This window comes from Amblyomma mixtum, chromosome 8 (assembly GCF_055824585.1).
Source record: "Amblyomma mixtum isolate Tamu chromosome 8, ASM5582458v1, whole genome shotgun sequence".
Taxonomy (NCBI): domain Eukaryota; kingdom Metazoa; phylum Arthropoda; class Arachnida; order Ixodida; family Ixodidae; genus Amblyomma; species Amblyomma mixtum.
The window spans coordinates 121,777,095-121,849,183 of record NC_143019.1 but is presented as its reverse complement, the minus strand read 5'-3'; the positions used below and the strand labels follow the sequence as shown (position 1 = coordinate 121,849,183).

The following is a 72,089-nucleotide window of genomic DNA, read 5'->3' as shown; positions in this document are numbered from 1 at the left end:
AGACCTCCAACCTAAAGCCCCTTATCATTGCCAGTACCATTACTGGCCCCACACCAAACCAGAAAGCCACCGCCTTCGTTTCCCGCATCAAGTGACTAGCTTCAGAGCCTTCTTCACACAGCGGCCTTTTTTGAGGTTAGAAGGCCGTTAGTGCTTTCGCACTAAAAAAAGTTATGACCCGCACGCGAAATAGACTTAACCTCTAATTCAACAGTATATTTCAAGTCAAAAGAGGAGGTGACATGACTCCACCCAAGGAACCTTCTCATTTACGGCACGTAATCCTAAAATCGCATGGAAGGGGCATGAAAGGCTGCCTTTCGTAACTGCATCGCCTCCCACGTTAGGGCTAGGGCAGATAGCGCGAAGCTGTCGAAAAATAAACAGCACCGAAAAAAAGAATGATGACATGACTCTGCGGCCCCATATGGTTGCCTTGTTCACAACGAAGGCGAAACGAAGCCTTTTTTATCAAGAGTTTGACTTAGGCCCGCCTGGCCCAGATGTTACTGATATGAAGGTTCGGTCACTGACCAAGTCAAAAATGAAAACGACATTTTGGGTCCCATACGGAGCCCTTGCTCACAAGAAGACTGTCGCAGAAAAACGGGAAGACTCATATAGGCTTCAGGATCCTTCATAATCCTTTCCCGTAAATATTGTGAAGCGGGCCTTCATTCTTGGTCAGCGCGTTGGCCGCCACCTGGAGGATTGAGAACTCCAAATGTAGTCTTGCCCAAGTTTAGAAGAACGTCAATTTGGGCTAGATGGTGCATTATTTGAGACAGAAATAGAAATAGCGCTGCAATAGCGTTGTACCGGTGTTTCTATTGCGCATGCCTTGAATTTTCTATATATTTGCTGGCTTTGCAGAAAATAAAATCAGATGAAGTTACCGCAAGTCCTGTGTCAGTCTTTCTTGTGAACGTCTTATTGCAGCGCTATTTCCATTTCTTGCCCAAGTGTTTCTTTCGGTTGCCAAGAGTGCCGCCTCATCGGAGCCTATCCCGTGGTAGATAGACTACACACGTTCTGCAATCGCAATCTTTGATGAACGATTGTTACTTACATCGCCTGATCCCTTATGCCTCGCTGAAAGTTTCCAGTTTTCCGAGGTGTAGACGGAGGGATAGTCCCTACTTGGGAATCGATCAACACCGAGATGATGGAGATGACATGATTGTCATGTCATCGTCCTTTTGATCGGCACCCTTTGCTTATTTTTCTTTTTCACGTAACATCCAAACCAGACGAGCTTCCGGCGCTCTCTCGACTTGAAAGAGAAACTGAGTTCGGTGACGAAAGTCCTACGAAAATGTACCAAAGATAACTTCAGTGAAGTATGAAGTATGCAGACCAGACCATTATGTAAACATTTTGTAGCTTGTTTTGTGTTTTATTGCAAAGTGCATAGTCTTACACAATATTTTCATTTCATTTCTGCCGACTTGTTCGTTCTACACTACCACTGGTTCACCTCCGTCTGGTTTTGCCGGTTTTTCGTGCCTTTTTACAGTTCTGAGATTGAACTCAATTTGTACCTAATTTCTCGGCCGTGGCGAGACAGGCATTATCGCCAATTTTAGATTGCATTGAAACGCCTGGTGTTTTAAAAGTGAATCGGTTTATTTTGCCCCTGTATTTCCGCGTCTCAGCATTCTCGTTTTGCGTGTTTCCCGACTGTTATACAGGGTGTTTCACCTAATACTTTAAACAACTTTTAAAAGTAGGATTTTAGTTAAAAGGTCGCTTTTTTCTGCATAGCATTGTCAGCGGTGTAGTACATGAGAATACAGCTCAGACGTGCTAACTAGCAGGCTGTTTAGCTAATTTTAAATAGTTAACTTTTAAATATTATTGTTAGGCTTCTTAATTATTGAGACGCGTGTAGTCTACTGTAAGCAATATCCTTATCAGTTTTTACAATTTCGGTAAGGCGGTTAGTTTCGGCGCTGTGGCCCAACAAATTTTGGCTATTTGGACGAGTTACGTGACTGGAGAGGCTGCTTTGCCTGCAAGCGTCACTAAAGCGCATGTAATTTGGCTCGATGTAGCCAGCTTGTTGGTTCACAGCGCCGAGGGTAACCATGTTTTCGAAATTCTAAAAACTACTATGGACATTACTTACGGTGGGCTACACGCCTGTCTATAATTAAGGAGCTTACCGGTAATATTTAAAAAGTGGTGTATTTGATATTCGTTAACGAGTCTGCTAGGCGGCAAGCAGGTAAGCAGGCAAGGCGGCAATACCCTTTCCACCTCGTTGTTGAAAGCAGCCGCCGCGTATCGCCACAAGTAGGGCTTCAGGCTACTTTCCTAGCTTTGGAGAGCCTTACATAACTGCTGAGTCCTGGGAGGCACTGCTTCTGAAAGAGGACGAAAAAGAACAACGCACTGTCATCCGTCTCGCCCTGGCCGCTGCCGAGATCCAGGAGATTCCGGTCGACGGTTAAGGGGGAGGACATGGCTGGGACCGAGCTGCGACTCGGATCCGGGTCAACCTTTTGACGGGTGTCAATAAATGTTATTTCTCTCTCTCTCTCTCTCAGGCTACTTGCCACGGGCTGCCGTGTTCACACTCACAAATTTCGTGACTACATGTACAAGCACTGCAGATGAGCTTCAGGATGGGTACATATTCGGCCTGGATGCACTGCGCGGTGTTGGAGGCGACCATGAGGGCCGTCTGCCATACTGAATCGGACTGTAGGTAGGAACCGAATAACCGATGCAAACGTGAGTCAATTGGTGGCCGTTTAGTTGCGTGGTTCTATGATAACGGCTTTCGAAAACGCATGGCACTGTGCCAGCACATCGACAGGTCTCAGGCCGACTGTGCGTGGATGTTGGCTCCCACTGACAAAAGCGGCGCTGTCCTGTTGTGTGCGAGTTCAATCCGGTGACAGATCGGATTTCGGCACGAGGGGCCGCCGGAAGATCGCGCTTCTGAGCGGCACTAACAAAGAAAACGGCTCTAAATACCGGGACAAAAGAGAAATATACACGACAGGACCAGCGCCAACTTACAACTGAATTTTATTTCGCGTCAAACCTGCCTTTCTGCAAGCCAACATGCCGTAACATCCGTGCAATCACGCATTCGCAGGCTCATGAAGCCAACACACGGAGTACAACAGATCACTGAAAGAGATATAACACATGAACGTAACATATTTTATATTTTATCATGGCCATCCGGAAGAAGAAACCAAACAACGCCAAGAAAAATGAAAAACACTTGCTGTGGACTTGCCCGGCTATAGCTTCCGTGAGACGACGCTTCCTAAGAAAGGTTGGCCTGCGATGGGATGTTGCAGACGACTATCGCAAGTGGACTCAAGATAATCGCTTTATCGCGAACTTTTGCCGCTCTTTAAGCGAGGCTTGTTTACACTCCTTTTTATAACTTTCTTCCCCTTTTTCATTATGCCTAATGGCAAACAGCTCGAATAAAAAAAAATATAACAAACAGCTCCACATCAGCATGATAATCAAACGATCATGACCAAGCAACAACCAAAAACAATACAACCGCATGACGAGTGATACCAGGTGACCAGCCAGAAACGTGAAAAAAAGAAAGGTGAAGAATGAAGATTTAAGAACAAAGCTGCCTCAAAGGTACAAAAGGCGAAATGCGTGATGAGTGCAACAACCTTTAACAACCGGAACCGATCAACCAGCAACCATATGAATGACGTCCGGTTACCAACAAGGAACATAAAAATAAGTGAAAAACAGGCTCAGACCAAAGTCTGCGTCAAAGGCAGAAAAGGCGAACAGGAATCCGCGAAAACAACGGCACATCGTCGAAAAGAATAGCACCTAATGCTGCAGGGAGTACACGACAAAACAAAGAACCTACAAAAATCCTTCTAGCTCGTTGCTAAGCGTAATGGATGGCTTGCTGACGCATCTGCTCTCTTCTTTCCTGATATAATAGGCTTCCACCACCTGTCTTTCGAATATGTCCTTTCCACTCCTCAAGAAGACGGTTTTCTTGAACTCAGGGCGGCAATTCCTGCAAGCTTTGCAGTGATCCACTGGGAAGCTTCCTTCATTATTTCGCATATTTCGGCAGTGCTCGCTGACACGCTGATTGAAACATCGACATGTCCACAAAAAGGCAGGTTTCACGCGAAATAAAATTCAGTTCTTAGTTGGCGTTGGTCCTGTTGTATATTTTTAAGTTAATTTTTTCCCCCGTTTTTCGCGCCATTTTCTTTGTGAATCTTGAACCAACTAGCCCAAGCCAGAAATATGCGACAGTTTTCTTGGGTGTATAAGTAACACTAAATGCGTACAGCGCTCCTCTAAGCAACGAGAGTTGTCGCATATATTCAGGCCATGCCAACACAATCCAGCCGTTAAAAGAAAAGATATTCACATGACTGAGCAGTTGGAGGGCGCGCAGTCCGGCTCCGACCTCAAGCAAGGGCTGGTGGAGCAGGCCTGATGTGCGGCGGCGTCCAGCAGTAGCCTGCAACAAGGGACACCGATCGGGTCTAGTGTGTGTTCAATAAAGTTTTGTTCATTAACTGATCCTCCGAGGCCCAAGTGGCCCTCGTCTTAATGCAGGGCATTATCTCGAGAGCGCCATTCACACGCTCCACGCTGCAACGGCGGGAGGAGCACGTTACGGGGTGGTGTGGCGGCATCACCTATGCGGAAGAACTGCCACCGTTTAATGCGTTCTGAAACAGCGGCTTCGGTGCGTCTTTTGTCCGCGCAGGTGTCGTCCCTTTGTGGTTACTGCAAAGCGTTCGCTCTTAATTTGCTGAAGGGTATTTGTGCCTCCTCCTTCTTACTAACCACCATTGATAGTGGCAATGCGGGAACACATGGTACTTCCAAGATGCCCTGATTCAAGCTGGTTGTTACAGTTCTATAGGTACTTTTGTTGCTTTGTTATGTCGTGATTTCGATCAAGCCATTGCATTTTTGCAGCCTTGATACAATAAAAATTTACCATTTGTTTGCTTTCGCCTTCTCCTCTTCTGAAATGTTTATTTCAATGCTCTTTATGGCGATATGTAACCATTTGCCTGAATCAAGTGTCAGAATAAATTTTAAACACACTAAAGTTCGAGGGCATACCTGTTTTTTTTTAGGCAGAAACTACACATCTCAATTTAATAAGCCGCTATAACCGCTATTTAGGGAGACAGTACTGATGGTGGCGAGCCTTTCTAACGCGACAGCGTTTAGTTCGTGTCGCACAAAATCCTGCGCCGTCATCGTTGGCGTCATTGACCGCGAGCAGAAAATACACAGAGAAGCAATCTGTTGTGAAGCACTGGATTGTGAGCAAGCTGCGCATCATGGCAGGGGGCAGTTAAACTAATAAGAGGAGGTCGCTCGAGAAAAGCAATCTGGATCGCACAAGATGTTGTGAAGGTGTAGGTTGCGCAACCACGGGACGAACCACGAAGAAAGACACACAGACACACACAAGCGCTCTAACAACTGTTTACTTCTTCCTGGGAACGCTTACTTATACACCTGGCCACGCATGCTCAAATGCAATCTTTAACCAAAAAAGTCATGCCAAGGGCTGTTAACGCAGACGCGAACGCAAAAAAATGATTTCGGCTACATACAGAGCCACGGACGTGTCACTGATACAGTCTACAGCGTTTTCCTTTATGTGGAAAGCTTCCAAAGCCAGCCGCGCTTGTTCATTTTTGCTTTTTCCTAGTATCAGGGTCTCGTCAAGTCGCGCTGCGCAATTGCGGTGCGCAATTGTGTCTTTCTTCGTGGTTCGTCCCGTGGTTGCGCAACCTACACATTCACAACATCATGTACCAACTAGGCCCAACCCAAGTTTTATTGGATCGCACAAGCCCACCGGTGGCAGCGCCTGCCCTCGCAGGCAGTGGCGTATCGCTTAACCGCTGTACCACTGTGTGTCATTAGTGGTATGAGAACTCTCAAGGATTGATGAATGTTAACTAGAGAATGACCTGTCCTGCATGCATGGGCATTAAAGGTGCACTGAAGAGGAATCTGAACTCGTAATTTTATCGCTGGAACTCGATCTACACGTTCCGAGCGTTCTTAGAAACTTCGACTTTTTGTCCAGTGCGGATGATTTCCCTAAGTTAAATCTGATTAAATGTACCGGCTCGCGCTTTTTTTTTATTTGAATTCCCCGCAGACTGTGGGAGGAGTAAACCAACCTTTCAACCAGTCCCGAGGCGGCTTGCCGCTCTGCCATCGGCGGAAGGACACGTAGTGATCGGCAAAAGCAAAGAGTCCACGAGGCCCGTGTACTGTGCGATGTCAGTGCACGTTAAAGAACCCCAGGTGGTCGAAATTTCCGGAGCCCTCCACTACGGCGTCTCTCATAGCCTTAGTCGCTTTGGGACGTTAAACCCCATAAACCAACCAACCAACCACGCGTATTTTTTATTCCCGTGGGCCTAATTTGCAGCTATGGAGTCTCTGATTAGATCTATTATTCACAGAAACCTAAAAGAAACAAAATAAAAGCGAAAGCAAAGCCGCAACGCGACTGCCTGAAAGGCACTCCTTGCGTCAGTTAACCCCTCCCACCGTCTGCGGGGAATTCAAGAAAAAGAAAAGGCGGGAGCCGGGACATTTATTCCGATTTAAAGTAGGGAAATCTGCCGCAGAGGGCAATAATTTGAAGTTTCCAAGAATGCTGGGAACGTGTAGATCGAGTTACCGCTGCGAAAAGAAGAGTTGAGATTCCTCTTCAGTGCACCTTTAACCCGACAAAGCTATCGCGTCATTCTCTCCAGGCGAGGCTTCAGTGCCCTTCCAATTATTTTTTGAAGGGGGAAATGGTTCAATGCTTGGAAATAGAGAAAAACCGGTCTTATCTTCGACGCACCGGTGACGTTTTCGATTCGATTTCTGCAGAGAGGGAACAAAAGAGAGAGAGAGAGAGAGAGAAACTCTTTAATGAAATACAGAGAACTTAGCCGGCGTTCAAAAAACTCTGGCATGCTACTCCGCGTAGGGAGGGGAATTTGGGAGATAAAGACAGAAAAGAGAGCAGGGTGGAAGAGGTAAAAAAAAAAACGAAGATAAAATGCGGCCATGAAATGGGTACTAAGGATGCAACGGCGAGTATTGATGTAACCTATGGAATGGAGTGCACAGTCCGACAAATGGGCTGATGAAGTTCACTGCATGAAGAATGCATGAAGGTAACGTGCAAGTGAATTTAAAGCTTATCGAGATGTCCACAGGAAAATTCGGTGACTGCAACGATATGCGATTGCGCCCCAAAGCATAGAAGCAGCGCCAATTGCCTATAGAAGTGAAGCCTCCATTAGCAGCCCGTCTGTCGCGCGTACCGATAAAGAATTCAAATCCATCGGACAATCTGCTGATTTCTTATTTTAGAGCATCGTTCTCCAGATAGATGCCTGTGGTTGCGCGTTTTTGACTTTCTCACGCTCGTTTCTCGTTTTTTTTTCTAATTCCCCTACGTTGGGCACGTTTTCCAGTTCATTACTGCTCAATATTGTCTTCCGGCATGGTCATTACACCCTCAGATTTTAGCGCTAAATTTTATCCTGTGACGTCACTACATCTCATTTACGCATCCTGCCTTCTCCTCGGTTAACCTCTCCTCCCTCATCGCACTACATATACGCTTCTTTGCTTGAATAAAATTCAGTTAGTCGGCCTCGTGTACAGTCGCGAGTAAAACAACATTAGCACTAGTGATGTGCCGCAGGAGCAGCAGATAGCAACGAACATGCGTCACGAACATGCCGGTAACAAAAGTGCTAGGTGTGCTCGCAAAGCACGGCGCCGAGCCAGCTGCTGGGTGCGATTTTCACCGCTCCAGTGACGTCATTGCGCCAATATTTTTTACTCGTGACTATACGTGTGTTTTTTCCTGTTGGTGGCGTCTTTTTCTTGGCTGTAGTTCTGTTGGATCATGTACCAACTAGCTCTGGAACAAATTCTCCCACGTAAATAGTAAAAACAGTAAGAAAAACATGATTAAGCAAACAAGGCAAGTGGCCAATAAGCAGAATATTGTTTGATGTGTATTGTCTGGGTCAAGGTCACAATAGAAACGAATATAGTTTATTCAATTATTCGGTAAATGCGTGAAAGAGATGGGGATATACACCACAAGCGCTGTGGCTAGAGAGGCTTTACGGCCTCCTACTCTTGCTCCACTCCTCACTTCCATCGCAATTCACCCCTCCCTCAAGACAGTGCTCGCCCTTATGGAGTCTAAATAAACCTCGGATGCACCTTTCCGTGCCTGGAATTGCGATGAAAGCTGGTGTATGATTGGCTGCACTCAAACAGGCCATGTTGGAACATCTGCATTCTAACCACAGGCACCACATCCCCGGCGAGGTCCATCTTGATTCAATTGAAGACCACCTGCGACACTTCCTGGACTGGTGCCGAACCACTCGCCCTTTGGGCTGCAGTTGAGTTCATCAGCCAAGAACCTACACATGAATGGTCAATTTTCACTGATTCCAAAGAAGCCCTTCAAGGCCTGCAAGCTGCTCTACTCCTCGGGTCGCATGAACAGCTGGTTGCAGAGATTCGCGAGGTGTACTACTGCATCGAAAAGTCAAGATATCATTTTTCATTGTCTGCCACGACACTGCGGTATCAAAGGAAACCATCACGCCGACGAGGCTTCCCGATATGCCCCAAATGATGGTCTTCAAGTCCGTGTTCCTATACCAATAGTTGACGCAGCGTGCGAGCTACGCAGGTTGAGGTTGGAGCTCACACTTTCTGCGTGGAACACTGGCCAGTTTTTCAACCGTCGCCTCAGGGCATTGGGCCCTCTACTGCGCCTTCGTCTTCCCCATAATATACCGCGTCGCGAAAAATGTTTTGCTGTGTATGGCTTGGTATTGCGTTTACAAAGCAATACATGTTCCGGATTGGGATGGCCGACAGCCCTGCTAGTGAAAGGTGTGGGTGCGAAAAGACAACTGTATATCTGCTGTATGGGTGCCCTGCTTTGGCGACCGAAAGACCTACGCTACGTTGTGCCTTGGACCACCTCGGTCCTCGCCCTTTAACAGAGCATAGGATCCTGGGACCGTGGCCACAGCAATAGACTGCACCTAAGGCCTACAAGGGACTGTTTTGTGCCTAAGAGCGACAGGCTGGAGACAGCAATTGTGACTGTGCCTCTCGCCCCTTCTCTCTTTCCCTTCTCAAGACCATCATCCTTCTCCCGCAAGGTAGCCAACCAGGACACCTTTCTGGTTACTTGCATTCCCGCTGCCTCTTCATCCCACTCTCTCCACCCCTGCTCCGGCCTGCACTGAACGCTTGAGCGCGTGCAGTGAGCGCAGGGAACGTGTTAACACGTCTCCTGCGTCGTGCGTCACTGGCGGGTCGCTCCCGTGTATTCATGCTGTGCGGCACGAATACTGAGCCTCGCGATGAAGCCGTGGGGCAGTTCATATTGAGCTGTGGGTCACGCTGTGAGCGCTGGGTCATGGGTGGGTCACGCCGCACTCCGAAAATTAAAGGATGGCCCACTGGCGGGTCACCACGCAAAGGGATTAGGTGTCCGAAAATCTCTGCCGCAGTGAAGGTGTTAAGCTACGCGCTGGACAATAAAATTTTTGACGTCACGTAAATACCCCGTGTAGTAAGCATAATGACTCTACGGATGACACAAAATGCACTCTGTTGCAAACAACACGGTTTGCACGGCGCAGCACGACACCAGTGGAGGAGAAACGGAAAAAGCGCCCGTGTGCTGTGCGATGTCAGTGAATATTAAAGAACCCCAGGTGATCGAAATTGTTCCGGAGCCTTCCACTAACGACACCTTTTGCAGCGAAAGCTCTAGTCCTCCCGTACAAAACTGAATGTCATGTGACTACGAAATTGGACCTTACAGCTAGGAGGAGCCGTGGTGTAGCTCTGACTTCATGCCACCTGACTGGCCACAGCTGCGCGGGTTGCGCCAACGGTGCTCGTTCGCCTCGAAACTGCCGAATCACGTGACTAGCTGCGTATGCGGAGCCGACGGCACTCACGCAACTGCCGGAAATCACGTGACACGTCGTACGCTATGCAAAAGCGTGTGGCGTGTGCTTACCCTCACACAAAGCCATGGATCAGCAACGTGCCTGACCTAGTGCCTCGAATATGTATCGTCGCCGTCGAGCAGAATGTGATGATCTTTATGAGGTGGAAAGGCGTCAGATTGGATAACCATGCTTAACAGAGCTTTCCTTTGTCTTGCCAGGTTCAGTGGGCTCAACCTCAGCTAATTTTTTTCTTACTTGTTTTTTTACTCCCACCTTCGCCTCTTCTCTTGCGGTATGGTTGAGGTGTCTATCGTAAGGAAGGAAGTTACTGCGCCGTTTCCCTTCCTCAAAAACCACTAATTTTTACCCTGACCCAAAAGACGTGGGTTCGATCCCGGCCGCGGCGGCGGAATTTCATTGGAGGAGAAATCCAAGAGGCCCGTGTGCTGTGCGATGTCAGTGCACGTTAAAGAACCCCAGGTGGTCGAAATTTCCGGAGCCCTCCACTACAGGCGTCTCTCATGGCCTGAGTCGCTTTGGGACGTTAAACCCCATAAACCAAACGAAACCACTAATTTTTACTGCCACGGCACTGTTCTGCTGCTTCTCTTCATTGCCGTCCTCGCTACGCTAGCCAGTCAATAACCAGACAACGCAGGAGGGGTGGGAGGCAGCTCTGACCAGCTGGGACGAAACGAGTCAAAAAGAGCTCATCGAAAGAGCCCGGACAGCAGCCTACGCCAATGGGGTTCCGGACTGAGAGCTCTAATTGCCGCTTCAACCTCCTAAACAATTTCATTAAAATATTTTCACCACTACCATGGCTAAACTGGCTTTTTCTGCCTTTCTCGACGGCACGCTCCGCAAGGCCAGTGCCATTGCAGCCACCAATTCCGGTGTGGTCGTGGCGTGCACCGAGAAGTGAAACAATCACGGCGCCCTTTCCTTTTCTTGAAACCAAGATTAACTCTTAGCGATGTGCTATGGACCAGGTGCGAATCATCGCCAGCGCAGACGGGCAATGCTGCTATCTCTGATTATCTTCCTCCTTCCCCACTCCGGCATGCACTCTATGCCCAGAACCCTTCGCTTCTTCCCTCCACATCCTTTCCCTCTGCCCGGCGGACCCTCCCCCGCGGGACCTAGAGAACCTCAAGACCTGGGAGGACTGGGAGACCCTGCTGCGCTCGGAGGACCCGGCCGTGCAGACCATCGCCACCGGCCGGGCTGCCAGTGTTATGGACCTTCGGAACATAAACACTTGAGTGCAGTGGGGTCGTGCGGGGTCCCTGGGGCGTGCCCCGAATTCCTGTGCAAATAAAGTTTTCTCTCTCTCTCTCTCTCTCTCTCTCTCTCTCACACACATTTTGCAAGCGCTAGCGCACCGCGGTGTGAGGTGTGCACGAAATTGTAATCAAGAAGAAGAAAAAAAAAGAAATCGATGACACGTGCTGCCACAACCACCGAAGGAATGAAAACATAAGATGCCGAGTTTTACGAAGAAGGTCAAGTGCCCTCATTTTCGAGGAAATGCAAATTACTAGTTAAGACCCTAGTGACACAGAATAACTCTAAATTAGCGCTGCATAGTTTTCTGTTCGGCGCATTATTGGTTTACAATGCCACGCTCACTGGTAACTTTGCAAGGGCCGCAGTGCACGGGATCTTCGGTCCAGGCATCTATGCAGCATACTTACCTGGTGCCGAGGCGTCCTTGGTCAGGATGGAGGAGCCTCCAGGGCGAGGCGTGGGCATTGCACTGCGCCCGCGTTGACCCCTGCCACTTCCTCAATAGAGGCAGATGGGGCATGCAATTTTTGGTAGTGGGGGACTGCGTGCGCGCGTCCCCCCCAACCACATGAAACCTCAAAAACAGAAATGGCTACGTACTTCGGTCGCATGTAATTCTTGAACCTGCATAAAACTGCGCCCAAATATCCGCGTGCACATAGTATTCGGGGAGCTAGTCCTAGCAGAAAAATGCCGCAGACCACGCGCCTCGCCGCGGAGCCAACGCCGCCGTTCGGTATGACGTCACACCGCTTGCCTTGTCGTTGCGTTCGCCCTCGCTCGCTTCGCCAGCTGTTCCGCATGGCTGCTTCCGCTACGTATATCCTTGCATAGCCGTGCTAAGCCACTGCCATTTTTTTTTTTCACATTTTTAACCTTTCTATCACACTCGCCACACTAGGCTAGAAGAGAGAAAACAATTTGGCAGGGGCTTAGCTTTGCTTAAGACTGGTAGGTTGCGAAAGCAGGTGTTTTAGACTGCATATGCAGCGCCTCTAGTGGGAAGAGCGCGGCGCGCCGTACCAAGCAGCCGCCGTTACCCGACGAGCCGAGCTGGTAGCCCGTCTCTCGCTCCTGGTATGACGGCACGCTATAACGCCACTTGAGAGAAGCCGGTTGCCCGGTTGAGAGAAGCTCGGGCTAAAACGTTGGCGGCATCGTTTCTGGGATTCCCGGAGTGGGCAGGCACCCATATCAACTCCATGTGGCGGGGTGGGTGTGCGGCGAGGGAGTTCAGTATGTGAAATGCAGGGACGTGAACTCTCCCGCGAGCAAAATTTAGTATGGCAGTTTTAGAGTCGGATAGAATATATCGGGCCTCCGTGCGTGTGATGGCCAGGGCAATGGCGGCCTCTTCGGCCTCCTCCGAAGTGGCAGTAGGGGTTATGTGAGGGGTGGCAATCGGTTGGAGGGAGGGGTTCGTGATGGCTACAACCGCGTCCTCGAGCGTGCATGCGGCATCCACCCAAACGGCATACGGTTCCCTGCCATAATGTTTGTGGAGTGCCCGTGCGCGAGCTCTGCGGCGGGGTTCGTGGTAGGTGGGATGCATGTTTTTGGGGAGAGGTTTAATAAATAATTCGCGGTGAATGTGGCGGGGGACCTGGAGCTGTGTGTGATCCGTGGCTGGTAGGTGGATACCGAGGGTGTGTAGGATGTGTCTGCCGGTGGTGGTTCTCGCGAGACGTATGTATTGTGCCTGTCGGTGGGCCTCGATAAGCTCCCCTACCGTATCGTGCAGGCCTAGTTGGAGGAGTTTGTCGGTTGAGTTTTTTTTCTCTCTCTCTCTCTACCCCCCGCCCCACCCCTCCCTAGATAACAAACACGCAACACTCTGGCGCAGACTACAGACACACACTCTCCCCTCACCCCTTAACCTAGCCCACTATCATCCATCCTTTCCCACTCCCGCATGTGCCCTATGCCCAGAAGCCTTCGCTTCTTCCCTCCACATCCTTTCCCTTGCCCGACGGACCCTCCCCCGCGGGACCTAGAGAACCTCAAGACCTAGGAGGACTGGGAGACCCTGCTGCGCTCGGAGGACCCGGCCGTGCAGACCATCGCCACCGGCCGTGCTGCCAGTGTTATGGACCTCAGGAACATAAACACTTGAGTGCAGTGGGGTCGTGCGGGGACCCTGGGGCGTGCCCCGAATTCCTGTTGAAATAAAGTTTTCTCTCTCTCTCTCTTACATCCGGGATGTGCCGGTTTTCCAGTGTCACCATGATGGGGGCTGTGGGGCAGTTTCGGGTTGTGGGGCGGATGATAAAGAGCTCCGACTTCTCCGGAGAGCAGGAGAGTCCGATACTCCGCGCATGTGTTTGAGTGAGGTTAGCTGCCGATTGTAGAGTATTTTCTATGTCTCCATCACTGCCATGGGTGGTCCATAGCGTGATGTCATCGGATAAAGTGTATGACGAAGGTTAGGGATGGTTTGTAGATTGCGGGCAAGGGGAATGAGAGTGACATTGAAGAGAAAAGGGGAGAGGACGGATCCCTGGGGGGTGCCAACCCCACTAAGGGTGTATGGGGGGGGATCTGTAGGGACCGAAGTGAATTTCGGCCGTGCGGTTAGTAAGGAATGCTTGAATATAGGTGTACATACGTTCACCTATGTTCAAGGGGGAGAGGGCTGCCATGAGCGCTTGATGGTCAGGCGATCAAAGGCCTTAGAGAGATCCAAGGCTAAGACAGCTTTTGTGTGACCCGGAATGAGGGGATCGAAAATGTCTTGTGTGAGTTGGAGCATGGCGTCCTGTGCCGACAGATGGGGACGGGAGGAGCGCGGCGCGCCGTGCGAAGCGGCCGCCGTTACCCGACGAGCAGAGTTGGTAGCCCGTCTCTCGCTCCTGGTATGACGTCAGACTGTGACGTCACTAGGCATGGTATGACGTCAGGGGTCATTCTAAAGGTCAAACGTGCCAAGTGGGTTTGGTTTAGCTCTGGTTAAACCTGGAGTGATGTGACAGCTACAGCTGTCGAATTGTCGAGCTGAGTCGAATTGCAATGTCAGTGCTTCGCCGCTGCGTCTCGCTGGGCGTTCCTTCTTCATCTTGGTCCCTGGACGTGGATTCACAGTTACTGCGTAATTTCATTTCCTCAAATTCCTTTTCTTCATTACGGCCGCTCTATCTCTTTCTTCTTTCCCTCCCACTTCCTTCCTCTACAAACGGATGACGGGTGTCCATCGAGATATGCGAGACAGTTACTGCGTAATTTCCATTCTTGAAATACAATTTTCATTTTCTTCATTACGGCTACTCTTTCTCTTTCTTTTTTCACTCCTACTTCCTCCCTTCCTGTACGGTGCGGTTCGGGAGTTCACCCAGATGACAGAGAATTACTGCGTCATTAAGGAGCGAGCTACAGGCCATGACTACGCTTAGGCTTCGCTGTGGTTAAGCGATGTAATGCTACTGATGATTTACTTGGGTAATCTCTTAAGTCATCAATCGGATGACGGGTGTCTACCGAGATATTTGAGACAGTTACTGCGTAATTTCCTTTCCTTAATTTCATTTTCTTCATTCATCATCATAATCAGCCTGACTACGCCCACTGCACCGCAAAAGCCTCTCCCATGTCTCTCCAATTAACCCTGGCATTTGCCAGTTGCGGCTGATACTGAGTGAGAAACTGAGTGAGAAACTGACTGAGAAACTTTATATTTAAAATATGCACAGGGAGCGAGTGGAACGGTCCTTAAGGGGCCGTCCCTTACGAATGCTAGGTGGGCTGCTCATTACAGGAGCCCATTGGCTGTAGCTGCTGCTTGGGCGCGCCCGACCGGGGCCTTTTGGCTCGCCAGGTCAGAGCAGCCGAGCAGGGCCGCCTCCCAGTCCTCCCGGGTAGGGTTGGGGATAGGGGGAAGGTGCAGGGTTGATTGGCATGGCCACACCATGTGGTAAAGGTCCGAAGACTTTTCCCTACAGTGCGGGCACTCCCCTGTGCACACAGGATCGAAATGTTTGATGACTGCCGGGCACAGCAGTGTTTTAGTATAAAGGCGAAAGAGTAAGCGTTCCTCCGCCTTCGTGAGGCCCTTGAAGGGCTTAGAACAGATTGCATGGCCGAATTGGTAATATTGGATGATTTCCTTGAAGGTAAAAGCCGGATTGGGGTCGGAGTCCGCATCGGGGTGAGGCGAGGGCGATGCCCGGAGAGTGAGCGCGCGGGCAGCGGCGTCGGCCGCTTCGTTGCCTTCGAGACCCGCGTGCGCGGGAGTCCATACTATTGTGTGGGACGCGGGAGCCCCGAGATAATTGCTATTCTTAAGTATTCGGTATGCCAAATAGGCAATAAAGCCCCTTTCGATGTTCCTGCAGGCCCCTCGCGAGTCGGTAATGATGACCCGCCAGTCCTGATCGGCGGCGGCGGCGAGCGCGATTGCTACCTCTTCCGCATAAGTAATGTCTTGTGCTTTGAACGTAAGGCTGTTCACTGCGGTGTTTTGGTGGACGACTGCGGACGTGTACCAACCCCTGTGGTGTGGGCCGGTGGTGTCCGCGTAAAATACTCAGCGTTTGTTTCCATAGTAGCGTGCCAAGGCTTCCGCCCGCGCGAGGCGCCGGCCACTATGGTCGTCTCGTGTCATGTTGGCCGGAAGAGGGCGTACGTGCAGGGCGTATCTGCAGATTTCCGGAATGCGCACGCGCTCTTCCGTCAATGTTGGGTGTTGGATGTGAAGTCGGGCAAGCAGGCGGCGACCCGATGGCGTCTTTGAGAGTCTTTCGTAGTGGTTTGTCAAGTGTGCTTCTCGGAGCTCCACGAAGCTGTGGACCATCCCTGGACCCAGGAGGGGCAAAATGATGTCGTGTGTTACATTGTCGAAAGCCCCCTTCAAATTGAGGGCGAGTACTACCTTGTCATTAAGGGGGTATTCGACGGGATTCAGTATTTCGCAGTCTAATTGAAGCAGGACGTCCTGCGAGGACAGGAGCGGGCGGAACCCGAATATGGTGCTGAGAATACATTTTGGTTTTCCAAAAACTCGGACAGCCTGTCTCGCACCATAGTCTCCATCCCGCACAAGACGTGAGGGAGATGGGGCGGAGGTTGTCCGTGTTTATGGCTTTGCCGGCTTTAGGAATGAAGGTGACCAGGGTGGTCTTTTATTCGATTGGGACGGGTGCCTCACCTAGCCAGATTGAGTTTATGTATGCGAGGAGTGCCTCGTAGGCCGGGTCGGGAAGGTTGGCAAGTAATTTCACAGTTATTTTATCTCTTCCCGCCACCAGATGTCACGTTGTAGTGACGGCAGTCCAGTGGTAAGGAAGACAGCAACACGATTTGCAAACGAAGCTCTTTATTTGGGCTTACTTGCGCCCGCAAAAGAAGTCAACAGCACGGCAGCGACGTAAGCAACAAACGTGCTTGTCAGTCGTCGAACTACGAATGCCCGCGGCTCGATGCATCCCTCAATTAAAAGCCGGCAAGGAAGCTTCGAGATAACAAGTTAAAATCAACTACAGTAACCTGGTAGAACCCAGATGCAGTTCTTCATGGCTGTGATCAATCGAGATTAGTCCGGTCGCTTCTCGCGTCACGACGAAAAGTGATAACGCCCCGTTCCTGCGGCCTTGAGCGCGAACGAGCGAACACTACAATGATACGTGGCAATATATACGATGCAACCCCGGTTTCTCTTTTGTTGTTGCAACGCGGTTTCACCGGCTCGTCCTCTGACGTCATGCCAGATGGCGCGGCGAGTGGCGCTGCCAGCTGCGGCGGTTGCTAGGCAACTGCTCAGCTCACAGTGTGGCCATCGGCCGCAGCGAAACGGTGAGAATACGGCAAATATAGCTCTCGCTACAAACGCAGCTCGGTCTCTCAGCTCTCCCAGGCCCTGAGGTGCTCTAGAGCCCGCGGGGGAGGGTCCGCCGCGCAGAGGAAGAGGACGTGGAGGGAAGAAGCAAAAGCTTCTGGGAATGGGGTGCAGGCAGGAATGGGGAAGGAGGAATGGTAGTGGGCTAGGATAATGGGTGAGGGGAGAGTGTTCTCATTTGGGAACAGTTGGGGATGGAACAGTTGGAGAATGGGAACCGTTGGAGATAAGAGTTATTGGAGAATACCCGAGTAATCTGCGATTTGCTGATGATATTGCCTTGCTAAGTCACTCAGGACATGGGCTGTAATACACGATCAATGAGTTGACAGGCAGAGCTGAACGGTTGGACTAAAGATTAACATGCAGAAAACCTAAGTAATGCTCAACAGTCTAGCAAGGGAACAGCAGTTCGCAATTGGCAGCGAGGTGCTGGAATTAGTAAGAGAATATGTCTACTTAGGGCAGGTAGTGACCGCAGATCTGGATCATGAGAGGGAAATAACTTGAAGAGTAAGAGTGCGGTGAAGCGGATATGGCAGCTTCACTCAGATCATGAATGGCAGTTTACCAATGACCCTCAAGAGAAAAGTATACAACAGCGATATCTTACCGGTACTCACAAATGGGGCAGAAACGTGCTGTAAAAGAACATGACAGTATCCATGCAGATGTCAACGAAGGCACAGTCAGAATCCCAGAGGTCCTGTAGGGTTTAGAGATAATGAAGGTTGTGTAAATTCATGTCGACAGACGTAAAAAACGGATGGCGAATTAGATGCTTAAGAAGAGCACATTGGTGTGAAGCTATATGTTCATGATTAAAAATTGGCATAGGGTTGAAGTGAACAGGTTTCTATATAGTAAGTGTGACATATTAGTTAGAGAAATATAAAACACTGCACAGGAACACCTAATTCTATTATTTGAGAGCAGTGTGATAGCAGTAGTAGCGGTTGATACCTTTACAGGTAGTGACGACACTTCAGATATGACCGCGTCACTTCATCCCAGCACCTGGTGCTTTTTAACGTGCACTGACATGAGCACATGGAGGAAGAAGTCGGTATGGAAGCGAGGGGAGGAAATGCTAGGAGGAACAGAGTTTGGGCCGCGTTTACGGTCGAGTCAACGACACAACCTTCGCCAAATCCCGCTAACCTCATGTCTCGGAAAGCTTTTCGAGCTTATAATCTTAGCGAGGCTCACAGAGCACATGGCGGAAAACGACTTACACTCTTACAAGATGGTGGATTTTCTCCCCATTTTTCCCCACAAGACACCATACTGCCAATCACCCATAACATCATCGACCAGCTTATTCCGAGCCACATCCAAGTATAGTCGGATACAACTAAAGAACGCAGCGGCTTTCCCCGTCAAAGGACCCCCTTGCGAACAACAGCGTCCGGCGATTAGCATGACCTTGCTAGTGTGACAAAGCAGAAAGCGATAAATGAAAGGGAACACTTCGTTCCCTCTATGGTCGGGGAAATACTGCTTTCTTCATTGTGGGGCCGCTCCCTCTAATGTCACGCTAGCACGGTCATGAGAACTGGCCGATGCCATTGGCTGGAAGTGGGTCCTTTGACGGGTAATAGCCGCTGCGTTCTTGAGTCGAATTAGACTTTTGCCAAGGATTTGGATTTACCTGATGCCTTTGATCACGTTCACGTTTTAACATAATGCGATCATGACAACACTCTGTCCGATGTACCTGGGTGCACGTAATTACACATACATTGAGGCCTTTCTCATAGCATGCACGGTCCGCCGCGGTGGCTCAGTGGTTATGGTGCTCGGCTCCTGACCCGAAAGACGCGGGTTCGATCCCGTCCGCGGCGGTTGAATTTCTTTGGAGGAGAAATTCTAGAGGCCCGTGTACTGTGTGATGTCAGTGCACGTTAAAGAACCCCAGGTCGTCGAAATTTCCGGAGCACTCCACTACGGCGTCTCTCATAGCCTTAGTCGCTTTGGGACGTTAAACCCCATAAACCAAACCAAACCAAACCAATAGCACGCACGGCTGGGTTTCAGTTCGGCCCAGTCACCTACCCCGCATACTCTCCAAAAAGCTTCGGCACCCCGCAAGGGTCCGTCCTCTCACCTTTCTCATTTACATCACTCTCATCCCCATAGCTGGAGAGCTGGCAACCGTTGCTCACCTGAACCATACCCTCTATGCCGACAACATTACGCTACGGACTACCCATGGCTGTGATGACGTCATAGGTGGCGCCCTTGAGACAGCCACCAATCTGACCCAAAATTATGCTGTCAGTTTCGTACTTTGTTGTTCCCCAGAGAAGTCTTAACTGCTCTGCATCCGTTCCAAAAACCACCCCTCCCCCCGCTCACCCGTCGCAATCGAAATGGATGGCAGACTGGTATCAGAGGTCGAAACCCCCCGGAAGCGATGGCATCGCGATATCCAGAGCGATGGCAAGACCATCACTACCCTCCGGAGACTCAACCAGGTAGTACGAGTGATTTCGCGCGTAAACCGCCAGGTCTCGGGTCACCAGAGAGATAGACAGATTACTGCTAGCCTTCCCTCTGTAAATGGGGGGTAAGAAGTGTCACCTAGCTATCAAGTCCTACCGGGCTGATTATCTTAAGATTAACTGCCAATTTGCTTCTCATTTCTCAACTACTCTCTTGACCCTAGTGCTTCGTGAATTCCTGCGGCGGCATCGTGCACTGAGGGATGGAGGGTCTTGCACTACATAAGAATACATTCTATCTTTTCCAAACCGCCTTGCACGCAGCTGTCACGTCACGTGCTTCAGTGGCCTAGGACAAGCGTGTCTGACTCGCAAGCCAAGGATGATGGTTTCGATTCCAGATAACTGGCCCAATTTTCAGCGCAAATGATTTACTTTACATCTTTACGTGTAATAATGACATTTGAGTCACGCTATGACCTCGTAATTACAATTAGCCGGAAGTTTTAACCATTTAATTCCACAGCTCAACGTCTGACGTCCCGAACATTTCGGCAGATCCAGATTTTCTCGACATCCCACCGCCTACGCCAACGCCAACAACTACGCTGATTTCTCCTTTTAACGGGAGCTTAACGCTTTCGCGTAATATTACTACAAAAGAGATTCACATTGAAATTAAACACAAAATGCACTAAAAAGCAAGCACACCTGACTGGCTCTGAATGTCAACAGAATGTTTTAATCATCAAGAGCATATTCCGAGTGTTTCACTTAAAGGGACACTGAGGAGAAATTGAAGCTGGCTTGTATCGACAGAATACCAGCTCCTGATTACAAAAACGCCACTCATACTGACAACAAAGCTCTTGTAACGTAGAAAAGAGCAAGAACCAAAATACAGGTATCGCCGTCACAGGCCAAACTCGCAAGTACAAGCGTGATGACGTCATAGGACAAAGCAGTACTCTAGGACCCGAGAAGCCACAAATCACTGAGGCGCAGCCAGTGTATGCGCAAATCTCCTTGACGTCGCCAGATGGCGCCACGTGCCCGGCAGCTATAAAGCCCCTCGATAATTTGAAAGTAGCGTCTTTCTGTGAACTATGCCGCCGCGCCGCGCACCCTCGCCGATCCTCCTTTCTCACCTCTCCCATCGGCGCTTTTCTCAACGGTGATTGGCTCCGCGGGCGGTCTCCGGGAAAAGCGCGCGGAAAGTTCGCTCTTTTTGTGTTTTCATTTTTCGTCGGCGCCATTTTTTGGCCAGCCGCCGCTGCTGCGACCGAGCTCCCTGGCATTGCGCGCTTGCACTTCGCGTTATTCGCGCTCTTTTAGTGCAGCACTATGCCGAGTTGCTGCGCATTTCAGTGCACAAGCCGGCCTGAAAAAGCCTTTGTTCTTTTCGCGATTCCGAGCGGCAAGAAAGACAGCATTAGAAGAAAAAAGCGGCTGCGCAACATCGGCCGCAAGAACTTGACCCTGACGAAGACTGCCCACCTCTGCGAGCAACTGTGCATTTCTTCCAAGCGACTGTGTATACTGAAACTGCATGCATGCGCATCACAAAGCCAACAACCTCACTTAATTCACTGATCATTTTTCGTCGTTATACGTGTTATAGTTGTCACTTCATGGTTACGCTCAACGTGCTATAATAGCGGCGGCTGATGCATACAATGTGTGTGCATGTGTTAGCAAGTGTGGAAGCAAAAGGGCTGGTATGCGTGCAGCGGTATCCGCGGTGCGGTAAATTTTCCGAACCTCTGGTAATGGTGCACATCGCAGTAATGCGGCGCATGTCCCGAGCGAGATTTAACCTAGATTTTTTTTATTTATGCAACTTGTCTAACGATCTACGCTTATTTGTTGTTTTGCTGAACCGTTACGCTTCTACCAGGTGAGATTATCAATGCCACATTCTAGGAAAAGACCTCATATTGCATTCACATAAATAATTCGTTTTTTAATCACTTCAGCGCTTTGCATTGTTACCTGAATGTACTCAAGTATTGTAAATATGTAATGCATGCCATTTTTCTATATTCATTGCTACAGTTTGTGATCTTTTGCTTTAGCAGAGCATGGTCGCGTAGCCTTTTGTTGAATACATCACCCGCTCAAAAACTATAGGCCTACATCTGAGCTGTTTCATTTCCCTAAGTATGTTTTTGTTTTCTGTGTTTTGTTTTGAGGACTGCACCCAACGGGTGACAGATGTCCACAGCTGGCTTATTCGTGTTTTTTATGTGTATTTTTGGCGTAAAACTACACGACTCCTCTGTAATAAACATTGCATCTGAAAAACTGTGTGTCATATTGTGACTGTATTTATACTCAAGACTTGTATTAGTCAGGCACTTGCTTTGGCATAGCCTTGACTGTGGCTGACCAAATTGCTAAGACCCTATAACTTTCTCTTGGGTTTTTTCACGGTCGTTGCTATCAGTTTTTTTTCTTTCCTAACGTAACATCTCTTTAAGCGGATTTAAAAAGGAATAGAATGTGGGCGGAAAATGCCCCAGTGTGCCAAACTTTGGGGGTGGTCTACCTAAATTTTTAAGTCAACACTGAGTTTCCCATAGTCAAATTAGGTTGGACCCCAATGTTGGTCAAGTATGGACGACGTCAAATTTATGGGTTCCAGAGAGACAAATTTTGCGGATAGCCCACCTAATTTTGGATCTCACCATTGAATTGGTCATATTAAAATTACGCTTCACACCAATTTTGATGAAATTCGGACAAGGTCAAATTTCGGTGGTTGAGAGGGCCAAATTTTGGGGTGCGGACACTTTCCTTGGATGACGGAAAATCGGTGCGCGGATCTTTGGCTCTCGGCTTCGGCTCGACATCACCTCAAGGTCGCCGACAGCGGGAGCTGAAGTCGTTTCATGCTTAATAGAAAAAGTTCGTATACGTTTTCAAAACGATTAGGCCGTTGCATGTGCACTGCGCGGTGCCAAACTCAGACTGAACCTTAATAAAAAAATTTAGGACGGCCATCGAAGTAAATGGCCCAGCTTGTTCCCAGCAACCATCCCACTTCTGAAACTTCACTCGTGAACAACTTCATAAACTGTGCTTCCGCAATAATTAGTTCGAAGTGAATCTACATTAAACTAAACATTGGTATGCTGAAAATATTCAGGAATGTTCAAATATATTGTAAATATTACGCTTCATATACTATGCCGTGTTGAGAATGACGGTATTGAAAAGTCAAAAAGAATGTGAGATGTATGCAGCAAGTGGTTTTGTGTGCCGCAAGCGCTCGTAATTGGCACTTTCATTGCGCGTACGAGACGCTAATTTATGTGGCTCGTGGTAGTCACGCGTTCGCATGTCTTTCTCGTGTTTTTATTCAATAACAGAGCGTGGAAAAAGCGCGAACTTCAGAGCGCGCGCATCTGTCAACCAACTGCCCGGACGACGAGCGAGCGACGCCCAAAAAAGCGTGCCGTGTGCAGCGCGCGCAGCCGGCGGGCGAGGATATTCGAGGAGGAAAACGCCGGAGTGGAGGAGAGTGTCACTACTTTCAAATTATCTAGGGGCTTTAGGCAGCTACGCGCGCGCCTGAAGCATCGAGACGAATCAGCGCCTGCTCGCCAGCGGTAGGCGGGGTCCCGGTATTCCGCTAGCGGTAACAAGGTACACGGTATGCTAAAGCTGTCTATTTGCGAGAACTTCGCTGACGACATCGAGAACAAGATCCATCGTAACGCTGGCAAAACGCCAGTGCAAACGTAAGCGAAGCGACTGTAGCGACGGCCGCAATAGCCGATAGATGCCTTCAACGTGCGGCCGTCGGTAGCTTTCTTTTCGGCTGCTGCTGGGCCGCACTGGTGGCCGCTAGAAATCACGGAGTCTGCGTTACGTCATGTGCGCGTCATGTTTCTCGTCACTTAGTCCTGTGTCGTCAAAGGAGAATCCCAAGTTTGAATCAGAGCGGCGGGAAAAACTTTTTCAACTTCGTCTCCACATTTCTTGGAAATAAATGGATCTTTCACTGCCGGCCAAGTGGCAACAAAGCCATGAAATGCCGAACTATCGGATATTGCTATAAAAAAATATTAATAGTGCTCTCCTCACTGTCCCTTTAATATGCTGAGCAATTTATAAAAATATGCTTTTTGAGTTAGAGGAGCGCTTTTTTTGGGGGGGAATAGCATTGTCATCTGTGTAGCGCAACGGAACAAAGAAAAGACGGGCTAACTAGTAGGCGCTTAAACTAATATTAATCAGTTAACTTTTTAATTTATGTAACATTTTAAATCATGTTCTGTATGACTGTTCCTTCATTTTTCATAGGTTGGTGCGAAAGCATATAACTTTATATGTTGTGCTCCGTTCAAACCAATCTACCTAGTATTTGCTACCTACACGTGTGTTTTGGATAACTGCCGTTTTTTGTTGTTTGTTGTTTTTGTTGCCTTCATCCTCTCCTTTATTCTCTTGCCTTTACTTTTTCTCTCCTTCAATGAAATTGCAGAGTGCCATTTGTATTTCTGCCCCACCTCTTTACAATTCTTTCGTTAGCCCTGAGGCTTAAATAACTAAATAATTAAATATCAGTTTCTAGAAATTTGAAAACGCGGTTACCCTCGGCGCTGTGGCGCAAGGAATTTTGTTTACATCGCGCCAAAACGCTTGCAGGCAAGGCAAGCCCTCCAGTGCACATAACTAGTCGAAATAACCAAAATTTGTAGGGCCGCAGCGCCCAGGGTAACTTAATTTTCTAAATTCTAAAAAGTAATAAGGACATTACTTACGATTACCTATAGGCCTCACAATAAATAAGCAGACTAAGATGGTCGGTTTGATTTATGGGATTTAACGTCCCATAATGATTCAGGCTATGAAACACGCCGTTGTGAAAGGCTCCGGAAATTCCGACCACTTAAGGCTCTGTAACATGCACTGACATCGCACAGTACACGGGCCTCTAGAATTTCGCCTCCATTGAAATTCAACCGCCGCGGCCGGGATCGAGCCCGCGTCTTTCGGGTCAGCAGCCGAGCACCATAACCACTGAGCCACCACGGCGGCAGACTAAGAGTAGCAGTGAAAACTTAACTATTCAATATTAGTTAACCGGCCTATTTTTTAGCCCGTCTTAGCTGTATTTGGATGCGCTACATCGCTGAGAATGCTATGCTGAAAAAACGGTCTTGTAACTCAAGATTCCGGGACTCGCGGGGAGGTGCAAATAACGCTGACCTATACCACATGGCGTGGGTCTGCCAGTATAATACAAATGTAGACAGTAAAAGTCAGCCAACTAGGCAAGGCTGGGAGGCGCCCTTTCCGGGTCGGACCTTGAGGCCAAGCGAGCCCTCGTCCAGAAAGCTTGGGCAGCGGCTTCGACCTGTGGCTTCCCGGAATTTGGACTGCCACCCTGCTCAACAACCACCCACGCCTCCCTTGCCAAAAACTTTACAGCGTTTCAATAAATGTTTTTAAAGCGAAAGCTTTACTACTTGCACTTTCAGCCTTTGGCGTGGCGCGGCGGTGCCAACACCACCGGCGCCTAACGCCTGCGCTCTCCGATAGGAGCGCAAAGGTGCTTTGTGACGTCACGCCGAAGAGAAGGGCGACCGACTCGCGCCGTCGCAAGCCGCGGCGGTGCCACCACGGCGTGGCCTCCGCGATCGAAGCGCGCTTTTAAGGCGGAAGCCTTTAATGCCTCATCGTTGTAAGCAGGAGCTGTCGACAGAAATGTCACGCTTTTCAATTGGTCGAAACGGTCGGGACGTCACAGTGCGCGAATTTCAAACTGGGCCAATTGTACTTTGGCTACTAACCATGCAACCAATTAAAGGGATCGTTTAGTGATGCTCCAAGTAAGTTTGAGTTTAATTAATTCCCTACTTAACCAATTAGTCAAACCTTTCTAGTCACACCAGATAAATAAATAAAACCCAGTAAGAAATTTGCCGAGCTTGCGCATCGAACCCCGGTCTCCGGAGTGTGAGTCGAGAACTCTACCACTCCGCCATGCCAGCTCGATGGTTTGGGATGAACAAAGGTGCGTCTTGTGAATACGGTGTCTTCGTTCACTACCATCTTCCTCCCTTCCCGTCACGGCGAGGTTTAGGTGTCCACCGAGATATGAGAGACAGATACATTTCCTTTCCTCAAAAACCAATTCACCGACGAGCAAGGCGTATTTGTCCGCGTTTCAGATTGACCCAAGTTGTCGTGACGTCACCGCGCGCGAAATTTGACGAGTGTCCACCGAAATATGTGAGACGGTTACTGCGCAACTTCCTTTCCTCAAATACAATTTTCGACTAGTGTCTACTGAGATATGTGAACAGTTAATGAGTAATTTCTTTTCCTCAAATAGAATTTTCATTTTGTTCATTACGGCCCCTCTTTCTTCTTTCACTCACACTTCCTCCCTTCCTGTACGGTGCGGCTCAGGTGTCCACCGAGATGACAGAGAATTACAGACCATTTCCTTTCCTCAAAAAGCGTTGCGTTCGAAGGGCAACGCACCGCGCCGAACAGGTGGTGGCGTTCTTTGGACTCCGTGGCAATGTAACAATGTGTCTTCTTGTGTGCCTAGCGTGTACCTTGGATTTACCAGGACACTTACCATGAGTGCCAAGCATGCCGTTGTAGCCAGTGCAGGAACAGCAGTTCTACAGTCTGCATTAACATCACCAGCAACCAAGTATATCCTCACAGCGCAGCGATTATAGTTTCACTACTAGTTGTACATAGAATAGCCAAGTGATCACCACAGCAGCACCAAGGTATACAAGTTTCACACAAGCACCACAACAGCACGACTATCATGTGAGCGAGGGCGTAGCCATGGGTATTGCTTTCGCGATTTCCCGGCTTAACCAAGTTGAGCCACAGCCATTTTTTTTATTGCAGATCATCTTAGGTAAAACACCCGCTATATAATCACGATCTTAAGACAGTTACCATATGTGCCAACTTTCCTTTCACAACGAGCGATTGTTGCCTGGCTCACATACGTTGGCGATGCCTTGGTGGCCGGATCTGCACTAGTCAATTCTTAACAGTATCACGCACTAGCCGCAGCTGAGGTGCTTCAGTCTTCGATGGCAGATAGCGCAGCTAGCAACATCTTTACCTTCCGTTTTTATTTGATTACTGATAAAAACCAAAAATAATAACATTTACCCGGCGGCTCGTCAGCGTCTTAACACGGCGCGGAGCGTCGAAACAAATGATAATGAACACAAGTGAAGAACTTGTTGGGAGTACGGGATGGCGGAAAGAAACACTGAATACTTGGCCCCCGGTAATTTCTGATACGCGCACGACGATTAGATCGTGTTCACTCCACCGGTTTCCAGACAAGATCAACTGACCCACCAAAACAAAATAAAAGTTATAGCAGTGCGAGCGTGTTACGGGAGTAGCGAAAGGGGAAAAACGGAAATGATGAATGGAAGATTTTATCGCTTATATCTTAGTCTACAGCGACCGGAAGAAAACCAACGGGCACAAAGTCAGCTGTATTCAGAGCTCGGCAGGAGAGCTCGACGTGTGCTTCCTTTCATGAACGCGATTGCTGTTGTTCCCAAATTTCATTTCTGCTCTTCCCAACTAGCCTGTGGCCGGTGCGTGTGCATGTACTACTCTCTATAACGACCGCAGTGACAGTGGCAGGTTTGTAGCATTGCATTATATGAAAGTCGAGTTACGATTCTACGCCTCCTGGATAAAGACAGCGGTCCACCGTCAAGCCGCCTTTGGTGCAAGACTAGGAGAAGCAGGAGACCGTAACGTGAGCTATCATGGAAGTTTTGTGAAGCTCTTTTGGTTGCTGCAAGGAGGCATTTATCACGGGTAGCCTCTGCGCCGAAGAGAGAATGAGAGCGGCGACCAGTGCCCTTCCCGTGACGCAACAACCGTTTTTTCAGCATAGCAACCGCGACAAGCCTTTGGTGCTGCTGAACACTGTGTGGACCTGCTTATTCAATTTAGGCTTGTTCATCCTGAGCATCGCTGCCTTCGGCTACATGATGCTGCCGGCAGTCCATACTATCATCGGCTTGCTATGGGGAGACAATCACGATTTTGGCACGCACTAATGTGAGCATGGCTGCGACCCTACTTGTCTTCGCGTTTCAAGCGTCATGGATGTTACCTCTTCTGCTGATCAAGCTGCAGAACAAGCCATTGTTCCGAGACGTGGCCGACGTCACTTCCAACCTTGGCGGTCGTCCGAAGTTTGTGCCCAAACAAACCCGTAGGACTGCAGACAGTGCCTTCATCATCCTGGTAGAACCCTCATTCCTGCTCCAGGCTAAGTTCTTCAGCCTGCACTCCTTCGGCAACCTCGCTACCGTCATCTTCGTAGTGTACGTCAGCCTTCTGTACTTGCTAAATGCATTCCACTAGAAATGGCGCAGTCTTGGTTGGGTGCAGTCCGGGAGGTTCAGATTCGTCGAAGACAAGTGGCTCTCCTTCGTGGGCTTCGGAATGCAGCTGGCTTTAATGACGTGGTTGCTGTCCTCGTTTCTTCATCAGGGGTGCGATATCAGCATTCTGCTCTCCCCTGCGTATCGTGGGCGCACTCGCCACCAGACGCCCTGCATATCTAGCTTGGTAAGGGACACTTGTGACAGACGGGCATATTGTGCATGTTGTGCGCGGTGATCTTCGATTTTGATTGTTGGCTCCAGCTTAAGCCCGCCTTGTATACCGAGGGGCGGGTCCTGCTGCGAGTGCCACCGCTCCGAAGAACAGGGAGGATTTTCTGCTCCTCAACAGACCGGACGTTTCTGGTGCCTGTTTGCTCGCGAGATGTAGCAACCACGGAAGCTAAGTTTTCCTTCTACTCTTGAGAGAAGGAAAGTCTTTTCATGTGACCTCTGACAAGACTGGCTAGTCTCATAACTGGGCGCGTATTTTGAATGTTGAAAACCTATGGCTTGACACTGCTGCATAATTTTCTAATGCTGCACTCTCTCTTCGAAAGCATCTGTTGCAGCGCTCTGTATGTTCTATATAAGCATGCGGGTTTGCGTGTGTGCCTATTTACACCGAACATGCGGCACCTACTGAAGGATTGGCCCCCATTTCTCGACATGCATCCGTATTGCTTACAATGGCAATGTTTCCCTCTGGCGTTGCACTCGCTGTCTTGGAAGATGCTAACGTATGTTCTCTATGCGCCGACTGCAAATGCCTTCAACATTCGGGGAGCACGTGTTTTTCTTCTGGGCACCGATACTGAAAAATTATTCGCCTAGCATTTCTGCGTTGAGTCTGGACACTAGCATTTATCTTCCTGTGGTGTAGCTCTGATATGATCATGATAAGGCCTTGTATTTCTTTTACAGGCTAGAACTCCTAATCGCCAATGTTTTGTTTTATTTCCTAAATGTTCTGCATCCTAAATTTTTTCGCACTTTCGCTCAGTGCAAGATCGATCGACGCACTAACTGGCTCATCGTATCCCGTACAGTGCTTATCGGCACACAGATTGGCCTCCAAGCGCCAGCAGAAACGCGACATAAATTCCTTGCTCACGGGCTGACGGATGTCATTACGTCATGTTGGTGTACCATGCTTCGTTTCCACGGCGCAGGTCGAAGCAGTTGGCGATGAGCGGATTAGTCAAACGCCCAGATTTTCATTGCTCTTTTTACCTCCAACATAACGCCTACCATGACGTTAGTGCAAACAACTTGTATAGCAGTGGCGCGATCAGTACCATAGAGGTCATGCATTTAGCCTTCCCAGCCATGGCGGTCGCATTACGTTGGAGGCAAAATGCTAGAAGCCCATGTACTGTGCGATTTTAGTGCCCGTTAAAGAACGCCAGTTGGTCGAAATTTCCGGAGCCCCTAACTACGGCGTCCTTCATAGCCTGAGTCGCTTTTGCACTTTAAACCCCTGTAAATCAATGAAACCAAATCGAGCATTTAGCATTCGCACTGCCCATGGATAATCATTGTCTCTCGCCGGTTCCCTCGCTGGTTGTTCATACTGTCTGTTTGGATCTCTGACGTCATCCTCCAAAAACTGACGGCAGCGCTCCAGATATGGCTAGATCTTATTGTTAGACGTCTTGTACTAAGCATGTTTTTAGGCAATAAAAATATTTGAATCATTCATGCGTTTCTTTTAAACTAGCCCACGCAGAGTGATGGAGCAGAAGCTGTCCATAGATCGAGAAGAAAAAATAATTCGGACACCACTGAGGGAAACTTAATAGGGTGCATAAAAATTGTTTTTAGTCCGCTAGCACTAACTAGATAAGTTACTAGCGACAAATTGGTAGGATTTTAGCGTAGTTAAACCGGGTAGACGTGCGAAATCATATGTTCATTCTGCAACGTACGTTATGAAGCGCTTGGCATTGGGCTAGTTGGAACATGATCATATGCAAGACATGCGCTGCTTAGAAGGACAGAGCTAAAGGCAATAAGATTGGTTAAGCGCAATCTACTAACTGAGACTTTAGTTCATTCTAGTGGAAAAAAAGAAAACAAGACCACGTGACAACAAACTTGGAAAAAGCATAAGAGAAGAGACAACATGGAAACATGCTGCGCTGATAGCAGAAATGACAGAAGAAAGATTGAAAAGAAAAACGAAAATGAAGCCTTCAAAAAGGAAAGAAAACATGATCACCAAACAAGTGTTTCTTAAGCTCGGCCCGGAATTTCGCAGCGTGATCATATCAACTCTGCCTTAGTGGTACACGCGCATAGCTTACAATCACGTAAATCGTTTATCTTAACGCAGCATAGCGACCTCCCTCTGCTCGAGGGAAATCGTTAGGGAACTTACGTAGCCGCCTTCCATGCCGGGTATCCTTCGGAAATCCACGGTGACCTCACGCTTGTTCTTGTCTTTTGCCCTCGCCAGGATGCAACGCTAATGCAAACCATCGTTTGAAAAGGCCATAATCCATTCGCAAGACGATTCACAAAGTGAGCGGGTGGGCTTTCAACTTCTCACACGTAAGCAGTTTTAAGTGCCTCTACCGACTTTTCATCTTTGTTAAGCATTCTAAGAGATGAGTTGCTGACGCAGCTCTGGCCTCTGCGCTGAACGATCAACGCTTCCAAGGTTTCCCTTATTTTGTTTTTTTCGATACATCAGGATTGCCGCTTGGAATTCCGGCCAATTTTCCAATTCACGTTTAAAATCCTTTGACCCAAATCTGAAGCTCCGGCTTCCATCCGGCCTACCACGACGTGACGAAACTTTGCTGTGTCGCCTGTGGCTTGGTGTAGCTTTCACCAACCATTACTCTTTCTTGATCGGTATGGATGATAGCCCTGCATGTGCCATCTGCGGGTATAACGAGACTATATCACACATTCTTTGTGACTGCCCTGCCTACAGCGCCGAATGGCAATCCCTCACCCGTGCGCAGGAGCGCCTAGATCCACGCCCACTGACGGAAATGAAGATTCTCGGCCACTGGCCGCGGCGATCGTCGGCGGTGAAAGCCTCCGAGGCACTGCCCCGCTTCTTGCGGACTTCTGGCCTACACAATCGGCTGTGACTTAACGTACTACGTTCACTTTCCATGTGACTTCAATTTTGTGTTACTCTCCTTTCTCTTTCATTTATTATCCCCTCACCCCCTTCCTCCCGTGTAGGGTAGCAAACCGATTAGTCTTTCGGTTAACCTCCCTGCCTTTCCTCTTATTCCTCTTCGTGCTCCTCGTCCTGTCCTGGAAAGGGCGGAAAAGGGAAAGGCTGAAAAAAGTTCTTACCTGGATCAGGTTATAACCAGAGCGTGTGACAAAGAATAATGAATTGGTGAAAAGGGGCGCGAGCCAGCAACAGATTCCCAGTGATCCAAAGAAGGTTGCTGTTGTAGTGTAGGCTCATAGGGTGTCCCATGGGTTAAAGAAGACGGGTGGAAAATACGGCGTAAAGGTCGTTTTTTCGTCACCCTATAGGATGGATGGAAACAACTTTATTACACACACACAAAAAAATCTTCCAGGGTGGTCTCCTACTGGTCCTGGAGTCCACGGCCTTGTGCTTCACGTAAAGCCCGATCCACCAGCCATTTCTGGCCGGCGGGCTGAGCGGTCCGTAAAGCAGCCTCCCAGGAAGAATGAGTGGGATTGGGGATGGGGGATACTGCCTTTGGGGAAGGACATTCCCAAAGGTAGTGGAAAACTGTGGATTTGGGCACGCCACAGGTGTTACAATCAGGAGGAAAGGTGGGGTGAAAGCATGAGAGACGGTGGGTTGAAATAAAGCAGCCTATCTGTAATTGTCGCCATGTGGCGCTGGATAAGGGCGACAAGGTACTGTGGGGTGGTGGCAGTGTCATGCGGCTGAATTTGTAAAATGTGGTGATTTGGTGATATGTAGAGAGAACCGATGGGGCTTCTTGTGCAGGGTTGGGTGCCTGATCCTCCGGGGTCCGGGAGGAGAGTTCTCGGGCCAGCGCATGAACGCGCTCATTACCGGGGATCGAGGCATGCCCAGGAACCCACGGCAGAGTAACCGTTCCGTCGAGAGAGGTGGCCGTGGTAAGAATACGGTGTGTTGCCGGCGTCGCCACGCCCTTTAGGTAGTGGCGGTACGCGGCCTGGGAATCTGTGCAAATTTCGGTCATGTTTTTGTCAATGATGGAGTGGGCCAGAGCAAGTACGATGGCGACTCCTTCCGCCTCTGCAGGCGAATTAGTTCGGATAGTGGCGGCGGCCCCCACTGTGCCGTCTTCATATATGCTGAGACTGCCGTGATATAGCCTGCTTTAGAATTTTGTGCCGCGTCGACATAAAGGATATCGGAGCGGTTGCTGTATGTTTTGGTGTAATAGCTCACTCGTGCCTGCCGCCTACCGTGATGGAGACTAGCACTCATATTGCGCGGTAGGGGCTTCTGATGATATATGTGATCCTGCGTGCGCAGAGAAATCATGTAAGGTGTAGGACTTGTTGGGGTGGGAATTGGTGGATTGAGACGTAGCTGTCGCAGTAGGCATTGTCCTGTTTCCGTGCGACTAAGGCGAAACGTCTCGTGGCCACTGGTACTCACAATACGGTGATCGAATTAATAGAGGCTCATCATCACCCTATAATTTGAGTGGCACCTTTTCACAGCAGAAAACGAGACCTAACATAAGCGTGCGCGGTAAAACGAGTGAGTGTAAGATCAAGCATCGTCCTAAGTCCATTTCGCGCAGTGATGGAGTTGTTTATACGTTTCCGCTTTAGCGGTGCTGTTTATATTGGTCAGACCGGACGATGCATTAATAAAAGGCTTCAGGAAAACTCCGGACTCCAGTGAGAACAACTCGTCCAATTCGTCTATTGACCTCGCCCTGCACCGTCGTTCGTGTGATTTCGCACAGGTCTTTTCTGGTGCAGCCATTTTTTTAGGCATATGGACCATTTGAATAGAGAAATAATGGAATCATATTACATGCATAATTCTGAAGACACTTGCGTCAGTCGGCCATCAGTACAGGTTTCACAAAATGAACTAGATTTCCTTAACGGTGCCTTTCTCGATTGATAGCGTGAATAAGGACGCGTCCAGGGTTATCTTCCTCTGGCCAGAGTGTTTCTGTTGTTGGACACGTGCGCACAGAGTTCGCACCTTGCATGCCGGTTCCGTTTTTATTTGTTTTTTGTGAGATTCGTGATTTACATATTCTTCCTTTCCTGTAAGAAATATCAGCTTAAGTGAGCACTTGTTTTGTTTAGCCTTCTCTTGTCCGTGTTTGCTGTGCTGTTGCAAATCATGAATCAAATCTCCGCGCCTTCTTCAGAATCCACACTTCCTTCACGAGGGACTTGCCATATCCACGGGCACGAAGCAAGCGAAACCAGCATCTAAATAGCCTCTTCCCCTGCGACTGCACCAACTGAACCCACTCATGTGGACTCACATTGGTCATTTTACTTTTCACGACGTTAGTTCGAGAAAATCTGTCCGCAGTTAGGATCGCTCAGCACAAGAGTTACCCACAAATCATCCCCTCTAGAGATTTCTTGGGAATTTGCCGGCGCAGTCTCGTGATCGATACCGGTCTGAGTGATTTCAGACATGACTGTGGAAAGTCTTGATGCTTGCCGGCATTATAAAACTGCAATCTTGATTGAACATCATTAGCGGGAAAGAGATGCTTTTCTTTGCCCTCAGAGACGTACGTGTGTTCTTCATACATGCATAAGGACCCACTGTACTTAGGTACTCGCCGAACGATGGTAGCTCAGTGATTAAGCCACAACAGTGTTGGGAGGGCTGCGGCTAATCAGCTCCGGTGAGTGGCCTGGAAGTCCAGGTTGGCATGTGTTCCACAGGCTGCCTTCTCTGTTGCCGTCACCATCGAGCGGTACTAAACCTTGGTAGGAAGCCGTCGTGGAGGAAAGAAAGCTGTTCAGAGCTTATGAGCACAAGTTACGGCAAGCACCGGGCCAGCTTTCCCTACATGGGCGTCGGCGACTGTAGCCACCCTGGGTTCCGAGTTCAGCCATCGTCGCTTCGGCTCCAGAAGGGGATCGACGACCCGCAGGAGCACCAGTGCCGCCGAAGTTTGGAGCACTTCCAATAGTCGGTCAGGCAGGGTGTCGGTGAGTGGCGCCATCGCGGGGATACCAGCCTTTTGCAAGGTGGTCTAAAAAAATTGTCTTCTGTCCTCGCCTAGTTGTTTGCGAGTCTTGCTATATGCCCTGTTTCATCTTTTATTTACAGCGCAATGCTGTTAGTCCATCACTCTCTAATTTTTGAGCAGCAGCAAGCAGCGGTGGCATGCAGCCAGTGGCTGCTGCTCAAAATTTGCGGACACAGTTCAACTAAGGACAATAAAGGGACACACTTCCTACATGACGTGGCTGGCACCTTCGACCCACCAGCTATTATGATAACGGGCATGAGAACTTAGTTCACAAGCTCCAACATACAAACCTGGAGATATTGAACTGGTTGAGCGAGAGCCGATAGAAAGCAGGGAAAGAAAGAAATGGAAGGAAAAGGATAAGGGACCGTATATCATACTAGGCCGACTTCCCAACGATCGTTAAAGCATTCACTACATGCCAGAGCCACAGTGAAACCGAAAGACTTGAAGCAGTGTTGCACCGGTCGATAAGGTGCAGCTACGGCGCCAAGGTTTCATCGACGGAAGAAGGTATGAGTAAGATCTGAGTAAGAGCGCAAGGTCTTGCTCTGCGCTTTCAAGCGCCAATGGCACTCCAGTTCGTCCTACCTACACTGCACGCAGTCTACATCGCGGTTCAAAGTTATGAATTATTTTCTTTAGTTTCTGGCCACAAACCTACAGCTCCTGGATGTGACGGGGTCACAATCGGTACGTTGAAGACTCTCGTGAAAAACTTTACCTCTGGTGTTTATCATTTTGTTAACCTGTCTCTCGACACAGCTGGGCTCCCTCCCGAATGGAAGACCGCGAACATGATCTTACTGTTCGAAGATCCTATAAAGGGTTTTGTAACCGTTAAGATTTGGCCGATCTTGTCTAATGTAGTCAAATTTATTGAACACATTGTTCACAGCCGCCTTATAGATAAAGTTGTGGCATCACAAGGCTTCACAATCAGTGATAAGAAATTTGATATGCGCAGACAGAATCTTTTACTTGTCTGTAAGACTTACGTAAGGCAAATTTTGAAGTTCGGTTGCCTTCGGTTCTCCGATTTTCCTACATACAAAATTCAATCTCTGGTGCTTTTGGAGAGGTCTGCTCTACGGGTTTGCCTGGATTTGCCAAAATCTGTGGCAAATTGTGCCCAGTTTCTGGAAGCCCGCGTATGGGACTTAACTCCCGCTGCCAGCTTCTCCCTGTGCGCACTATCTTACGGAGACTTGAGCCTTTGCCTGGAGTAGCTATACCAAATTTTTTGACAAACCAGATTTGTTTCTAGATAAACATTCGCCTCAATACAGGCTGCCTCAATTTGCGTTTACAGAGTACCTGTTGTTTAGAGCACCTATTAACCGGGCAATGCGTTGAAAATGTGCAGGCTGCTTGTGCTCTTCGCTTTTATCATACGCTGCCGCAGTATCCAGAGAATAAGACTGCCAGCGTGCTAAATGATCTCCTGGAAGAATATCAGTTCCAGTATGGAGCCAGGCAGTTGCCTCTAAACATGGCGAAAAAGCAGCAGAAGGTGTTATTCCCATGAACTATATTGGAGTTACTCAGTCCGCGTAGATTAAACGCCAATTTTTGTTGCTGAATTCCTCGCTATGGATCTGACCATCAAAACGTTCCCTGCCATATTCCTCGTGTAATTATTCTCGGACTACCTCCGAGTCTTGAAAACGCTTGAAAGCTCGAGGGTACCGATCCCTGATGTTCTATGTGCCTCGTCATGTGCAAGAAGTGCGTTTTCAGTGAATTCCAGGGCACTGTGGCATTACTTCAAATTCCTTGTCCGATTTCATAGCGAAATAATCAATCAATTTTTCTGTTGCCCACGTAGTTCCAAAACTTACCGTGAAGACTGTGTCCTGTTTTGAAAGTTTCCAGTTACATCAAAACCTGAGCCCACCCTTGCTACAGCGGACTCTGAGCACTTAAAATTCCTATGGAGCGTTCGAGCATGTGGTTGTGTAAGGTTTCCACGACAGTACTGCACTGCAGGATTCCTTGTCTCAGTCGTTATTTATGCCGTTCTGGGTTCACGCCTTCGAATCTCAGTGCGCCATGCGGGGACGTTGAATCGTTATACGATTACATCCTCACCTGTCGGCGGTTTGCACGGCCGAGAATTAACTTTTTGCAAATTCCCGTTGCTCGATTAGGGCTGCCGTTTACTCTTCCTGTCATCCTCTCCTTCAGTGCAAGCGTCAAAGGGCATGCCCTTAAGCTAGTGTGTGATGAAATAAAAAAAAACAGCGCAATGAACGGGACGAAACACGAAGGAGCAGAAACACAGACACGGGCGCTGACTAACAACTGAAATTTTATTTCGAAGCAGGACACATATGTAAGGTACAAAGAGGGGGGTGTGTCCAAGGCGATCCAAGGCGATCCGAGGTACAAAAAAGACAGAAAGGGGCATTTAAGAAAAGGATTAAACATTTACCCTGCCTCTCTGTCTTTTTTGTTAATCACCTTGTGCTGCGATTTTAGTCCTGTTTTTTCACCGTTAGTTTAACGCCTTTTTTCGCCTTTGGCTATGTGTATAACCGTTTTCATCGGTTTCACTTTCCGTCCCGGCCTCTTACACCGTGGTTTTTATCGCTTTTTGTTTTTTTCGGCCTTTCACCTTTTTATCGCTTTTACCCTTGGACGTGACTACACTGTTTCGGTGATTGTGCAGGATCGCCTTGGACACACCCCCCTCTTTGTACCTTACATATGTGTCCTGCTTCGAAATAAAATTTCAGTTGTTAGTCAGCGCCCGTGTCTGTGTTTCTGCTCCTTCGTGTTTCGTCCCGTTCGTTGCGCTGTTTTTTATGTCATTATGCAACACCAACTAGCCCGGCATCTTGCACCTCTAGTGTGTGAGCTTGTTCACAGGTGTGTTAGCGAGACCGGGAGATTTTCTTCTTCTTCACCATAAGAAAATGGCACATACCCACGCGGGGGGATTGGCCAAGGTGCGGTGGTGAATGCCAAGGAGGTATGAGTGCGGGAAAAAAGCTAAGTAAAATAGTAGAATGTTTGAAATCAGAAAATATGTATGAATTGTTAGAAATGTTAATAATAAGCAAATTAGATACATCAGGAAACAAACTAAAATACGCTTTTGGACATTCAGTGGAATTTTATATGGATTTAACAGGGTAAGCGCCCAGTTGCAATGATGTAATCATGAAGGTAGCCGCAAATAGTGCTTAACGAAAATTTAGTCTTTTTACTTCTTTACTTTTCTATCCAAATTTTTCCTTATTAATATTACTTTTAGAATTATTCATTTCTACCCCTCTCCTCCATGTTTCGTCAATTTTCAACCTAATCTCCTCAAAATCTCTCAAATTCGTTATTCGCTTTCTCCCAGATTCCTCAATTTTTATTTACGAACCGTTCGAGATAAATTGGGTGAATTTTTCTCCTACTTGAATCTGCTCCAGACTTCCCATCGTGAGTATGTATCATTGCTTCAAAGGCAACAACAACAAGTAGCACCGGGATCCGGTCTCAACGCAAGCAACTGATCCCGTCCTGCAAGCTTTAACATTTCTGTTCAGAAATTAACGCCGCTGACGAAGCCTTCCCCGGATGCGTCAGGAGTGGTGGACTCGCTGTAAAAGAAAGATGAAGAAGGGCATACAACAAGGTTCGGAAACAACCACGCGAGGACAGAAGACAATGTTTTGAGACCACCGAGCAAAAGGCTGGTGTCCCCGCGGTGGCGCCACCTACCGACACCCTGCCTGACCGCCTATTGAAAGTGCTCCAAACTTCGGCGGCACTGGTGCTCCTGCGGGTCGTCGATCCCCTTCCGGAACCGAGGCGACGATGGCTGAACTCGGAACCCAGGGTGGCGTCAGTCGCCCATGCCCATGTAGGGAAAGCGGGTCCGGTGCTTGCCGTTACTGGTGCTCATATAAGCTCTGAACAGCTTTCTTCCTTCCACGGTGGCTTCCTCCCGAGGTGCAGCACTGCTGGACGGTGACTTCAACAGAGAAGGCATGCTGTTGAACATGTGCCAATCTTGGCTTCCAGGCCATTCGGTGCAGCTGATAAGCCGCAGCCCTCTCAGCACTGTTGTGGCCTAATCACTGAGCTACCATCGTTCGGCGAGTACTTGAGTAGAGTGGGTCCTTATGCATGCATGAAACACAGGCATGTCGCCGAGGGCAAGGAGGAGCATCTTTTTCCCACTAATGACGACGATGTCAAGTCGACAGACTGACCACGATCACGCAACGGCTCCGGAAGCTGTTGTACTGCATGATCTTGCCTTCGGAGAGCATTTCTCAAAATTACGTTATCCAAAAGGACCAGCGAATTTATACAATGGGCAGAAAGTCGCGAGAGATTCTTCAATCGCTAAGCGTCAAAGATGAAGAAATGAACGATCTCAGCTTCGTAAAGTACAAGTTTGAGAACTGCTTCGCCCACACCAAGAATACAGTGTACGAGAGCCCTCGCTTTAATCATCGCCGTCAACAGCTGGGCGTAACAGTAGACCAGTTCGCAGCAGAGCTTAACAGGCTAGCAGAGGTACAAGCTTTGTCAAAAGTAACCAGGCTGCACGGTTTGCTTCTCAGTCGTATAGTAAAGCTATTATGCCAGCCCTGAAGCTCTAAATCTGTGTATGGCAAGGAGAACCCCTACCCTCACCTTCAAATAAGTTTTTGATCTTCAAAGAAGACGTGAGCGGTCTAATATACGAATGGAACCAAACCATGCGGCCTGGTTATTTTTGACAAAGACTGTACGAGTTCAAATACATGAAAGAACACCTAAAGTGACCACTTGTTAATGGGTTTACGGGATCAAGCCTTATGGGAAGAACTACAGCTGGATCCGAAGCTCACGCTGAAGACTGCTTCGGCAAACCCGCGTACGAGTGAAACGGTCCGAGCTGAAAGGGAACGACTGGGCAATCCCGGAAGCTTGTGTCGCCGAAGTAAAGCCGAAGAAAAGCTTGGAAAAAAGCACACTTACACGCCGACAAAAGACAGCTTATCATCTCGTCAGTCTCGTCAGAGAAGCAGTTTCCCAGCGCAACAAGAAAGGTGCACGTTCTGCCGAAAGTTTGACCACTTCGAAAAAGCGTGCCGAAAAAATAAGCAAGCCGACGGGAATCTCGACGGCATTATCGAACCTAATAAGAAATTTCTTGGCACGGTCGAGCAATCTGAGAACAAGGCATCTGTGCACTTCATGAAGGTGCTGATAAACGACCAGGAGGTTCGCATGAAAGTAGATACCGAAGCTGAAGTGACGGTAGGTGAACGATTCCCTTTGCTTCCACGTTCTATGGACCAAGCAGGTGACCTGATCGGGCCGAGCAATGCAAGCATCCGTACAATCGTAAAGTTTGACACTGTAGTGGCTTGGAAAGACAGCCGTTTATGGCTTCATCTTCTCGGTCATCTTATAGGTCCTTTTTCCGCTGTTTATCCTGAGTGGCCACGCAGTGACGCCCGCCACTGGTAGGGTTTTATGTAAGGAGAAAAAGAACGAGCCCTGTCCGTGCTGAGCTTGATGACCAACGTGTTGTTGGGACCGGGAGGTAACGCATGCCCCACCAAGCAGATTCCACAAGGAAAGAGCACTACATACGAACTGTACGCATGAATACTATTCTTTGTAAAGCTTATCCGTAGCTGATAGCATTTTGATAAAGAGCGCAGAGCACTTTTGAGACATCAACACAGGTAAGCGTCACCAACCAGTTATCTCAAACATCTCTTGGGCTCGGCCATATTTCTACTTACTGAGCTGATGTCAGTTGTGTTAACACGAACTCTTTCTCTTTAACTGGAGAGACCGGTGTTGTGTTTGTCGACTACTTGATCTCTATGCAGCTCAACGTTATCGCCGCTTTTGCTGATTTCGTAGTATATTTCGTGCTGATTTCGTATCTTTTCGTAGTATTTCGTAGTAACTGTAGTATTACACCGGGGGGAGGGGGGAAGGGGTACAGCGCGAACAAGACGAAGGAGGAAGTAAGAAGACACACAGACGAACGCTGACTCGAAACCGAATTTTTTATTGAAAAGAGAAAAATATATACATAATAATCACGTGAATGTATACATGTTTTCTCTTTTCAATAACAAATTCAGTTTCGAGTCAGCGCTCGTCTGTGTGTCTACTTGCTTCGTCCTTCGTCTAGTTTGAGCTGTACCCCCCACGGTGTATTCTTACAAACTCGCCCAGCATCCTTCTTCAGCTGTAGTAATGCTGGATATGCGCATTATGGACCTTTTCTTTTCTGTATAAAGACACCCCAGATTGTGATGACGATAGAGGTTCCCCCAAACGCCTCCGGCAGAAGAACTTCCAAAATCGTCGCCGTTCTATCCGGCTTTCATTACCTGGTTGAAACGTGGAGTGAATATTTGAAACTGGCAAACAGCCGAACTCAGAGGCGGTATCGGAACTGCAATTGCTCCCGGAAACTTCCACTGCGCAAGTCACTGAAGTCAAAAAGAAGTATGGAAAAGAGGGGGGCCAAGTTCTCCTTGTGCAAAAAAATACGAACATGGCTACTGTGCACAAGGCGCGGTTCTATATAGGTTCGCAACAAAACGTTGAGTTCGGCTAGTTGGTATGGCTTCATTCTAAAACAGCCCAAAAGACGATGGACCAGAGAAAGAACACAGGACAAGCGCTGCCTAAATATCTTTTACATATAAGGCTTAAAAGAAAGCTGTCATACTGATGAGTGTAATTAGAAGCACTAAATTAAGAAAGTAGCAAATAATCATTAAGGCTTTCGCTTCAGAGTCCTAATGCAGAGCTTGAGTGTGCTTTTCTCACTTCCGTGCGTCGAAATCCTACGCCCATCAGAAGCTAAATCTAACGCAGGTTAGTGGCATCACATGGTATGACAAACAATCAATTCCTTTTTTTTAAAGACAGGCGCCATAGCAGTGTCCAAATGATCATCGCTGGATTAAAAAAAATTGGTAGGGATTCAACACAGCTAAACCGAGTAGACAAGCGAGTGCATGTGTTCATCTTGCTTGGCTCGTGGTTTCGCATCGAGAGTGTGATACTTAAGCTCCGACCGAGGTTAAGCTGATCTGATCTATTCACGGCGCAGATGGAAGTTAATCAAGACGACAATGTGCATTGTTAGCACCACCGCGGGTTCGAATCCCACCATTTGTGCACCCTCACTGCCAGGGATGCCACAATATACTTAGTTGGGCTTAACCTCATGAAGTAGGGCATTTGTGCTAAAAAAAAGCGTTAAAAGGGCTGCGAAACACTGCTTGAGGGGATACCGGCTATACTTCAGGTGGATTCTTTACGTCACACAGATGCTGACTTAAAAAGAAGTACAGGAAACGATGCACAGGAACGGGAGTTATTCAATGGAGAAATTTCAAAATACAAGCAAACAAAACGCTGCCCTCAACTCGATTTTGGCGGGGCTTCCCACTCCTATTTCGCTCTCCCAATGACGGCACCTGGCGCAACCAATCAAAACAGCCTGCCAGAGCACGTCGCGAAAGTTTGCACTCCATGGTTGCCTGCTCTGTGTAACTCGTTCTCGCTCAGACTGGCAGGGTCGTTTCTATCCCAGAGCCCCTGGTGGTGTATTTTTTTTATTTTACTTGCTTTTCAGGGCTTTCATCTAAGACGAACAAGTTGTCTTTGTTGATCTAATATAGAACACCGACAGGTGACAAAATGTGTCTGTATTTATTCACACAATTTGCAGTATATTTACTGTTTGTCCAATCATCAAGCTGGCGCCAGGTGAAGTCATATCCGCTGCTAAAACCCGCCACTGTGTGGGGACAGCATCAGAGCCATGAATTTGTTTTTGAGAGGACATTAAAAATATTATAAAACGGAAACTACGCGGTATTACCGACGCTAATAGCACCATTGTAACTCACTGTATGCGATCAACAGGAAAAACAGTCAACTAAGATTGTGTTTCTGGGCCCTTTTATGCTCAGTGGGCATATAGTAGGCCAGTTTATTCAGCCTACGTCGGCTCAAAGCTAATTTGCACGGCTGTCGGCACGTGCCTTGCTATGTGGATAGTCTATATGCGATGGAAAATGGTTTGGGGGCATGCGCGCACCAAATTTTGCATAACCCATCTACGTCGACTTAGGAAGTGGCCGGGGTCAGCATGAGCGCAGTGCACTGCCGGCGCCTCGGCCTGGAGGCACCTCCGTCATGAGCAAGGATGCCTCGACACCAGGTAAGTATGGTCGATAGCTGCAAGACCGCGTGAACCCATTAACTGCTTCCGTCATACTGCTGCAAGAGAGCGCTGTGTTATAAATTTTAAACTCCAAAATAAGTATCAAGTTACATATTTTCCACGTTTATCGTTGAAACTTTGATTACTTGCTACTTTTTCTTAATAACTATATTTACTGAAGATACCTTTGAGGCTCGAAATGTTTCGATTCTTCCAGCGGCAGTGACGCCACCTGTACTGTTGTTGCTTTATGGAGGAAGCAAATAAACAAGGAGAGGACGTTGCATCGCACTTTTTGAAGCCAGACCTGATGACTACTACCCCCCCTCGTACTACTTGGCCGCCGTCTCAGCGCGTTTGCGCATGCCCAGCGGACAATGAAGCAGACGACGCCGCTGTGCCGAACGTTACTATTCGCTACGCCATCGGCCAAGCACTCCCAGCGGCCCTTGCGAAGACTCGTGACTTCCGGCACAATTTTTTGCCATGTAACTCGGATAGCAGGGGCCTCTCCTTCATTACTGGCTTGTGGTTTTTCGAAGGAACGTTGAAGTATAAGATTATTGAGGGCACTTAAGGCTACTTACGTGCGTTTAAATCATTTTTTAAACGTGTATTTCCTTTCAATGTCCTTTTTATTTTAATTCTCTTGTTTTATAATGATACACCTTCTCATTAGTATACAATCGTAAGGCAACGCATATACCAGGTTGTCGCCAAGCATCAACGCGATTTTGTGGCCTTATCTAAAGAAATAAATAAATAAAAGTGATTAAAAACAAACGAAAAACAAAAACAGCACTTTTGAACTCAAAGTACGATATTGGTCCTCATCAGACATGCGGCATAAAAAAGTTCATCAACTGTTGCTAACATTGAAGTGACCAGGAGCATACTTGAATGGTGTGGTTGTATGCGTGAAGTCGTAGCTATGCTGGAGATTGATCTGAAGAACGCATAAGACTATAGGCCCCATATGAAGTTCTGTTTGCTATATTAGAGCAGGTAAATGTTGAATTGGTCGTTCACATCATCACATCACATCACATCACATCACACATCATCGCATCACGCATGAGACGCCCTGTGTGATACAGAACTTATATACATCACACACATGCACTTCCTTCCTTACATCTTTACAGCAAACATATACCACCCCCCGTCCCCGCTGATGGCCTCGCTAGAATCGCTTCTGCGAAAGCTACACCGCCTAGCAGGGAAACATCCCCTACTAATCGGTGGGGAATTCAACAGTCAGCATATTGACTAGGGATACACAACCATGACACATCGACGTCTCAGGCTCTGGCTGCTCCTGCAGAACCTCCAACTCTTCACAACATGTTTCAGACGCCCACGTTTATCGGCAACATTGTCAGCGTGGACACAGGTCCGGACCTGACGCTGAGCCGCTGTATCCGCGGCGTCACCTGGAACAGAACACAACATACATTGGGCAGTGATCATTACACTCTACAAATCATTGTCCCGTACAAGCCACCCGTTACGCAAAAACAAAACACATACTCATTAACAGTGTTGTCCTTGGCGCTGCGCGCACTGCCCACCCAGACACTCCCCTCCCAGACATCGACACCCAGGATGCAATCACTTACGCATGACGATTACAATAACACGCAACACATCGATGCTAAGTAGAGCAGAATGTTGGGCCAGTTGGTGTAGCGACATATTCAAGAAAACTTTGCGCAGAATAACACACTGAAACCCCTACCCTGGATACACGCCCAGCCCAAGCTCTAGGAGGCTTATCACAGCCTCCTGGAACGCTGGAAAGGCAACAAATATAACAGGACGCTTCAAAAGTGGCTTGCCGCGCTGCAGACATAAATCCAACAACACTGTGAGGAGCTTTGCCTATCCAACTTGATGCAGATATGTGACGGTATCGCCGGAAACATGTCCAACAAACGCGCATGGCAACTCCTCTGACAACTCATTGACCCCACATACACCGAATCAGCATCACGTGTCACGCCTCACAGTCGAACACACTTAGGATTCCAACACCATCCCAGACACACTTCAAACCACATACACCTCTCAGCGTGCCCCCCCCCCCCCCCCCCCCCCCTCACCTCTACTCCACAACACAGGACAAGGCAATCCCACGCTCGACGCCGACATCACGGAGACAGAAGTCAGATCAGCCCTGCTGATCCTCTGTACGAGGTGCGGAGTTGGTACGGAGGATCAGCCCTGCTGATCCTCCGAACCAACTCCGCACGTCGTACAGATCAAATCACAAACTCCATGTTCCGTAATCTGGACGACCAATCGATCATCTCGATCGCGAAATACTTCAACCAGTGCTGGAGGGAAGGTAACCTCCCGCAGTCATGGCGCCCCCAAAACCCAACAAACCACTTACATAAAACCATCGCCCGATTTCGCTAACTTCACGTCTAGGGAAGCTCCTCGAGCATGTTGTGTTAGCGAGACTCGCAAGGCACATGGCGAACAACAATCTATACTCGCACACGAAATTTTCGAGCCACTTCCAGGTGACAACCAAGGCAGTCTTAGCTTTGGATCTCTCTAAAGCTTTTGATCGCATTGAACATCAGGCGGTCATGGCTGCCCTATTCCCATTTAATGTGGATGCACGCACGTATGCCTGCATTCAAGCATTCGTCACTGAACGCAGGGCTGAGATATACTTCGGCACTCCCTCTTCCCCTCCTACACGCTTCAGAGTATCGACACCCCTCAAGGGTTTGTCCTTTCCCTCTCCTGTTTAGCATCACCCTTGCCAGAAAATTAGCGACTATTCCCCACCTGAAGCACACTCTTTATGACGACGACATCACCCTGTGGACCAGCCACGGCAGTCATGGCGGCATAGAGAACAGCTTACAGGAAGCAGCCACACTCACCCAAAATTACGCATGGATCATCCGAGTGTCTTGCTCCGCAGTCTGAACTGCTTCTTATCCGGCCTAAGATCCGCCGCTCCCCCATTACCATCGAAATGAATGAGGACCCGGTACCGAATGTTGACACCCTCCGCGTATTGAGCCTGCACAGGCAGAATGATGGCAAAAACACCACCACCCTCAAGAAATTCAAGTAGGTTGTGATGATGAAGCGACAGCAGCTATGGTGGGCTCCTCTTCATCCACCCCCCTCAGACTACCTCTCCATCCAGACATGTCCCCAGAGGCTGCAGAGGAAGACACCATTGCATTTGCTATCACTCGCATGGAAACGCGGCACATTTTAACTGACTCTAAATCTGCGATTCTAAATTTTGCTTGAGGCCGAGTCCATGTCCCTGCTTTTGGTATACTGGACTCGCCCGATGCTCCCCCACCCCTCCAAGTGGAGCTGATATGGGTGCCTGCGCACTCCGGGAATCCCGGAAACCAGGCCGCCAACCTTTTAGGTCGAGGTTGTTTAAACTTGGCTCAGGTGGCCTCGGATTGGGGATTCACGAAGGAGCGCATGCACTCATTTAGTGATCTGACGCTGGCGTAGAACCTCACGCCAGCTCTACCACCGATTCCCACCTCCCCAGATAACAAATACGCAACACTCTGGCGGAGAATACAGACACACTCCGCCTACATCCATTACCCTAACCCACTATATTCCCTCCTTCCCCACACCTGCTAGCGCCCTATGTCCAGAACTCTTCGCCTCTTCCCTCCACATCCTCTTCTCCCACTCTCACCCGCGGGGCCTAGAGAGCTCAAGACCAGAGAGGACCGCGAAACCCTGCTGCGCTCGGAGGACCCGGCCGTGCAGACCAGTGCCCCCGACTGGGGCTACCAGTACTATGGACCTTAAGAACATAAACACTTTAGTGCAGTGCGGTCGTGCGGGGACCCAGGGGCGGGCCCCGTATGCCTGATAATAAAGTTTTTTTCCATCTCTCTCTACCGCAGATTCTTAACAGCGAATTCCCTGAAGCCAGTCGGCCAACGCAGTAACTTATACTGGCTCTTCTGCATAAAATTCACCTGCGTGAGGTGAAGAGGATTAAGAACGAGTTGACGCCACCGTCGCTGGCTACGCGAAAGTTTATTCTGGATTTACTGGTCTCACAGCGGTCCTTTGATGCTACATACACGCTTCGGATAATAGGTTTAATTACAACTAGCAGAGGTGAAGCAATGGTGAACATAAAAACTTCCTTTTAAATATAAAAGTTTTTTTCTCGCTCTTCTAGGCTTGTGTACGCCGGAGACGCATCTGTGTGGTCGTAGATAACTGCGCGCAGTTTCATCGACCTCCGGAAATTAGATATGGTACATTTCTGTTTTTTGAGGTTTCACGTAGTTGGGGGGACGCGCGCACGCAGTCCCCCACTACCAAAAATTGCATGCCGCATCTGCCTCTATTGAGGAAGTGGCAGGGGTCAACGCGGGCGCAGTGCAATGCCCACGCCTCGCCCTGGAGGCTCCTCCATCCTGACCAAGGCACCAGGCACCAGGTAAGTATGCCGCACGGATGCCTGGACCGAAGATGCCATGCACTGTGGCCATCGCAATGTTACCAGTGAGCGTGGCATTGTAAACCAATAATGCGCCCAACAGAAAAACTATGAAGCGCTAATTCAGAGTTATTATGTGCCACTATGATTGTAACTAGTAATCTGAATTTCCTCTAAAATGAGGGCACTTGACCTTCTTCGTAAAACTCGGCATCTTAGGTTTCGATTGCTTCGGTCGTTGTGGCAGCACGTGTCATTGATTTCTTTTCTTCTTCTTCCCGCTTCCAATTTCGTGCACACCTCACACCGTGGGACGCTTGCGCTTGCATGCGACCTTTTACTTGAATATCATATGCTGGAGAGTGAGCTCCACAGCGCAGAAGGACGTGAGGATATTTTTGTTTTTGCAGGAAGGGTGTAATAAGCGGGGCCACCACTCCAAGCGCTGTTTACGCTGCTGATACCAGTGCCTAACGTCCCGTCTGTTATCTTGCCTTATCTTTCGCAGCAGGCCGTCGACAGGTGCCCTTGAGGTGGTACTTTTACCAGGATTCACTCAGGGCTCAGTCAAGGCGGATGTAGAATGGTGGCGAAGGCTTGGCCCAAAAACGGTTTAGCGCGCGCGACTGCCGCACAGCCAGCTTGGGGGGCCGAAACACTTATATAATGAAATTCAAAAGAACAGATAAAAATGGTATAAAACAACAAAAGGAAATAAATATTTTAGTGCCACGTTTTATAAAAAAGGTAAATTGTTGCAGCAAAACATTACGCCGATTTTTGAAATTTTTTGCAACGCTCTTGTTGCACCCCCTGTTCATGAGTGTGCGGTGCATTTGCAGCGCGACTTTGCAGGCCTTGTTTCGGTACCCGGCCACAGTGGCCGCGGGAGCTTACGAAGTGATTTCTTATCTCCAGCTGTCTGCTATGGCGCGCGTGTAAATTAAGCTCGCCGGTCTGAAATTGCCCCTTTGAGAAGTTTTTGTCGTCCTTGCTCGTCGCTTCTCTGTCACCGTTCGGCAAGATCTGCACCCCGCTGCACCGCTGCAGCAGTTTTATTGGTTCTATCGTTTCCTTCGATGTACGGCCAGTGCGAAACCTTTTCCCGAGGCTTCGCGCTCATCGTTTCAAGCGCTTAGCTCTTCATTTCAAGATGAGGTTGCGGCATGTGAAGAAACCTTGCTCCGTGGCACATTGTGACAGCGTGGGTTGTACCGTGGGTGTCTTACCAAGTCTACACCGCTTCCCGCTGGACTTTCGGAGGTGAGCTCTTGCCGTGGTCGTCTGCTCTATATATGCTTTTGTAGGGCTTTTCGCGCCTGTTCCGTAGCTGTAACCATTTCATACGCATTTGGCTTCATGTTATCGGGATATTTAAGTAAACTGCAGGGCACGCACTTGCAGTCATAAGGTGTGCAAAAGAGACCCATCATTTGTCTTATTTATAGTTAGTTTCGTGCAGCCGACTGTCACCAACGTGAACTTGATACCCGGCTCTCGTGAGCAACCACGTGCCCTCTACTTGCCGCATGGTGAATTTAAAACCAACTGCGCTGCCTAACAGCTCTGAGCATGACATTAATGGGTTTTGCAGCACCGTGAAGCCAATTTGAGGATCCCCTCGCAACTGACAGTATCGAAGCTCAACCATGTGTATGTGCGCCGCATTGACTGTGCCTTAACTGAATTCGGTCAGCAGTAGTTATTGCCGCTGTACGCATACATAACCCTCAATGTAGTTTTAAACTCATTTCGCTGCATCTCTCTCGTCAGTATTTGAGCACAGAAAAGCAGCTAGCCGCGTGGTATCAGGCGAGCGTAACCGCACTCTGAGGCGCGGAGGCTTGGCGCGAGCATTTTCTGCCATAGTTATAACGTACTGCATTTAGGTGAAAGGAATCATGGCGTATTGACGTTTGTAGTATATGGTATTCATTTGTGTGGAGTTGTATAACGTGGATGCTCCATCATGTCCAGGTGCAAAACGTGGATGCAGTTCTGCCGCAACCTCAGCCTGGAGAAGACGCCGTGCCAGCTGATAAACCCGAGGGTTTGTTCCAAGCACTTCGAACTGTCTGCGTATCTGCGGCCAGGATGGCTGCTTCTCGATGCTGTGCCTACTCGAGGACATTGTGGCTGTATTGAATGTCTTTGCACTTCACTTTAAACTGTCCTTCATGTATGTTTTAGTTTGATTAGAACTGCATCAAATTACTTCGGTTAGTGACAAGGAGGAGGTCTCAAGGTTGTGCGTAGGCCCTATATATGGTGTAATGCTCTAGCGTTGAGCCGGTTTGTTGATGCTAAAACTTGTTTTTAATATTGTCATGAACTGTGAAGAATAATGTGAATAATGTGAAGAATAATGAAGAATAATGAAGAATAATAAGAATGTGAAGAATAATGAAATGAACTGTGAAGAGTAATCCCAGTGTGCTGCGTGGTCTGTGTGTTGATGTGCCTACTTATGTCATGTTTGCCTCAATTGAAGCTGTCGTAGCATTGTTTTCTATACTTCTCAATTTCCTACCTGGCAACGTTCGTGGAACTTCAGGGCTTTTTTCTATCCCCACGTTGACCATTGAGGTGAATAGCCAGCTTAAAAAAACTACTCCTTGAGCTGCCTGTGACGTGCATTTTTTTTGTTGGTGTGCTTTGTCACTATTTGTTTGATTGCTGTAATAAACCATGGATATGAAAATCATACTTTCCGTACACTGTATTGCAAACTGTGCACTTGAGCCTGTGCTTTGTGCATCATACCTTGGTGTACTCAAAAGTTCTAGCACTAGTATTTTCACCAAGGTTTCTGCTACGAATCATGCATGCTTAGCCATCATCTAGAAATGTTGCTGCCTGTCTATGCTGCCTTCTTTGCCAGTCACTTTCATTGGGTTCCCAAATGCACATTATTAAGGCCATAACTCGAGCACATTTGACTGGCAAAGGTTTGTGCGCGCTGAAAGGCAACCTTCAAAAGATACCGGCTCGAAAATGCGGGTTCTTTAAAAAAAAACACTTTATAATTCGCGCCAAAAGCATACGTATGTGTGACTTCATTCAACGTCAGTCATACGTAGGTTACCCCCCAAAATGCGGTCGCTGGGGTGCCCCCTGAGCCACCATTTTTTGGACCAATGGGCGTCTATGGAGCCTTCGCTACCATGGTATATCTATCTTGGCTCAGTTCTTGGCTAGCTGCTCTTACTGATCTTCACAAATGACCTTCCTCCTAGAATTTTATAGCCTATCCGTTTGTTCGCAGACATTTGCATCATTATCTCCGTATATGCACTAAAACCGAGGAGACATTGCTGGAGGACCACATAAACACAATACAGTATTGGTGTTCTCCCTGGCTCATGAAACGAATGCAACAAAATGCGAATGCATGAATGTGTCGTGTAAACAGTCTAACATGCAGTACCCATGCAAGCTAAACACGGTTGCGGTATCTCAGGAAGAAGTACCTTGACATCGAAACCATAAGTCACCTAAACTGGTCCGAGAATATCATGCCAATTTTCGCAAACATTCCTGAGTAATTGGTTCCATTAAGTGATCACTTTGCTAGGTGTAGGAAAAAACGTCCCCGAAAGGTATGTCCCCGGAAAAGTCTTACGAGGAAGAGCCCTCTGGGAAGAAATGTCTGCAAGTCAAAAATCATTCAAAGAAACTATTCTTCAGGAACCTACTCCATAAAAAATTGTCCTCTTTATTAGACACTTCCTTGAACATACTGAACAGTTGTAAGCATGAGGTATTTTACAGTACCAGACCACACCATTTTCATGGAGTCTCTATTCTGAAGATAGATATCACAGTCTTTAAATCTATACTGGGACAAGTATCCAAATTTTAGCCCTCTGCATACCGTTACACCACGTCTGCTCACCAGTGCTTTAACTTTGCAGGTCAAAGCAGAAATCTGGGCTAGTTGGTTGTGATTCATTATAAACTTAAGACATGGATATATAAAATAATCAGACCTAAGCGCTAGTCTTATGTTTATAATGAATCACAACCAACTAGCCCAGATTACTGCTTTGCCTGCAGTAATTTCTAGTACATCGGGCTTCCACCTTGCTTTATGTGTCGTGATTCTTCTGCGACCTACGTGATCCTGATAGCGGTAAAAAATTAGCGCTCGCTCTGTCTGATTCTTTTCTATTTTTATGCCTGAAGCGCTAATCTTACGTTTACAATAACTGAAAAGCAGCAGGCTCAGCTGCAGCAGGTGGTAACACGCCACCTCACAAGTGACCTGTCACCACGTGCCGCGGCGAGGGCGCAGGAATGGACAACAGCAAAGAGGCTTCCATAGGTAGAAATTTCCAAAAGTACATGTTTTCTTCGAACACTGCCAAACCTACAAAGACGAGAACAAGTATACGAAACCCGCAGCCGAAACTCTTGGAAACTTAATACATACCAAACCAAATACGACCTACAAACATTAGGAAAGAGACTACCCCGGTTACTCAATAATTCGCTTCAAGTAAACATTTTCCCCTCAGAATCATCAGTTCAAAGTCTAGTGTCACTTTTCCTTTCTTAAATACAGTTCCCTACTTAAGTAAGGCCTCTTAAAAAAAACAACAACTTTTCACATTGTGACAAAAAAGAAATGAAGCCATAAATGTTAACTTTGTCTCCACTCATATGCTTATTTCTATTCCCGCGTTTCCTGTGTGCAAAATCATCCATTGTATACGTATTTTTTCTCTTCTCCTCTGGGCACAATCATGCATTGTATACGCTTGTGTTGAATATTTTTAGTGCTGTATAAGTTAGTGGTGTATTTGGCTTTGTAATGTGACTACTGTGGCTACGCTTTCTCCAAAGTGGGGGCCTGAGGCTTTGTCAAGCTTCTACAAAGCGGCTTTCACTCCAGGTCCCCGCCATCATGCACATTTTGATGGCAAATAAAATTATTATCATTATTACAGATCCCGTAGTGTGGTTAGCAGCATAACACGCAGTGAAGAGCTACGCTCAAATTTCGCACCAGCGACTATCGTAATCATGTGGCATTTTTTTTTGCGTTTATTCTAAAGCATCCTTCAAAATGCACCGCTAAAACAAGCACAACTGTGCTTTACTTGAGTTTGCTGTTTATATAAACATTTACGAGTTTTATAAGTTGGGACCCGTGATCATACAGGTTTTAAGAGAAAAACGCCGCTCTTGCGTGTAGGAGCCATTCTTGGCGCTGCGGTTAGGACGGTTGCTCGCTCGTTTTATTGGAGTTCGATTTATTGTTAGAAAAATATTGTTGTAGTTAGTGACCGGCTACTTCGCAGTACGGTGACTGCACGAAGAGCTACCTCAGCATGTTCTGATCGAAAACTCACCAGTTTTAAAGAGCAGAAGTCACGAAAGCTGTCTTTCAAATACAAAAAGGAAACTTGTCATAAAGCTGCCGGTTCTAGATAGAAGAGCAAAATTTAAGGGAAAACATGCACTCTAGGAGAACAGAAATGCTACCAAGTGGGAGAGCAGTGCATAAACTAATGTATTGTCGGCAGTAGTGAGACACAAAATGGCGCCGAGACGTCGGTTTTTCCACATTGCATGAACGCTTCGCGATTAATGGATCGCGAGCAGCGAATGGAAAGAAAAGGCGGAACGCTGGCCTCCTGTAGGAGCCGCTATAGTAACTAAAGGCCGCATGGGCCCGCACTTGCACTGACGGTTGCTGTGGCGACGGAAACACGTTTTCCTTTAAATCACACCCTGTAAAGAGTGTAATCAACACTTGTGCCTCGTGGTATGCCGTCGCGAAGCGATGCGGTGGATAAGAAAAAGTCGATGGCCGCTGCGGTGCCGGCCTACCATCCCCGGATGTCCTGTGCGAGATAACAGCGCCGTCGTCTCCGGCAGCAACGCATCGAGAGCACTGTGTCTGGCCGCAGAGCGAGCGACTCGCTATCAGCAAAGCGCGTAAAAAATTCAGCGGGGCACTTTGTTGACCTAAAGTGCGGTGAGGAGAAAGCCTTTAGCGCAGTGTTGCTGCTTGAGTCACTGATGTGCGGCTAAGTTGTTAATCAAGCACGCCATTGTTTGTGAATATTAAAAGTTGGAGACACTGGAGGGCGTTTGGGAGGCATCCGTCCGATTCGACGCCTTTCTGCAAACACTCGACAAGGAGAACTACATACGCGTTGTCAGTAAGTAGCGTAGCCATCTATAAAACAATTGAATATTGTTTTATAGATGGCTACGCTACTTACTGGCAACGCGTATGTAGTTCCCCTTGCCTAGGACGCTGGAGAGTGTTTGTTTTATAGACTGCAAAGACGCGATTTTATTTTGGGATGTGTTACAGAGGACGCTACAGAAAGATTTTCTCCTAAATTCCTACAGTGTGCGCTACCTTGTTGTTTCCCTACCTGACTCGAAACCCTATGATATGATTCTTCTGATTGGACTTCACAGCCTTTGGAAAACGCCCATGGAAGACCGCAACGTTGAACCTGTCGTTTCTCCCAGAATTCATTTTAGCGGAATGTTGCTCCAGGTAACGGACATTTACAAAGAACTGGACTTTTTACCGGATTGGTTTCCTCTCCTGATGCGCTGTATATCCTTACCGGCATTTAAGTTCTAATACGTTTACTATCATGTTTGTGGCATGTAGTGCCTGCCTAGGTGCTCTGTGAATAGTTTTTTTTTTGTGTGTATACACACACACATATGTTTATAAATCCTTTCTGTACAAAACCATGTTAATAAATACCATGTAAGAAAGAAGAAGTAAGTAGCGTGGCAAGCTCAGCTGCGGAATCCCATCGAATCCCATCGTGCAGGAAGATTTTTTTTCTGGTCTGACTAGAAAAAGCGTGACACCTCTGCTGACAACCTTCTGTCGACAACGATGAGACATTAAAAGCTTTCGCTTCGAATCAAGCCGTGTTGTTCCCCAGCTCCTATAAATGGTATTGACAACATCTGGTCGTTGTAGCCAACTTAGCAGAAATTTTCGATGAACGGTCGCAAAAGTACCGCCAAAGGTGGCTGTGTTCTTGCAAAGTTTGCACCTTTTTCAACTTTAATCTAAAAAAAGACAACGAATGTATGAGGGACTGAACAGGGGGACAGTTACGTTCTTGACATGCTTGTTTGTGATTTATACTGGGCAAATAATTTTTGAGTACTTGTTCGAGAACGTGCGATGCGAGACCATAAGGTTGTGAATATATGCGGGCATTCAGTATCGGAATAGCGCTTCCCCCTGGCGCATGCATTATTTTTTTTTTTACTCATTCACGCGTAAGTTACTTTTGTTTTCCGGTGCTGTTTGCGATAAGTATTCAGGGAGAAAAATAAGATCCCCTGACTCTTTAACCACTCATCGAAATTCCCTTTGATAGGCTCAATTCGGAACGCTTGTGTTGTTGCGAGTATTATTACATTGGCCATAAATGAAGACGTAATCTGAAGTCTGTAAATGATTCTCGTGATAGAGTGGTGGGTGTGAAGGAATCAAACGTTTTGGCAGATAAAAGTGATTGAGCGTCACTGGATGAAAATTCTTAACTACTACGACAGGAAAGAAAAAAGAAAACAGACGAACACGAAAAGAAGAAACATTGAGGCCATCAAAGGCGCTTCCGCTGCTGCCACAGACACCAGTACCGCCTCTTCCGAGTATCTCTGCAGCCGTTAAAATCAGCTAAAAACCAAGTGGGTTTTTGAAATCCAGTCTATCCTCGTTTTCATACTTGTTCATTATCTTGCAGACATACCAGGTGTTTAAGGGAAAACTTTAAACAATGTTCAAAAGTCGGCTGTTTGAGGTAAAAATATTGGTTTTGCGGCATAATATTACCAGAGTTGGCGGACATCAGAAATCCGGTGAATTTTCTTAAGAAAGCGAGCTAGTTAACTAATTTCTGACAATGACATTTTTAACTATCACATCCAAGCAACTGGTTGCCATTAGAGATTTGTAGTCGATCGTTAGTAATAGCTCGTTAGTAGGTCGTCAGTGACAGCTACATCGTGCCAAAATACATGCGAGTACCCAAAGCGTGCAGGCAAAGCAACCTTTCCAGTGCACGCAACTAGTCGAGACACCCAAATTTTGACGAGTCACAGCGCCAAGGGTAACCGCGTTTTCGAAATTATAAAAACTGGTATAGCTATTATTAACGATCAGCAGCAAATATCTAATTGCAGCTAGAGGCCTAACTCTAACGGTTACAAAGTTAAGTAATAAAAATTAGTTAACCTATAGCTCTCTACTTAAGACTATTCACCGGTTTTTTGTTGCCGGAAACACTGGTAATATGCTGAAAGAGCCCTATTTTTTACTTGAAAAACCTATTTTTAAGAATTACCTAAAATCTTTCCTTAAACACCTAGTTTAACAGGGCTTGCAATGAATCCGATAAACGATGGACTTTTTTAATAAGCAAGTATTCTGATAGGGAGGTTTTTTTTTAAAGAAGTACTGTGGGGCTTCATTTCTGACTCACTACAAGAGCTCTAATAGTAGAGAAAATGAAGTTCGGTAGCATTTCTTTATAAAAACACCCCCAAGGATTGTCCCTGAGGTATCAGTTATGTGGTCATGTGTTTTCAAATGTATTTTCAGAAAAGTGTACGTCTCAAACATATGCGAAGAGATTGCCACTATTCTTGGATTTGCCAGCGGCAACCGCCGTTAATAGCTGGCAGCCACTTCTGTGGTCCCCGACTTAACCTAGAGCAAAAAAAAAATGGCAGTGGCTTAGCTCTGCTATGCCAGGTGTTACGTCTCGCCTTCGTCGTGGGGAAGACAACGACATGGCAGCAGCGAAACGCCGACAAACCCCGAGACGCGCGTTGGGTGAGCGCCTGGATTGCCACGGAAGCCGCGTCCGTCTGCCCGGTTGAGCGAGCGTTTCCCGTACACCGAGTGTGAACGCGCGTTCGAAATGCGCGCGAACGCCGCTCATGGACATTCCGGCGTCTGCGCTACGTGGATGGCATCGTTCCCCCTCTCCCAGCGCGTGACGGCGGTGTGATCTCTCGGGAGTGAGTGAGTGCGTCTGTGTCTGTGATTGGTGCCAGTGAAACCCGGCCCCATCTAGGGACCCTAGGGAAGAGAACTCTTAAAAAGCCGGCAGCGGTACGGCCGAGGAGCTTTTTGTCATCATGATGTTCTGATGAGCTGTCGTGATGCAGCGTTCATGCAGCTCACTTGTAAATATTCCTGTATAAAGTCCTCTAATTGTCTTTTCCAGCAGCCTCGTCTCAGACGTCCCTCATTCACTCTCCGGCACACGACCATGCTACCTCGTCCGTAACAAACTGGTGGCAGCGGTGAGATGCTGCTACCTCGTCCTTAACACAGGATATACGTAGCGTGAGGTGAGGGCGAGGTGTCCACCTGAACCAGAGGGAAGGCGCATAACTGCCCTCTTGGAAAGGTGCACAGCTCAACCGTGCTTTAAGCTAAATGACAGTAGTGACAGGTGTGCGCTGCATGCGTCAGCATTGACAACGCTGTGCCGGAAACGCGGCGCTGAAGCCATAGGCCGTCGGCGTTCGTTGTATTCATTGGCGTTGACAACGTTCTACACTCTGATAATTTCAAGAAAAGGAAGTCGAGCGCGCGTGGCGAGGCACGCCAGCTGTGCGCCGTGTGACGTCACTGCTTCTCGCGCATGCGCAGCACGGCTCTCCAGGAGCCACGCGAAACTGCTCAACGTCGGCCAGTGTAGCTCACGCTACAAAATACTCAAAGGTGCGAAATCCGCTAAAGTTATAGTGGACACAGTCTTCGAAGCCATATCAAAAAGTTCGCTACAATGCAAGTTCAAAGAGCTGCAGGTATAAATATCAAAGGTAGTTTAAATGAAATAGAGTTGCATTGAAGATGAATTTTAAATTGCTCTGTACACAAGCGCAACAACGTTTGTGAATTAAGAACAGCTTAAACGTGAGGTATCTGCTGCTGAATCAGCGTGTTTCGTTCTTCCCCAGTGTGTGCATTACTCTAGATGAGCTGGTGCAGCAAAGGCGTGATGCTCGCCGGCTTAAGTCTAACCTTACACACGCAACGTGTGCACTCAGGGCGTATGCTTCCTCGCACTCCATTCGACAGCCGCCTCCGCCAGTTCTCCCTCCTTGGCATTTTGTGCAGCTAAGCGATAACAAACCAACAGATCTAAGTCGGCCATCATCTACCCTCGCGGCGGCGTCGTTTCGCGAACGAATTGCACAAGAAGACGCCCATCTGCCGTATGGCTCCATCGTTTTATACGTTGACGCAGGCATCCAGGCTTGCGAAACCACTACTGCAATTTACTGCCCTTGCAAGCCTGCCCTCAACAAAACGTCCAGGTTTCGCTTCCCAGAACCTCCTTCCTCCTTCTGTGTGGAGATGCTTGCTGTTCAAGAGGCACTATGCTCAGTGGCCGCCGTTCCCCTACTACCTACGGCTCGCATTGTCATCCGCACCGACGCTCTTCAAGTCATACGCCTACTACGACGCGTCAGTCGCACCCCAGGCATTTGCCAGGACATCCATCGTCTCGCGGCACGCATCCCGCAGCCAATCCGAATTCAGTGGGTCCCACGAGACCTCCTGAGTTCGCAAAGCCGTGCAGATTCTGCGACCCACCTTGTGACCCCAACTTCGTCTTCGCCTCGAGTCCTAACACTGGATGACACCACCCTCCTTTTAACAAAAAAGGAACACCTCCGGCGCCGCACACGTGCTCTAATCCCTCCGTGTGCGGTAACCCTCCCCCGTGGTCTTACCCGTGCAGAGGAGGTTGCGCTTCGGAGGATCCGGGTCGGGGTTGCCCTAACTGCAGCCGTTACACGAAAGTGGCCGCAATTTGAAGGTGTATTTCCCCGCCCCGGGTGTCCAGTCTGCAAGAACAGAAATCTTTAGGCCGACATTCACCACCTGCTGTGGGTTTGCCCGGCGCTGAAGCCTACAAGAATTCGGCACCTGGCGGCAGCGGGTCTTTCGCCCCATAACAGTGCTTCATACACCGCTTGGACACAAGGACCTCATCATCGTTCACTGCTCGATTTCATTAGATCAGCGAACCTTTACTCATTTATTTAGGCATCCTCATTTATCATTACATGCCGTTTTATGCCCTGAGGCAATAAACATCGCATTAAAAAAAAAAAACTGATTTCTCATGTGTAAGCCCCTACCTTATGTTTAGGAGTATACCCGTGTGGTGCTTATACGGTACACGGCACGTTATGGAGTGTGGCCCAGGGGATATTCTACGCCGTGTCGCTGCGTAACTAAGACTGCCTTCGTACGGGCAAAAACTGCAGCATGGCTTCAACCGAGACCGGGGACAGGTTGTAGTTTGGTCTCTTGATTTATTATAGCGTTCTAATGAAAAAGCGGTGCTTTAACTGAAGGCCAGAGCTCTTTCAGCCAAAAAAAGGAAGTTAAAAATACGTATCGTCGCCTCACACCTTTCACTCTTACTGCGGTGATGTCAGTCATTTTCTCCGTTGTGGACCTGTCAGACGGCACCACACCGTCGTTCACTTGAAACCGCTGACAAGGCACTCTTTTTTTTTTCATCGACGTCACAATATTGAGTACTGGTGGGAGGGAATAAATTTAATTTCGAAATTATGCTTTGTGAGAAAAATATGCCTCTTTTGCTGCCGAACGAATATCAGCATAGTTAGGAAGAGTAAGAATTAATTTTTATTACGGACAAAAATTGGACGGTCTTATCCTCAATGTGCTCCTCAAGTTTTATGTTAACTCCACACTATCATTCACACGTCCTGCCAACACAGGCGACTTTTCTTTTTCAAATCACGCGCAGAAAACTAAGACTTGATTGCTTGTGATGCTTGTTGTCAGGTGACAGAGCACGCGGTTTAAAAGGCCAGAGGTGGGGTGTCCACCATTCGCATCGGCGTTTTCCGGTACTTGCCACAGTTAATGCATTTGGTTGCGCCTCACAACTTGCTTTCGGCAACAGCAGTGCTATTTTGCTCTCTCATATGTTAGAGGCCAGGCGCTGTACCTACCTCTGCGCGCACTGAGGACAGCTGCTTCCATTCAATAAAAAAAAGTTTCTGCACGCGTAAAAAATATAAAGCGTATATTATCACTGTCGTTATCATCACATAGTCAATAGCCATCATTAAGTAACCGGAACCACCATTCAACGATGACACTGCAGATGTAAGACGTTGATTAGGTGTACACCGCAATTTTTTGCTAAACGTCTCACAAGCTCATCGCTTCTGGAAGGCGCTTTCGGGCGGCCTCTAGGAGCTCCTGCACCCGAGCTTCTGGCGATGACGTCACTTTCGCAAGCTGCTTCCGAAGAGATTCCAACCGAGAGAGGAGGCGAAAGGCTTCCTCGCACTGACTAATATCGCCCTCCATCATTGTTTCCAGGACAAAATCGACGGCCCTGTTGAGACGGCGACCATTGGCAGCTAGCGCACGTCCAATCCTAGACCAAGCAGGACAAGGCGGCTTGGCGCCAAGCGTCAGACCTAGGAGCGTGTAATTGTTTTCAATGCCCTGCGCAATGAACTCCAGCTCGTTGCGCCCCGCGTAACGCTCGTCCTGCGTCACCCACTCCAGGGTGCGATTTTTTGCAAGCATGGCGCCGAAGTGCTCGCACGCCTCGCTGTCCATGTCGAAATGGCCAAAGTCCACCCGGCACACACTGGTGTTCTCAGCGAGTGCGTCGATCAGTGGTATTCCGTAGGGCGGGCATACGATCTCATACACCATGCTGATCCACTTCAGTACAGCGGTGCTTCGCAGGTAGTCGGCGAGGGTGGCTATTTCGGCATCGCCAAAAGAGTCGATGCCATGTATATGCAGGCGCGTGATGGTTCGGTTCATAGCAAGTCCCTTCAGCACTTGCAGAAGAAGAGCACCTTCGGTTCTCACCTCCGATGAGAGACATAACCTTTCCACGCGGCTGTGTGGAAGGGAAAGTGCCAACTCTTCCAAGCCAGCGCTGTTCCACGCGGTCTCGATCCTGTCGCAACTGGCCCTGACGGCTTCGCGGAAGCTGCTGTCTTCTTCTTCTTGCAGTTCATTGGTACCGATTCGGAGGATTCTCAGCACAGGATTGGCTTCCAGTGCTTGCGCTAGCGCTTTCATAGTCTTGTTGGTCATCTTGCACCTCTCGATGTGCAAGCTCTCTAACGTCCTGTTCTGCTGAACGACGGTCAGAATGGATGAACCGGCCTCTCCTTCGTCACGATCACCGCTGGTCAGATCCACAAGTCCTACCCGAAAGTGCTTCAGCGTCTTGTTTTCTTTCAGCGCTGAAAAGACGCGCGCGATGCTCTCCGGTGACGGTAGCGACAGATTCCGCAGAATCATTGACTCTAGAGTTGTGTTATCACTAATAACATTCGCCACTTCTTGTCCGAGGCTTTCTGCATCTTCATGCTTGACGGTTAACTCAACTTTCTTCAAGCTGCGGTTACTTCGCAAGGCCTGGAGGATCGACCTGGACTCTCTGTGATCGCAGTTGTCCACCGACAAGGTTTGCAGACTTTCGTTTTTTAGAAGGAAGTCCTGGAAGAGCTGGAGTCCCTCGTCGTCGAAGGGAACGCACCACAGGTGCAACGATGTCAGATTCAGGCACTGGCACACGCACGCGACAATCTCTCTCCCTCCGCTCAACTTGTCAGGACCTACGGCAAGCACTTTCAAACAGTTGGTATTTGCCAGCAGTAAACGGCCAATAGAGAGCGTAGCGGCTGCAGTCAACGGCACGTACATCAAGTGAAATGACTCGAGGCCCTCCAGACAGGCAGCGCCAGAGAAGACGTTTTCCGCATCAACTTCGGAAAACCGGAAGCCTTCCAATTTCAAATTGTTCAGTGTCCCCGAGCAGAGGGGAAGGGTGGCCTTGATCACGGCGGAAAGCGGTTGCGTAACCATTTCCATGGACCCCAGGATGAGCGAGTTCACTCGGCCGGAGCGCAAGAGCCACGAGGCGAGGAGGACGGCGTCCAGGCTCGCATCACTGTCTGGACTCACGTGTACTTCTTCGAAAACGTCAAACGCTTGTTCCCTGTAAACGAGGCCATAGCGGCGTGGTTCGAGTTCGCGTAGTTCCAGGCCGATGGGGTCGAGTAAGGCGTTGCACGCGTCGTCGACTTCTTCCTGGGAACGGCGGCCGCCGGGAACCGCATCGTCTGGAGCGAGGCCTGCATTTCTGAGGACTTCGAAGAGTCTGGAGGAGAGTGCGTCCAGCTCATCCGCTTCAAACACCCCATCCAGGTAGGTAAGGTCGATGGATTCTCGACCTTCACACATAGCGACGGATGGCACTGCAAGGCAACAGAAAGGTGCATAAAAATTATTGAATCTGCGAAAGCAAATCATTCTTAAGGCATAGAAGGGAATCATAAGCGGCTACAAAGAAAGTCCTGTAGTCGTGGTAGCAATGCTGAAGGCAACAAAAAAAAAAAGTAACTATTTTGCCGTGCGAGCATGCTTGCCTGGCTCGGTTAGCGTCTAGGTGTGTTTTTTTTTACACTAAGCATTCCAGCATGAATCAAGGCTTTGCCGGAACCGTATTGTTCTGCCATGACAATAGACCTCAATAAATTACGCAGTTACCCTCATTATGGCCGTTTACAGTGAAATCACGAAGCAAAGAGAAAAAAAAAAACAGAGCAAGACGCTTCCAGCTGCTTTGTAGGCGTGGAGTCGCGCATTAAAGTTCCTTGACCTAGAATTTAATTCCCCCGGGGCTAGCCCTCCTTGCCATTATCGCAATCATAACGGCAAGAAAAGAGGCACTTACACCGCTACAAAAGCACGATTTCACTTTTGTGAAATAGTTGCTTGGGTTGTTTCCTAAAAAGAGCATGAACTTCTTGCCTTTCAGCTTTTTGGTAGAAGAAGAAAATGTTGCGCTATGCTAAAATATTTCTGCTAGTAAATTAGTTTCTAGTCCTTATTAGTAGTAAGGAAGTACTGTTCTGTATGGCACTGAAGCTAGTTCAGAATTGACACTTAAAAAATGACTATGCCATGTTTACTAGCTGGAGCGGTGTACTCGTGTTCAGTGTTATGATGCAAAGTGATGTGCCGTGGTCACTGTGCCATTGTGGCGACGCCCCTCCTGGCAAAAAAAGAAAAGATGAAGTTTCTAGGGATTTTAGGACTCCTCTTTTACATTTGGAGGGCATGGATTGTCTCTCAGTATCACAATTCGTCCCCCTTTGTTCACTGATGTAAAGTTGGAAGTAAACAACTCGTTTAGGCTTAAAAAGTGGCTGGCTAACTGTTACCACCTCACGCACTGTTAGCGCGGCGTTCCCAGACACCCTTATAGCGTGTCGGGGTAGCGGTCTCGGACTCAAAGGAGATTCCCTCGACCCAGCGTGGCAAGCTAAGCGGAAACCAGCTACCATGTGACAAGAGGCCATACTCCATCTCGGCACTGCAAATATTCAGATAGTGTCGTAAGTTAAATGTATTGGTGTTCTGTTCGTAAAAAATATGTCCTGGAATGCTCACGTAGACGCAGTTGCAACTAACATTTTTCGCCTTACGGGGATACAGTGCTAATTGCGATATTTCTTTCCTGTTTGCATTAAACGACTTATTTTCAGTGCCATGTTTACTGCACATATTAACTTCTGTAACCTAGTGTGGGGTACAACCACTTTGTCAAATGTTACTAAACTTCACATCGTACAAAATCGTATAGTTGCAAACCCTGCAAACGATAGCCACACTGTAGCTCTCTTCAAGGAACTAAACATTATCACACTTCCTCTCATTTATAAAACAGTGCTCCTTAAGCGTTATTCTAACGCAAGGCTACGCCATCTTCGAAGAAATCTGAGCTTGTCATTCTTGACATTAGCATCACCTTTCACCCAGGTCATACCTGCTGGGCTTATATACATCGCAATAGCAAGCCTCTCCTGCCCTTCAAATCTGCCCACTCTAAACTGGTCAAAAGAGCGATAGCGAATCTGTGTTTTGAAAATGCCCTCCGAAAATCCTGTCCGTATTTGATGTATGCAAGTTTGCAACAACAGTGCAGTAGGCTATCGCACGCTGGCTATCCTAGTCACCTTCAGATTTCAGTAGCGGAAAGTTTACTCAGGAAGCTGAACGCTGAGCTCCATCCTTGTGCGCATGTGCCCTTAGAAAAACAGAAGAAACAAATGGCTGTCATCCCATACTTGAATACCATCTCTCACAATCTTAAGCGCATTGCAAATCGGATAGATGTGTCAGTTGTTTTTTCTGCCCTTGAAAAGCTAAACAGCCTATGCAAGGTAAACAAAGTTGTTCGTCCTTTGGCCAGAGAATGCACAAAGAAACATCAAATTCCGTTTGTAGAATGCGAGGTTGGCGTGGTGTACCAGATACCGTTCTCATGTGGACGACAGTATGTCGGTCAAACTGGTCGCTGCCTGAATGACCGCCTCCGTGAGCATGATCGCAATGTAAGCAATAAAAATGAAAATGATGTAGAACTCGTGAAACATTGCAACGCCTGTGTTAGGTGCAAGCCGTTACTAGACAAGTGTTTTTTAGTTGGGAAAAGTAAGGACAAACGCACTCAGGGAATTATTGAAGCAGAAAAGATTGCCAGATTAGGAAGTGCCGGTGTAAGCACTCCTTCTTTCAAACTCTCAAAAAAAGACATTGCTTATCTACGCCCGCAGTGAATTTGCGCATGCTTTAGGATGACACGGCAAAAATGCAGGTATAAATTCTTATGCTTTTGTTTCTAATAAAGTTGTTGGAAGTTAGCGCTGTGTGTGTCTACTCGTTCTTGGTCTCTTGTACTGTTTGCGCTATTGCTCAGAGGGCTATATTTTCTTTTGTATAAGATTGTTTCTTTACAATCCTTGTCGCCTGTATCCCTTGGTTCTTGTTATTATTTTCATTTTTTAACTTCAGTTTGTTTTAAATTGTGTTTCGCTCACCTCTTTTGTGCAGTTCTCGGGTACCTGAGTGGTTTGTGTTGACCCCCGTTTTCTCTACTCACGGTAGGAGGACACTAACCTTCTAAGCCCCTTTTTATTTAAAAAACTGCCTTACGGTAGTTATGATCCCCATTTCACCATTGTTAAAAAGCTTCTGAAGTAGCTACTAGCTGATAAACGCATTTTTTCGCGCCCCTGTCATTCTTTTGTGGCTTCGGAAGTGACAGCGCTTTATTCATTTGTAGCACATATAGTCCTACTGTATTCGGAACTGCCACATTTTTCTCCTTAGATTTGTTCAGGGAGATGTACTGGGCATAATGTGTTTTGTTAAATTGTTCTTTCTGTATACATGTGTGTTTTTTACCCTTAAGATTTGTGCTCGATTTTGCGACCATTTGTTATGATTTGATATGAAATTCCTCTGGTATGGACGCTATGTATACGAAATCAAATTTTATCTGATGAAATGAACTTGCCTCTTATCGAGCTGGATGCAAATTCTTTATTAAAAGCCCACCACTATTATCATCAAATTACGGAAATAAAAGTTCAGTAATATAATTTCATTCAAGGAGCAAAAAGAAAAGAAAACCGTTCCTAGACAAACACTTCGAAACAAGTCAATGAACCCCATGTGGCTGAATTACCTCAAGCCTTCCAATTTACCACACTGTTCATGGCCGCTTTCTAGGCGTCGGCAGTAAGAATACGTTATTTTTAAGGGCATAGCAAACATAGCAATAGTGGCTACCAGCCAACGCAACTCTCATACCGCGAGAAGTTGGCTAAACCAAAGGGATTCGAGGATTCGCCAACAGCAAGCAAACCCTACTCTCACGGAGGCGTGCGCCCGGAAGCGAAATCAGCCGCGCATGCCTAATTGTTGCTGCACGCAGCGTGACGACAGCACAGCGTATGCCGACGGCAGAGGAACCCCGAGGTCGAGGTGACACGCGCGCGTCTGTGAGAACCTGCAAAACACGCCGCGCTGCATGTCTTCCCTGGAAGGCGCCGCGAACACGGGATCTGGCGTATCCAGTTAGAGGGCTGGCACAGAGGCAAACACACGCGTTTTAAAGGGCTATTTGTGTTTGCTAAAGCCGCGATAACAGCGCAGATAAAACATGCAACTTAAAAAGAAATGTGTATGGTTGATAACCCGCAAACCGAAACGCTACCGATTACCTATGCTTTAATTTGGCTGGCGCGATACGCAAAATGCATTTTTTCCGGCGCAAAAAACGCAGGACGAAGAAAGGAGAGCACACAGGTTGAACGGTGACCAACTAGCCCGTCTTTCCATTTTAACATGGCGCAATACGTTGCACAGCAATACATGTTGCAGTACAAAGATGACATAGAGACGCGTTACCATGCCACTTTATAACCAGGCCCCCAAACATGAAAAAAAAAAATTAAACCCACCGCGACTGGTTTGGTTTATGGGGTTTAACGTCCCAAAACGGCTCAGGCTATGAGAGACGCCGTAGTGAACGGCTCCGGAAATTTCGAACACCTGGGGTTCTTTTACGTGCACTGACATCGCACAGTACACGAGCCTCTCGAATTTTGCCGCCATCAAAATTGGACCGTTCCGGCCGTGATCGAACCCGCGTCTTTCGGGTCAGCAGCCGAGCATCATAACCACTGAGCCACCGCGGCGGCTACGAACCCACCGGAACTGACAATTACTTTGCATCTCTTCTGTCAGAATAAGCTAGTCACAAGTTTCGTACCCCCTCGTGACAGTAATTCAGCAGCTAGATTCACTTTCACGACCGCAAAGCGTTTCGTAAGCGATAAATAAAGGAACAGCGTGCCAGCCAAACGTATTGTAATCGATTTTCTATACAGCGAATTTACTCGGACATGCAAAGCGTGAGGGCAGCAACTGCAGTACAAAGCTGAGCAGTTCTGGGTGGGCCGCTAACAATACAGAATCGATCCTCTAACGTACAAGGCCACGTACCGATGTGCAGGACAGGTGTGCGGTGCAGGCGTAGCCGATGGTCGGGTCCTTTTTGCGCAGCGGAGGTCAAACGAGGTGCCGGCCACTCGCCTTTCCGCGAGCGACGGCAGCTGGCGAGAACGTCGGCGCGGCTTGTCTCTCGAACGTACTCGAACGCCCTCCGTGCAGACGCCCCGCACGCACGCCCTCTCTCTCTCTCTCTCTCTTTTTCTCCCTCTCCACACAGACACAACAGCGGCTTGGCCGGTCTGCTCTTCGGCCGTTGCCAGGCCGCACGCAATCACAACGGCGCCGTCGTTTCATGTGACGCGTTTCTTTTCCTTCCTCCATGCGTTGAACGGTGCGACGGCGCGTGGTTTGAACGAGGCGCGGCATAAACCTTACGTACTGGCACTAGCGTTTGTCACACGATTGAGAAAGGAACGCGTTGTTTGTTTGTTTGCTGGCTCTACTAAACTCGCAGCCCCATTACCTTCATCAGTCAGATTATATCTCACAATATCCAGAAAAAAATATCAGTCGTCCTACACTTACGTTGTCAAAACACCCCCCTCACTCGAGTTAACAGCTATAAATACCTCGGTATAATAATATCCCATGATCTCAGATGGGATTCACATATCACCTATGTCACATCAGCCGCCGTTAAAAGACTCCTGTTCCTCAAAAGGCATCTTCAACAAGCTCCTCCTCCAACAAAACTAATCGCATACAACGCTTTCGTACGATCGGTACTCGAATATGCGAACGTTGCATGGTTTCCGCATACTAAATATCTCATAGGAAAATGAGAAGCAATCCAAAGAAAGGCAGTAAGATTTATGTTTAACAAATACAGGCCTTCTGACTCACCCACCGAACTACTCAAGACAGCCGGCATTCTCACTCTGGAGAAAAGAGCTAAACTTGCACGACTAAAGTTACTTTATCAGTTACTCCATAATCAGCTTACTCTTGATAAAACTAGGTACCTGATGGCCCCAGAGACAAAACCTACAGGTCACAGACATTTAGAAACATTAAAAGAGCACACATTTCGTACTGACTGCCTGAAATACTCCTTTTTTCCACTTACAATAAAAGAATGGAACGCCCTTGAGCACTCCATTACTCGCAGCACATCACTAGATATCTTCACTCAGTCGGTAGAAAATTATCTTCACACGCAAACACACTTGAATTCTGAGCCTTTGTTGGCAACTTCCTTTTTATTGCCTTGCTATTTTTCTTACCAACGCTTGTTTGTTTCTAATCTCACATATATACCATGTATTGAATATGTTATCTTGTCTTCAACTAACTGTACAATCCGACGATCCTATTGCTGTACCCATGACTTTTATGTACTGAACCTTAATTAAGTGCGACACTGTAGTCGTTTTATATTGCCCTTCAATCCTTCTTCTTGTTCACTCAGTGTGTCCGTAATTCATTGACTTTGTTGTAGTTTATACTTTGATGTGCCTTATTCCAGCGCCCTTCCTGTTAAAATCCTCATTGGATTGACAGTATCTCTAAATAAATAAATAAATATCAGTTGCGAGACGGACATGTTGCCTTTGGTCATCGAGTAGCTGTGTCCTCTGAAGCAGATGCGGCCACTTCGCACATGCGAGCAGTTTTCCCCACCCGTCGATTCCACTATAACATTCCGACTGCTTTGGAATACACTCTGTTATCCTGATGTAGTACTCGTTATGGGCTCGCCGCAGCGATCGTCATCCTCGGATTCTTTACGTCATGAGCTCACCGTCATTAAATATCAGTATCCAAAAGCACAAATATATTTATTTGGTCACTTCACCTATCCCTACATTAACTCGCTTTTGCTCTAAGTTCCGAATTCATCCCCCGCAAATGATCAAAAACAATTCCTCGAACTATCGCTTGATTTCAGCCTCCAGCACAGTACATCCTACCAGTGGTGACAACGTCCTAGACTTACTGCTCACATCTCGCCCTGATGACGTAAAAGATATAACTCTTCTTTCCGGTCTTAGTGACCACAACCTTGTGGACATCTGTACCTCAATGTACCTCAATGTGTACCTAATTTTGACGCCATTAATAATGTCATTGCAACATTTTTTTTTCGCACTTTCGTAACTCCTATCTAAACCGTGCAACAAACTCAAACTGGCAGGTGTACAAGAACGCCCTGTCGGAACTGGACAGTAAGCATCTCTCAACCGTACTTATAAAATAAGATTATCACGACCAATGCTTCAAAAACGTCTGAAATCCCTACACGGCAAAAAAGTATCGTCTGTATCGAGAAGCAAAAGTGAACAGAAATAACAGCCTGGAAAAAATATATTTGTGCGCCGAAGAGAACGGCGTGGAACTAACCAATGCTAGGAATAAGTTTACTGCCACGACGTGCTATCAATTCGTCGATGTGATCGCAACAAATGCTGGCGCTGCTTTCTACAAAGTCACATACCATGCCGAACTCGTGGACAACACAGAGCCCTTTAAAAGCGAGGAATGCGCTACCACACTCAACAATCACTTTACTTCAGTTTCCTTTGCTGCTGTTAGTTCAACTACTGGAAGAAATCTCCCCCCCCCCATTTTAAAATACCTGGAATCAAAATAGACCCTGACGGCACATGTATACAAACTTATCGCATCTCTTAAACTATCAACCTCTGCCGGCCGCGATCAAATATGCATAGCAGTAAATTACTAAATAAACACCATTTCAGTCTATATCGAGAACTGCATCTGATTTTTGCACAATCTCTTGAAACCGGGGATGTCCTGATGACTAGAAAAAGGCTCAAGTTATGCCCATACATAAAGCGGATGACCGCACAAGTCCTAATAACTATCATCCCATTTCTTTCACCAGAATTTCGTCTAAAATACTTGAGCATATTATTTCCTACAGTCTAATGAGTCACCTAGAATCTATTAATTTCTTTTACCGTAACCGGTACGGCTTCCGGAAGCAGTTATACGATAGTCAACTCGCAGAGTTCACTCACGATATTTTGTGGTACTTAGATGACCTTGTTCGGGTAGACGCCATCTTCTGTCAAAAGCAGTTGACAGTGTCTTCCATAACCTTCTTCTTTTAAAACTCTCGTACCTTAGAATTCCACAGAACTTGCGGTCCTGGTTAGAACATTTCCTGAAAAGACGCCAGCAATTTACCCATGTCAAAAACTGCCGCTCACCTTTTTTTAACGTAACATCTTGTGTCCCGCAAGGTGGAGGCTTATCACCCTTGTATTTTCTCATTTATATCAATGACCTACCTGCAAATATGAAGTCTAGGGTACGTCTATTTGCCGACGACTGCATCCTTTACAGCCGCATCCTAAGCTCTACCGACATCACTATCCTACAACACGACAAACTCTATCGCATCGTGGTGCGATCAATGGCACATATATGCCTGTTAATCTGGAGAAATGCAAATTCATGTCAGTATCTCGCAAACGTGCAGTAATTGGCAGAACTTACCACATTGGTCATTTTAATGAGGATCGGTGGACAGCCGAAATATCGGTTGTGCGTCGCCAAGTGAGAGAAGACAGCGTATTTCAATGAGCGTTGGTACCAATGCGCCGCGTGTTGGAACAGGTCCCTGCATGCTTTGCACGAAAGATTTGTGAAATTTTTGTCTCGTTAGGGCTCAGTATCTGCCAGAGCTGGTACTGTCTTAATGCGACCTCCAGGGTCAGGTCGGGTGATGTCTTTGTGTAGCACTTTGGGACGTGTGAGGACCTTTTTGTGCCGCTGTGCTGGACTATCGCCTCGGCGAAGGGCCAGCCAGTGCAATTCGCTGAGACTGTTGGCGCAGCGGAATGCAGTTGCCAGCAGTAAGATAGACGTAAGCGTGCGTCATGCATGGTCGCTTGTACATCCATACAAGGTGTTTGTCCGGCGTTGCAGGTGCACTGAGGGCAACAGCTGAAGGAGAAAGCAAGGGCAAAGAGAGGAGGAGAGGCAGATAAGCGATAGGAAGAGAACGAAAGAAAGCAGAGAGCATGGACAATGCCACCACCACCGATGACGACATGATCTCGGTGGTGGAGTTTATACAGATGGATTGGTCTTTATCACTTCATTCCGTTGCGCCCTTCAAATTAACCGGCGATAATCGATAAGGGTTGTGGCTCACGCGGCAGTTACAGAGACCTGGGTCAAGTGAAGTGAGAGAGGTACTAGTCCAGCAAATGAATTTCTTCCGAACGTTATCCCAAACGCTATCTCTCCCAAGAGTTATTCAAGATGGAGAAGGTGCCTTCGTAGTTTCCTTAAACATGACTTCTCCATCCCTCAGATACAACTGAACAGTTTGTAGCAGGTCTTTGATGCAACACTTCCGATGTCGTTTTACCCGTTTAGTAGCGGATAAGTGGATAAGGCACGCTTACTCGTAGCAGCAGTTGTGATAGTGGTGACAGTGCTATGCAAAGTGTCTAGGTTGCCGTATTTAGGCCGAAGAGTTTATGCGTTTTCTGTTTCGTAACCGAAGAATAAAATGGTCGCTGTGTCAGTAACTTGCTCCCTTTTATTATATTTTTCCAGCTTTTCAAGCCCCTGGTGTTTCAGCTAACGCTTTCAAAAACTTTCAAAACGTGGCGTTTTGGGGTAAAAATATGGTTTTTGCGGCAGAGTATCACCAGTGTTGGCATAGGCCAGCAACCCGGTGAATCGGTTTGACTAGCAAGCTGGTTGCCTAATTTCTGATTAACTTTTTTAACTATCACAGATAGGCACCTGGTTGCAATAAGAGATTTGTGGACGGTCGTTAGTAATAGCCATATCTGTTTTCAGAATTTCGAAAGCGAGATTACCCTCGCCGCTGTGGCTCGTCAAAATTTGGCTGCATCGTGGGAAAATATATGCGCTTTCGAAAGCCTACAGGGAAAGCAACCCCTCCAGTGCACGTAACTGGTCGAAAAAGCCCAATTTTATTGAGTCACAGCGCCAAGGTTAATCGCGTTTTCGAAAGTCTAAAAACTGATACGGCTATTACTAACGACCTGCTAAAAATCTGCAATTACGACTTGGAGCCTAACTCGGCTAGTTTAAAAGTTAATTCTAACAAATTAGCAAACCAGCTAACTACTTAAGATGATTCACCGGTTTCCTGGTGTCCACCAGCACTGCTAATACTATGCCGCAAATCCCTATTTTTAGTTAAAAAACCCTATTTTTGAAAAGTTGTCAAATTGTTCCCTGAAACGCTCGCTATACTTGAAACTCGCTTCTTGTTTACCTTCTGTTTTTCTCCTTAACTCTCGATTCTTGAAAATATTTTTTAATAGCTTCCAAAGCTTTCTTTTTCCGTCATCCGCTTTCCATAACTGTAGAATTTTTATTGCCAGCATACTTGGTGAGTACAGTTAAGTCGTATCCTAAAAACTTCATAGGCTCTTCGGTTGTGCAGCCCTTAATTTTATTTCTGCGAGGGCTTTCCCCCATTCACCCCATTCACGCCATTTAAGGCCCATGCAAGCAACAATAAGATATTCAACAACGTATTCGCGCGCAAAAAAGGAGGTATAAATTATGTAAATGGCAGAAAGGAAATAAATGAAAATCTCTCAACGTATTTACAGAAATGGGGATGCATATACTATAGCCGTCAACATGTACCTAGATGAAGCACACATGAAAAAAGGTGACATGACACTTAATTAAAAAAAACAACTTTGCTAAAGGATTTTCAAAACACGATGGCGGTGGGCAGGCAATCTCTTCCGATAGCTGTTCGTCTAATGGAGGGTTCTAGGAAAAAAGTTATGCGTAAATACATTTATTTGGCACTTGTATTCTCGGACTCTTATAGGGTGGTGAACTCGGGCGGACCTGTACGCAGGTTCAAATATATATGCGTATTTCCTTAAACCAGTTGCAGCCGTAAAGATATTGCAGAATTGTTTTAACCGGATTTATTTCCGTCTCTCTTGTGGAAGGGGCCATCCCATATTTATTGTTGTGTCAAAGGAGCTATGGGTGACGTTATTATTTGAGAAGACAAATCATACTTCAACTCTGTAAATTATAGTGCCGCAGCGCAGCCAATAGGTCAAAGTTGTTGGCACTAGTCTTCTTTTCGTTCGTATGGCACAAGGAGCTAATATTCGTCAAAATAAGCATTTCGTAGGTTTTAAGCTAACTATTCTTAATGCATTCAGTTTTAAAAGAAGCACTACCTAGGCACCGCTAAAAAGCTTTTTTTTTGATAAATTGCCTGTTGTTTACAAATGCACTCGTGCTTTCAAAGCGAAGAAGCACCTTTGGACGAGCTATTGTGTCGTGAAGAGCAGAGATAGCAATAACGAATGGCAGGACGATATCTACGCCATCATTGCTCTCGGTCTTTGAGCGTGGGTCACCGTCCGAGCCTTTAA

At 47.6% G+C, this 72,089-nt stretch overlaps 1 protein-coding gene, 2 non-coding genes and 2 pseudogenes across 3 annotated transcripts; 2 read left to right on the top strand and 3 right to left on the bottom strand.

The window, feature by feature from the left end:
• The first annotated feature begins 11,699 nt into the window (after positions 1-11,699).
• Positions 11,700-11,862, top strand: LOC149334169 (U1 spliceosomal RNA). Its single transcript, XR_016285350.1, has one exon. It is a non-coding gene; the product is annotated as a U1 spliceosomal RNA (small nuclear RNA).
• A 3,180-nt stretch (positions 11,863-15,042) lies between these two features.
• LOC149334168 (uncharacterized) lies at positions 15,043-16,083 on the bottom strand (annotated as a pseudogene).
• An 11,609-nt stretch (positions 16,084-27,692) lies between these two features.
• LOC149334167 (uncharacterized) lies at positions 27,693-46,174 on the top strand (annotated as a pseudogene).
• Positions 46,175-46,667: 493 nt separating this feature from the next.
• Positions 46,668-46,828, bottom strand: LOC149334166 (U1 spliceosomal RNA). The gene has a single exon (XR_016285367.1). It is a non-coding gene; the product is annotated as a U1 spliceosomal RNA (small nuclear RNA).
• An 11,649-nt stretch (positions 46,829-58,477) lies between these two features.
• Positions 58,478-65,898, bottom strand: LOC149334165 (uncharacterized). The gene is made up of 2 exons (XM_089555045.1): positions 65,716-65,898; positions 58,478-61,115 (listed from the first exon to the last, which is right to left on the bottom strand). Exon 2 carries the CDS (start codon positions 61,099-61,101, stop codon positions 59,035-59,037), a length of 2,067 nt encoding a protein of 688 aa, XP_089411171.1. The 5' UTR covers positions 61,102-61,115; positions 65,716-65,898; the 3' UTR covers positions 58,478-59,034.
• Between the last annotated feature and the right edge of the window lie 6,191 nt (positions 65,899-72,089).

What these genes read in the sequence shown, in the direction of transcription:
- LOC149334165 (XM_089555045.1), bottom strand. Translation starts at nt 61,101, where the DNA reads ATGTGTGAAGGTCGAGAATCCATCGACCTTACCTACCTGGATGGGGTG.